General features: G+C 43.8%; 1 protein-coding gene across 1 annotated transcript; it reads left to right on the plus strand.

Moving 5' to 3' along the window:
• Nucleotides 1-8,348: 8,348 nt before the first annotated feature.
• Nucleotides 8,349-34,896, plus strand: LOC124545668 (mucin-2-like). The gene is made up of 3 exons (XM_047124615.1): nt 8,349-8,567; nt 8,616-9,731; nt 31,087-34,896. Exons 1-3 carry the CDS (start codon nt 8,349-8,351, stop codon nt 33,052-33,054), a joined length of 3,303 nt encoding a protein of 1,100 aa, XP_046980571.1. The 3' UTR covers nt 33,055-34,896.
• The last annotated feature ends 37,193 nt before the right edge of the window (nt 34,897-72,089 follow it).

Genomic DNA, 72,089 nt, shown 5'->3' on the forward strand with positions numbered 1-72,089 from the left:
CACTTGACGTTCGTTAGAAGCAACGTGCTGTCATAGAATTCCTGTGCTGTGAAAACGAGACAGTGGGAAACATCCACAAGAAGTTGAAAAAGGTGTATGGAGATGCTGCTGTCGATCGCAGTACAGTTAGTCGGTGGGCAAGCAGGTTACGTGATGAAAGCGGGCACGGCAATATTGACGATTGTCCTCGCAGCGGCAGGCCTCGTACTGCACACACTCCAGACGATGTGAAGAGAGTTAACGAATTGGTGACTGCTGACAGACGCATCACAGTGAGCGTATTGTCACGCTACGTTGGGATAGGGGAAGGAAGTGTTTGCAGAATACTGAACGTGTTGCCGTTAAAAAAGGTTTGTGCCAGGTGGGTTCCCAGGATGTTGACAGTGGCTCACAAAGAAACAAGAAAAGCGGTATGTAGCGAACTTTTGGAACAGTACGAGAATGGAGAAGATGAATTTCTGGGAAGAATCGTGACAGGTGATGGAACATGGCTTCACCATTTTTCACCAGAGACGAAGAGACAATCAGTGGAGTGGCATCATGCAAATTCACCCAAGAAAAAAAATTCAAAACCACACCTTCTGCTGGAAAAGTTATGGCTACAGTGTCTTTCGATTCCGAAGGACTCTTGATTGTGGACATCATGCCAAGTGGAACCACCATAAATTCTGATGCATATGTGACGACACTGAAGAATCTTCAAGCTCGACTGAATCGTGTTCGACCACATCGGCAAAAGCAGGATGTTTTGCTGTTGCACGACAATGCACGGTCATATGTCAGTCACAAAACTCGGAGGGACAACACTGAAACACCCGCCTTACAGTCGTGACCTGGCTCCATGTGACTATCATCTCTTTGGTAAACTGAAAGACTCTCTTCGTGGAACAAGGTTTGAAGATGATGACTCCCTTGTGTACGCTGCCAAAGAGTGGTTCCAACAGGTTGGTCCAGAATTTTACCGTGCGGGTATACAGGCGCTGGTTCCAAGATGGCGTAAGGCAGTTGAGAGGAATGGAAATTATCTGGAGAAATGAAAATATTGTTCCTAAAGGATGTATCTGCACACTGTAAGACTTTCAAACATGTAGAATAAAAGATGGATTTTAAAAAAATGGTGTGCATTTCCTTTCGAGTGACCCTCGTAGTTACATCCACATGTATCGTAGAACCGTCTACAGACCTTCTGCGAGGAATATGCTGCAGGCTGATAAATCTCGCCGGTCTGTGTTTTCGGAAGCAAATTTCCCCTCACGGTTATTATGTTTACGTATTCGGCAGCTAACGTTTGAGCTCGCGAAGCCCTTGACGTTTATTCTTCCGAACATTTGCAATTATGATGAGTCCCTGTGTCGCTCCACGTTTAGCCACTTGTTTTTAACAGTTTACTTTGAGAGCAAACGGAACGCTCAGTGCAGCGCAGTACCAGAAGCCGACTCGCTCCTCTTGTTAACAGATCCCTTTGATCTGTTAAAAAGCTGTCCAGGCCTTCAGCCGGCGTTGCTACAACCCTAATCCAGGAACATCTGGCGGTCTCCGACCAGTCGCCTAATGTCAAACTTTTCCGATGGGCTTAAGTAATCCATGTTATTGTTCATAATATTACTAAGAAGGGTGATTCAGCTGCCGCTACTCATAGGTTTTATGCAACCCGCAACGTGTTCAAACACCAGGCCCTAGATTTTCATAATCTATCGCTTGATATGTCCGAAGTATTAGTCCTACGCAAAAAATGAACAGGTTTTCATTTTTTGTAGGAAATTTAATTTAGCCATATTTTGTTCTGGGATGCGCTTTCGCTAGAGGACGTAATTTTCGAATTATTCAAGAAAAATATGCTACGGAACTCGGCGAGATACGATGATTGAATCCCCCCCCGGATATATCACCTTTCCTCTCCACTTATCTCTTTCTCTCTCCTCTCGCACCCATTTGGTTACAATCAGTAATGTTTCGTAAGTGATCATTAACTTCTTGAAATTAATAGTTACGTTCTCAGCGGCAGCCTCCATTGGGGAAAAAATTACGTAGTCCATACTCTAGAATATGCATAAAGGGTAACAAAACTTCATTGTGAAGGGCGGTTGGAATTCGATAAAACGATAAAGAAGAGATCAAAAAATAATGGGAGAAAAGGGATTTTGGGAAGGGTATGAAAGATGAAGCTGGTTGATAGAATTTTTATTGAGCATAATTTAATCATTGACCTGAAGGCATTAGAAGTTTTCAGACTGGTAATGTAGGGATCTTGAAACTAGATTTTGAAATGTAAGGCATTTTGATGGCCAGATGTGGACATTTATTGGTTATAAACTGCAGATTGAAACTGAAGATACTGTAGAAACATTGGGAATTAAGGAGATGGCGCCTAGGTGAATTGAAACAAGCAATTACGCAATAGTATTCCGTTTCTTTGTTTCAGTCAATCGTTGCGTAATGATCCTCCTTTCAAAGATGAAATACTGAAAGCAGCAAAAGGTAAAATACCAGAAAGACAAAGACTATTAGAAATTCTTGGAGTACACAGGGTATACTGAATTTAGTTAACGGAAGGATGTAAATATGAAAATGTAGCACATCAAATAAACGAAAGAGAATACAGACGCCAAAGAACGTGATTGACAAAGTGTAATTTGACTAAGGAGGTGTGGCTAGACGACTAGAGGGGGGCTGTAGAAGCATGTGTTACTTCGAGAAAGGCAGATACCTCCGGCAGGAAAGTTAAAGAGGCCTTCGGAGAAAAGAGAAGTAGCTCTTTATGAACATAAGAACTCATATGGAAAGCTAGTGCTAAGCAAAGCAAGAAAGGCAACACAGTGAGGTAGGTGCTGACAGGTGTGAATACTACAGGATCATCAGTTTTATAATTGATGGCCTTAGAATACTGACACGAATTGCTCACAGAATATTGGGCATGAAAGGGAACGCATGGTTCCGAAGGAAATGAAACTGGGTTACGTCCTATCACTGATGTCATTCAATATGTTGTTATTCACTGCAAGCAGTTGAGAGAACCAAGATAAAATATGGAAAGGAAATATAAGTTCAGGGAGAAGAAATATAAGCTTTGAGCACAGTCTATAACACTGTAATTCTGTCAGAGATGTAAAGAACTTGAGAGAGAAGTTGAATAGCACGGATAGTAACTTGAAAATAGATTTGAAGATGAAAGATGAAAAATTAAAAGGAAGATGACAGAATTCTGTCGAGGAAAACCAGGCAATGCTGAAGGAATTAGATTAGGGGTTGAGACACGAAAAGTGTAGATATGTTTTACCACATTTGTAGCGAAATAACTGATGATGGAAAAAGTAGAGAGGATATAAAGTGCAGACAGGCTGTAGCAGGAAAATTATTTTTGAACAAGAGGAATTTGTTACGTCTTTTCTGAAGGGATATGTATGGAGTGTACGCTTGTGTGGAAGTGTGGACGATAAACAACACAGGCAAGAAAGATGCAGAAGTTTTTGAAATGTACTGTAACACAAGACTGTTGCAGATTAAGCGGGCAAATCGAAAAACTGTTGAGAAGATACTGAACCGAATTGCGGAAAAAACTTATACCGCTAGTTGAGTAAAAGAAGAGATCAATTGACAAAACAAGTGGTGAAGCAGCAAGGAATCGTTTATCTGGTAAGGGACAGAGGTGTGGGGGATAAGAATTGTATAGGGAGACCAAGGCTTGATTACGGTAATGAGATTAAATGGATGTAGGTTGCCATAGTTGTTCAGAGATGACTAGGCTTGCCCAGGACAGGGTAGCATGGAGAGCTGCATGGAACGAGTTTTCGGGCTGAAGTCCTCAACAACAACAAATGGCCCATTGTGTTTCCCCGTACCCTAGAGCTAACTAGTATTTTATTGCATAGGTTCGGAATGCTTTTCCGTAATTTTAATAAACATAACAGATACACATAAGAGTTACACATAGCGGATTAGTCATCAATAGTATGGTCTTCACTATTATAATGTAGCAGCATCGCGTCATGCAGACTTACTGTTCGTTGTTCTTGGATTGCTTCTACAAGACGTCTCAGTTGTCGACAATAAATGTCAGCAGTGTTGGCTACAACTTGGGGAAGTAATTCGTAGTTCACCACACCACCGCTGTTCCATCAGATGGAAAATATTTTCTCCAGCCTATGCTCGCAGTTTTTTTTTTTTTTTTTTTTTTTTTTTTTTTTTTTTTTTTTTTTTTTTTTTGCTGGGATTTGCTACTTTGTTTGAGCTCGGCCATTCCTTTCTTTTCGTTCTGTTGCGAAAAGATGTAATTTCTCGTGACGATACAGGATAGGAAAGGTCGTTGTTGTTTAGGAGGCAACTGATGACGAGAAAACAGAGAAGCATACACCTATATGGCCACTCGCTGGTCTCTGTGGTTTTGGCTTAGAGCATGTGGTACTCACACACCCGATTTTTGAACCTTCCCCACAGCCTGAAAAAGTCGCACGATGCTCGAATGATTAAAGATCATCACATTCAGCAGTTTTCGAGTACACTGACGTGGATTACTTGGGATTAACGCTTTTAAACAATCTTCATCAAATCTGGACGATCTTTCTAAACATGAGTCACTAATGCCATAAAGCTCGGAACGAGAAAACCATTTTATTGCCGTGCTCTGTCCAATAGCATTATCTCCATTACGGCGCAAATATTTCTGGCTGCATCGGCTGCTGTCAGCCCTCTACTGAAATCGAACAGAAAAATGTGTCGCAGATGTCCCGATTTCTCCACTTGTCACTCCATATTCTAGCACCCACAGCTCCACCTACAATCTCCAATTGACAAAATGACAATAGGAAAACTCAAACAGTAATAGTGAACTAGAAATAGAAAATGACGACCGGTAAATAAACCCATAGGAAACGGAATACCATCATGCAAAACAATAAGGCTATGGAATTATGGACCAACCTAATAAATACAGGATGTTTCAAAATGAACATGCCGGTCTTAAGGCCTTGTAGCATTTATTACACTCAAGTTACAATTGTAAATAATACACCAAATGAAACAGCAACTCAAACAGTTATGTTGGTATACCTGTGCGCAATGGGAAGAGTATGGAATGACAAAGAGTGACTGAAAAACGTGTTGAACCAGTGCGAGACTTTCACACTTACACAAAGAAGTATCCCCCCGGAAAGCTTATGGGCCTTTCTTTTTCAGTGACTCAACTGTAACTGATGTTTCTTATCTTGATGTGCTACAGCCATGGCCCGTGTCTCAATGGAAGGAAGCTGAACAACACACAAGATGGTGCGCCGCCTCTCTGCCATAACTCATTACGAGACTGGTTAAGCGACGTTGTATCCGACCGGTGGATTGGGCGCAAGGGGCCGGTTGACACAGCACTTTATGCATGACCTCCACGTTCACACACGATCTGACGCGATGATGTGTGTATGTGTGCCTCCAATACCAGATGGTCTGTCCGAATTTTGGAACAGTGTTAGTGCAACAGTTACTCCTGACGCATTGATCAAGGTTTCGGAAAAACTCGTCTATCGATTCGATGTGTGATAGGTGTTCACACTGAATAGTTGTAAGAAAAACTGTTTGTGTTTCTCTTTCATTTGGTGTATTATCTATAATTATTAGATGAATGTACACTACTGTCCATTAAAATTGATACACCAAGAAGAAATTCAGATAATAAAAGGGTAGTCATTGGGCAAATATATTACACTAGAACTGACATGTGACTACATTTTCACGCAATTTGGGTGCATAAATCCAGAGAAATCAGTACTCAGAACAAACAGGGCAGCAGTCCAACATTTTCTGTATCCAGAAAGGCCCGTAAAGGACCTGCAACTGTAAGGTGTCTGGCAAATCCAACACCTTCCATGAAAACCCTGACATGATAAGCAAATCCAGTAGTATGTCACATAGCTCCGAATAAATCGTGACATTAAATTAACCAAAGTAATACGAGTAACGAGTGAGCAAATGGAATATCACAGACTAACACAAGAATGCCTAAATGCATGTCATACCTTTCCACCGTGAGACAGACGCAGTTCCGAGGGGAGAAACGAGAACAGAAGCCGAGAGCAGAACCGTGTTAAGCTAGAAGGCCCTACGATAAGGGACGGACACCCAGGTAGCCAGCTAACCTACAGGACCACCCCCCAGCCCATGTTAAGAGCTAGAGCCCTACAGAAGAACAGTATAGATCTTACGATAACACTAAAAGTGCCACACCAGCTGCAAGTTTTAGCGTGACACTTTTTCGCGTCTCCGTTACGTTGCAAACGTTAAAAACATTGCCCCACCACGAAAAGTATAACGTTTCTCATTGGATAGACAGAATTTTTGTAGGCGGAGCTTAAGGTTAACATTGAGACCATGATTGGTCAGATGAAAACACAGCCAGACAGTTTTTTTTTTTTTTTTTTTTTTTTTTTTTTTTAACCAACTTCGGTAAATTGTAGTAAGGAGAAGTTAGAAAGGAGTTGCTTCAGAGTCGGCGAGGTGCGCGGAGCTGTGAAGACCGACGCCCCCTGACACTGCCTAACCAACGACAAGTTAATGAACGCACGCGATGCCGCATAACAGCGCATAAAGCTTCACTCAGAACTGCAGAAGTCTCATCTGTTACACCCCCTTTTTGCGTAATACTAGTGTCGATCGTCAATTAAAGCTCATGGTATTCACATTTGCTACGTAAGTTAAAATCTGAAACGCGATGATTTTTCTGTTATATAATTTTTGAGAAGCCACATCAGCCACTGTAATTTACGACAAGTTAGATAAGTAATTAAAGATGATTGAGGGTCACTGTAGACCATTTTGATAGTTTTTTCTTTTGTGAAACTTAATTTAAACCTAGATTATAGATGTGATGTGGCATAGGTATTCCTTTGATCCATTGTAGAACAACCCATTCAGAGAATATTCGTTCACATTTTTGTTGAACGCAGTTGGTTTTTAACATCCTGTATTAAAACATTTCCTTTTATCAATAGTGCAATTTATAAACAATGTTTTGTGAGTAGAATAAAATTTCCAATGGTAAACTTAACTGCTTTTTCGACGTTATTTTACCAGCTCACTAAAAATAGGAAAGCCTTGAACCCTTCCACTAAATTTAGTTAGGATTAACATTCTTTTACAGGGAGTGCAGTGGAGCTGACGCTGAAATCATTAAGTATTTGGTTATATCATCGCTAGTCTCACTGAACTCATCTGAACTCTACGTGTCATGTGTGGTCTGGCGTCTCCTTACCAGCAACAGGACCCAGGTTCAAACTAGTCAATTCCCTAAAAAACACGCTCAGAGCGCCGTTGCGCGAAAGTGGAAGGGAGACTCGACTTAGAACAAACAAACACCACGCAGAATGTTAGACAACATGCGGTCGTATATTATCCTGCTGAAATGTAGGGTTCCGCAGAGATGGAACGAAGGGTAGAGCCACGGGTCGTAACGCATCTGAAATGTAACGCCCACTGTTCAAAGTGCCGTCAATGCGAACAAGAGGTGACCGAGACGTGTAACCATACCATCACGCCAGGTGATACGCCAATATGGCGATGACGAATACACGCGTCCAATGTGCGTTCGCGCGGTGTCGCCAAACACGGATGCGACCACCATGATGCTGTAAACAGAACCTGCATTCCTCCGAAAAAATGACGTTTTGCCATTCGTCGTTGAGTACACCATCGCAGGCGCTCCTGTCTGTGATGCAGCGTCAAGGGTAACCGCAGCCATGGTCTCAGAGCTGATGGTTCATGCTGCTGGAAACGTCGTCGAACTGTTCGTGGAGATGGTTGTTCTCTTGCAAACGTCCCCATCTGTTGACTCAGGGATCGAGACGTGGCTGCACGATCCGTTACAGCCATGCGGATAAGATACCTGTCATCTCGACTGCTAGTGATACGAGGCCGTTGGGATCCAGCACGGCGTTCCGTATTACCCTCCTGAACGATAAACTGCAATCGCGATAGGCTACAATCCGACCTTTATCATAGACCGAAACGTGATGGTACCCATTTCTCCTCCTTACACGAGGCATCACAAGAACGTTTCTCCAGGCAACGCCGGTCAACTGCTGTTTGTGTATGAAAAATCGGTTGCAATTTTTCCTCATATCAGCACGTTGTAGGTGTCGCCAGCTGTGAATGGTCTGAAAAGCTAATCATTCGCATATTACAGCATCTTCTTCCTGTCGGTTAAATTTCGCGTCTGTAGCACGTGATCTTCGTGGTGTAGCAATTTTAATGGCCTGTAGTTTAATATATGCTACAATGGCTTAAAACCTTTATATTCATGTTGAAACACCCCGTAACAAACAACCGTGACTAAAGATCTTTTGTGTCACCAGTTTCAGGTTAGGAACATGGCGGACCACGGGCGCCACTTCCGCCCGCCGCTTTCACTACCGCTGCTGGTGCTGGCGGTCGCCGCAGCCTCTGCAGCGCCGCAGCTGCTGCCTCTGGACGATGACCCCGACATCGACGTCCGCCGGTCCTACCTGCCCCCGCAGGGCTACCTGCCGCCGCAGGCGGAGGAGCCGCAGGCGTCTTCCCAGGCAGACGTGGCGCTGGCGGCGGCAGCGGCGCCGGACGGCTCTCTGCTGCTGCCCCCGGGGGCGGCGGACGACGAGACGGCCGAGCAGTGCAGTCACTCCTTCCACTCCTTCCTCTGCGGCCGTCCCGGCCCGCGTCGCAGGCCGGGGGCGGCACCGGCGCCTGCTCCACCTCCAGCTCCAGCGGCGACGTTCCAGCTGCCGTCTCGCTTGCTGCCCGAACCCTTACCGAGAACGCTGCCGCCCACGTCGACGTCGCCTCCCCTTCCGCCGAACCCCCAGTTCCAGGCGACGTTCCTGCAGCCGTCTAGACTCAGGCCACCGTCTGAAAATGCGTTACCATCCCAGCAGCTGAACTGCACATCTCACGTTACACTGGAAGTCCGACCGCGACTTACGTCCCCACCTGCAGTAATCAAAGACAGTAAACCAGCTCCGTCAGTAGTATCGTTCCGCCAACTGTATACTCCTCAGAAATTTTCCCTTCCAAATGATATCAAGAAAGAAACTAGCGACCACAACTGTACTTCAGAGACGACTCTTAAAGTAGCTTCTCCATCGACTTTATCGTCGTCACTCAGCCGAGTGGCACCACCTTCTCCAGAGAGAACCTCTTACCCTTCTTTCGAGGAGCGAAGACCTGTACCTGCCATTCACGACCCTACCAACTGCTCCTCGCACACCACAACGAGTTCAACAACCACCACTCCTCCGCCCAGTAGCGTCTTCGCCGAACCGTCACCACAGCCATCGGCGACCTTCGAGTCTGCCAGACTAGCCATACTGCCCAACCATCCACCCGGCTGCACCTGCGGCGTCGACCACAGCGCCAGCTCCAGCGTCGATGCGACCTTCGTCAGCCCAGAGAAAGTCGCAGCGCCCCAGCGGTTCCACACCACAGGGAAGCCTTCTGCTGCTACAACTACTACCACTACTACTACTACTACGACTACTACCACTACGCAGAGGCCGACGACCCCGCGTCCCTCTCCACGGGCACTGGAGCCACTGGCTGCAGCCCCAGAACCTGCAGTGGTCGCGCCACCCAAGACGTCCTCCTGGTCAGAGGCGGACAGCTGCAGCCACGCCTTCCACAGCTTCCTCTGCAAGAAGCCCCAGGCGGCGTCGAGTAGGAGGAAGGTGTTGCCCGCCCAGCCCATAGAGGGGGACAGCTCCTTCATAAGCGCCGCCAGTGTACGTATCAGAGCGCGCAACTCTGCTTCACTAGAAACGGTGGAAAAACCAAGATAATTCACTATTGAACGAAAGGTTGTTTCCCCCAACATTTCTATTCAGTGGTAGTTGTGGCTCAGTCTGCTTAAATGGAAAAGGAAGAAAAGAGAAAGCGCGGGTTTCTAATAAGCGTGGGCACTGCATACACGTCGTAATCTCCTTGTCCCCCTGTCTCTGTCCGTATCCCCTTCCCCATTTCTTTGTCCGTCTCCTCCTGCTTCCCCCTCTCTCTGTCCATCAACTCTACAACCTTCTTTGTCCATTTACTCCTTGCTCCTCTTTCTTTCCACTTCATCTTGCCCTCTCTGTTCCCCCTTCTCTACGTCCACCACGTCCTACCTCCTCCCCCTGTCCATCTTCTTCCCCCAGCCTCTGTACATCTCCTGCTGCCCCCTGTTTCTGTCCATCTCCTCCTTCGCGTTTCCTATGTGCATTTCCTCCCATCCCTCTTTCCATCTCCCGTTCCCCTCTCTGACCTTAAGCATTGTTTGCACTTACTGCTAATCCAGATCCTGCAATAGTATTCTGATCATAAGCCAATAAGCCATAAGCACAATTTCGCTGTTTGCTAAGAACGTTCACTATTTATTAATTGTACTAATTAGATACATGCAAATATTAAAGAACGCAGTACCTGAAACACGTCCGTGTCAGAAATTCAGCGTTTTGTCAAAATTTCAATGCACTCGGTCGAGAACATTAGGAGATTAACGATTCTGAGCAAACCAATATTTACATTTTTATAACGTTTCCCGCTTTTATTACATACGAATTACATACATAACCGGTGTTATGCTAGTGGGGATATAAAAACACTTGAGTACTCGAATGCAACGTTGAGTCAAAATTTTACAGCAATGCATGAAGAGTCTTTGGAGATTTGAGATTTCGAAGAAAGAAGCATCCAAGTTTGTGCTTGTGTAGAAAAGTGTATGTCCCAAATGGCAAATTGTAGGAGACGAGGTACTGTCAGAAGTGAAGGTGTGAGGACTGCGCGTGAGTCGTGCTTGGGTACCTCAGACAGAACAGCGAAAGGCAAAGGTCCCGAGTTCGAGTCTCGGCCCGGCACACAGTTTCAATCTGTATCCATCGGTATACGGGCCTGTTTTTATTTACCTATTTTTTATGTACGTAATACATAAATTTATATAAATTTGATAATGGGGAAACGTTGTTACAAAAATCTAAAAAATTTACACACACACACACACTCATGCACACATAGACATCCACATATATATGTATCGTATTATCTTCCAATGTTGTGTCACAATTTTAAAGTAACCGGTCAAGAACCCTCGGAGTTGCACGATGTTGAAACAAATTTGTTTTACAGCGTACGGTATTATTCATAAATGTCTTCTCTGTTTCAGAAGACGACGGTACAAAAATAAAACAAAGACATCAGTGGAGAGGGTATTTCCGCAGGTTTCGATTCGTTTTCGCGTCGTGGCGTAGTTGAAGAGAGCAATCACGAGGCGGTAGGCGTGCAAGAACCTGTAAGCGAATTGTGTGCTCCATATTATCCCATTAAATTAACTTTATGACAGCAAGAAGGCAACCAAATAAACAGATTCCAAAAGTGTAATTTTGTTCTTCGGTACGCACGCATTTCGAATCGACATATTGACGTTCATCGAATCAAGAACGGTATCTACATAGAGCACAATGTCATTAACGAAATTGGAGTGCTTCTCTATCCACAGATTTTCTTCTACTTCCCTATTTCAAGGTTTAGCCTCCCGTGCCTTTTCGGTCTTTACTATTTACTGCCATCTGTATCTGCGTCTTCCTATGTCCCTTGTTTATCTCTGCTGACAAGGCATGACCTAGCGTTCGTGGTATCCTCTCTAGACTCATCCTTTGGGTGTGATTTTTCAATAATGTTTTATTTCCTTCAATATTTTCATTGCTCTTATGAGTTCCTGATTTCTAAAATACACGTTTATTATATGGTCGTCAGTGGTAGCACCTTTAACGTTCCTGAGAAATCTTATTTCTTCTGCCTGTAAATTACTTTTATCACTTTCCTTTACGGATCCGTGTCTCACATACAGCAGTACATATGTAGCGACAGGTTTGTAAAATGTTAGTATTCTTATTAGGTCTACAACTTTGCCTTCGCCGTTTTTTCTCGAAGTTTGAGACTATTTCGAAAAACGTGCAAAAACTTCACTATTCAAAATACTCCTATCGCTACCCACTACTTTCTCCCATCTTACAGGCAACATTAAATCCCGCGGGGAAAGAACCGCGTGTCTTTTTAGAAGATACATGAGTCGATCAAATTTTACACTTGTTCATGTGACCGGAAGTGCTGGTCAGCGAGACCGTGTGCCGATAATCTAAAAAGGTGCTAGTCGGGGGGAGGGGGGGGGGGGGCATTACCTGGAGAATATGGTGGGTAAGGTAGGACTCCCAATTTCAACGTTTCCAAGTGTCTTTCGACGGATTTTGCAACACATTGTCGAGCACTGTAATTCTACAAAATCATCTTCTCATATCTGATGCAGTATGTGGCCGTATGTCTTTCACCGCTCGGCTCAAACGCATCAATTGTTTCCGGTAAGCATTCACTCTGATTTTTTCCGTCGGTTTCAGTAGCATCGAAAACCTTCTCTTTTCCACCGCCACGTCCGTCTTCACGTCAAGACCACCACTCTCGAAGCCTTGAAGGAAGTGTCTGCAGGTTTTTTCGCTTGTAATTCGCGCAACTTGAGTCTTACCCAGGATTTTATGAGCCTCAGCCGCAGATATCTTCATATTAAAACAGAAAACTAAAACTTCCCGTAAATGACGATATCTGGGCACGTAAGCTGACGTATTCAACCTAGAATAGCTTTCTGATACAATCACAAATCGGCTAATATTTTAATGGCGTTATGTTTTCAAATGTCTAAACTTATTGTATGGCCATCACCTGCACCACCAATTGCCGCTACTGCCATCTATTGCAAAACGGCGGAAGCAAAGTTGTAGACCTAATACTTTTGTTATCTTCCTTATCTTGCTTTAGAATGTTTTATTTATCACACCGCTTATTGATTTATTTTCTTAATCTTATTTTCTGTATTCTCGTCCATAGCATGGTTTACATCGTAACCTGATATGTGCCTGTGTTCTGGATGCCTTAAGGTTTTCACACTGTCTTCTGATGCAAGTCTGCATCTTGATAGCTGCTTCTCTATGTAGCCGCAGTTCAAATTTAAACATTTATCTTAGAACTCCACTGGGTTTCACATGTCTTCTGGATATTCAGTAGCCACTAAGATGTCGAACCAGTCACTAATCTCCACTTTCAATTCACTGTCACTGCAGTATAGTTTTTTATGCAAGAAATCGTCCAACTTTGGAAAAAGATGGTAATTATTTCGAGCCAAGCCCCGGCTATAAGGCGCTGTTCGAAAACTTTTCGCTTAAACTACCGAAGCAAATACCTCGCCAACACAGCAGAATGCGCGCGAACGTCATACTGAATCACAAAGTTATATGTTTATATGTTCAGATGTGCTAACAAAACTAACGTGGTTCCATTTAAAAAAACTTAGGTTTGTGTTAAAAAACATACCTCCGAGCATTTTTGTGTGGTTTGTATTAAACAATTACACTAGCCCCTCTCCTCACGTTCGGTCTGTGGAATCGGTTCGTCAGTATTTGATGTGGTTTACGAAATATATCCAGCGGTAACGTTAGGTGACTCACCCTGTATATATAGATATAACGAAATAATCAAGAGCCACTTTCATAAAAGAAATTTAATTTTTTAAGCGGTTTCAAACATGCAGTGCCCTTCTTCAGAAAGCTAAGAAAAAATATATACCACAACTAAGTAGAAGTCAGGTAGGAATATTCAAACTAAGGACGAAAAGTTTAAAAAATTTCCGATTTTGAAGGTAAAAATGGTACATGTTTACAACAAAGGAACTATTTGGGACTGCAAATAATGAGATTCACGCAGAATATTGCTATGATCCTACAAAATTACAAGAACAATAAGTAATTCAATAATGTGTCCGTTAATGCAATAAGAACTCGTAAAAGCCTATTTATGGTTCATAATGCCTGTGCAAAAATGTTATAAAGAAGCCTGTCAACAAGTACAGACATCATGCAGGAACTAGAGTGAATCAGCTAGTGACAAGCGTATGTTAAGGTTGGCCTGAGGATGGGGATAAAAGTACACAACTATAGTTGTCATAAATCATAAAGGAAAAAGTAAGTACAACAATATATGTTGAAATATGAAACAAACCAGTAACTCTAGCTCCTTATCATATGCTTACTCTTAGACAAACATTACACCTTACGTAAATCATACCACCGTAGAATACAGTTATTTACAATATACACGTAGAATTACTTCGGAAAAAGTACCAAAATTTGTCTTAAAGTACTAAGCGATTTACAGGAGATGGTTCTTTTGAAACGACACGCACGATTTCCTTCACCATCCTCGAAACAATACGAGGTGGTGTTCCGTCCCTAATAATCTCAATGCTGACGGTATGTTATATCCTAATCTTCGTTCCTACTTTTTTTAACAGTATTCTCGGTAAGGTGATAAAGGAGTGGTAATGAGAAACCACAGGAGTGGATATAATACTGGAATACAAGAAAGTAGGAATACTTATTGATTATCTGGCTTCCACGGACAAAGTGATATTATCGGAACGATTACAAAAGGAGGTTAATCAAATTATCCTACTAAGAGACAAGCGGCATAGGAGCCCGGAGTAGAATGCCTCTATGGTGGCAGTGGTGGTCCGTTGTCAGGATGTTGGCTGTTGATAACGCATGAAAACAGCATCATTAGTCGGACACTTTATTCATACTCTTGTACGAAACTCGCAGCAGCTTTGCTAAGATGACTATCCCTTTTGGGCAGTGGTGAGAGCAGCACGTGGATGACCACTGTGGCCAGGGGGTGGCTAGAGGCGACATTTGACGTCAGAGCCCAGAGGAATACTGGCGCTCCGAGCCGCGCACCAGCATGTGCAGCGGCTATGCATGGCGCGCCTGCTTGCGTCAAGGCGTAGCAGCACCGCATAAGTCCGCTGTAATTATCGCACAGGATTTCTGCCTACAGAAGCGGAGCTCACCCTTGCGAGATAAGTGTCTTGGCACCGGGATGCCCGCAACGGCTTAGGAGGGTTAGTTGCTGCACCAGCTTACATCTGCACTGAGGTAACAAACCTCTTGAGATAGCGATGTGCACATGGAGGTAGTGTCGCGGACACAAGTTGTAAAAGAGCAGAGCACTGCTAGAGCTGAAATTTATACTCAGGTGTCCGACGTGATTACGGTCGCACGATGGGAGTTAACAGACTCTGAATGAGGAATGGTAGTTGGAGCTAGACTCATGGGACTTTCCATGGAAATTAAATCTTCGGAGATCCATGGTGTCAAGAGAGTGCCGAGAATACCAAATTTCAGGCATATCTCTTAGCACGTACAATGCAAAGGTAGACGGCCTTCACCTAACTGGTGAGAGCAGCGGTGTTCACGTAGAATTGTCAGTGCTAATAGACAAGTAATACTGGGTAGTAACCGCAGAAATCGATGTGGGACGTACGATGAAAGTATCCGTTAGAGCAATGTAGCAAAAGTTGGCGTTAATGGTCTATGGCAGTATGGCAGCAGCCGACTTACACGAATGCCTTTGCTAACAGCACGACGTTGCCTGCAGCGCTTCACCTCTGCTTGTGACCAAATCAGTTAGACCCTAGACGACTGGAAAGACGTGGACGGGTTAGATGAGTCCCGATTGCAGTTAGTAAGAGCTGATGGTTGGTTTCGGGTATTTTTTGAACATTTGTCCAATAATATAAAACGGCCAACAGGTAGCGAAACAAAATTTAAATCTAATTTAAAATCGTTTCTCCTGCACTGCACCTATTCCACTGAGGAATTTCTGCTTAAAAAGTGGTAGTCAGCAAAAAAAAAAAAAAAAAAAAAAAAAAGAAAAAAGGAAAGAAGTAAGGGTAGTTGAATAGTTGGGACTAAAAATAATAATTTGCACATTAATATTATCAGTAAACATGTATACATGTTCTGTAAAGTGACTCGTTCCGTAATATTTCGATAGTGGACTCGTTCAAATTGTCTATGGAAGATGTAGCCAGCTAAATAACTAGCAGGACATCGATAAAGGCCTAGGACAGAAACTGCTTTCTAGGACCGCTGGTCTGGAACTGCTGCCCTCCAGGGCAGATGTCTGCTGTGGTCAAATGGAATCGGAAATGACTCATCTGTGTGATGGCGCCAACTGCAAGAAGGCGGACTCAGAGCCTGCAGTAGGGTCGTTGGTGGTGAAGGCCCAAACCTTCGATGGCTGCATGCAGAACCATACGGCCCCATCGCATGGCCAAGTACGCTTCTCGTGACTGGTGCTACCTGACTGTAGCACCCACTGTTAGAACTGGTGCGTACTTATACAGGTTAGGTGCTCAGTTGTTGTTGCAATAGACTGTTTCTAACCACGAACGGCGTAACACGTCTGTCACTCGAGGATTAGGAAACCGACCAGCCGGTCCTGCTGTAGCCTTGCCCTCTTGCTGTGTTATCGGAATTCCAATTCTCTACCCTTCTCGGCTCGCAGTGTGTAAAAAGGCCGGTTGCAGCATCTGCCATGAGAGTGTTTTGGCTCTACCGGATCAGAAGGCTTCTCACAACTGCTGTGGCGCAGCTACTAGTTTCATAACAGGGCCCAAAAAATAGTGGTTGCGCTACAGCAGGTCTGCAGATCTCTGTCGAGAATGCACAGAATATGAAGAACATGAAGACATCTCGCTGGTGGATGACAATAGAAGGAAAAATATTCGAAAGACAGAGAGATTTAGGGAAACCTGATGGAGTAGACGGAAACTGGACTGACAGAAAGAGAAGCACTAGGAGCAGCAAGTGAAATGACAATATCTACAATAAAAAGAATATTTCGATAACTGTAAAACTGAGATATTACCAGACAATGACCCGCCCTGAAGGCTTATAACAGCCTCATAAAAATCTGCGCCTTGCAAGAACAGTATGACTTAAAAGGTTAGAGCTTATAGAACCAAGGATTCAGGTGGATATTGGGACCTCAAAGAACAGGAGCTAACTAATAAAAAACGTGATCTAACAAAGATCTGTGTACTCTCGCAGAGGAAATCTCGGGTATCATCAAGAAAAGAAGGACCATGTTCCTTGGACACATCGTTAGTATGGACAAGGAGAGGATGACACATCACATAATACAATTTTGTCAGTAGGACCAAAGTATGCTGCATCCAGGAGGTGAGAAGGTATATGGAAGAAATGGCAAAACGAGAAAAAGAGATTTAAAACATGGTGACTTTAAATTAAAATATTCAGGCTGGCCGGCCGGGGTGGCCGAGCGGTTCTAGGCGCTACAGTCTGGAACCGCGCGACCATTACCGTCGCAGGTTCGAATCCTGCCTCGGGCTTGGATGTGTGTGGTGTCCTTAGGTTAGTTAGGTTTAAGTAGTTCTAAGTTCTAGGGGACTGATGCCTCAGAAGTTAAGTCCCATAGTGCTCAGAGCCATTTGAACCATTTATTCAAGCTCCTCTCCAGAATTATACCCGGCACAAAATCTGCATGGGACGAAGCGCAAAGAAGGGAACAAAGTATCAGAATGAAACAATACTGGAAATTAATTTGGTCCTGTGCTGACAAAATGAAAAGAAGAAGTAGGAATTAGGTGTCCCTAATTCAATGGGCCAATAGTTTACAGGCAGCTCCTTCTCTGTAGGCTTGAAGCGGAGAGAGGAAAACGTTTTTCAAGAAATAAAACAAAAAAATATATAGATGCTGGTTATGTCCTTAGTTGTAAATTACAGTGCTAGCCCTTAATGTTTCAATACGAAGAATGACAGAAGTTCGAGGTATGCGATACAGTAGTCAAAACACATGAGTGGCCACGGCTTGTGAGAACAATGGATCTGTACATCGAGACGAATTAAAGGGTACGTCATTCGATTGCTGCTCCAGCTCTCTGCCAAGGTTCATCAACAGTAGTGCGTGGCGAATGGTACTGTGCCAGTCCCTGACTACTCATGAACTTATGTTTTCAGTGAGCTCTAGAGAAACTACTGATCAAGATACTAGTCGAACACCGTATGCAAATCAGCATGGCACAGGCATAGCACGGTCTTGCACTACCTTGTTGAAAGATAACGTCACAGAGACATCGGAGACAAGGCATAGCCATTCGTCTCAACACATCAGAAACGTAACATATGCGGTTCACAGTTGGTCGTGCTATTTACCCAGTGTGTACATATACCTACGCACCAATTACTGGGAGCGTATTTTGATGATGGATACAATATGACAACGTCCACTCCCCACAGAGCCTTTAATACATGTGTATATACAGGGAGACGACAAAAATTTTGAAACACTAAAAACTCATTATCATGCCTAAAGCGTTAACGAAATGCTTCCAGGGATTTACCTTTGAGTTCACTGATAATATCCATAATAGTCACGTGTTGACAGAACCTACCGCTAACAAACGTAGCAGACGCCACTGACTGTTACGATGTCTTTATTTAATCCGATTTGGTGAGGATCCCAGACACTTGAGCCGTGCTCTATAATGGGTTGTACTAGTGATCCACACGTGGGCACTTTTGCACATGAGCTACACTTTTCTAGCAGTCTCTCAATGAATCGATCATTTACTTCCCTGATACCAATCTCAAGTATTTGTTGAATTGCATACACCTTTTCAACGTTACATCCAGGCATTTAATTGACGTGACTGAGTCAAGCAGCCAGCCACTATCATTGTGTTGAAACGTTCAGGGACTGTTTTTCCTAGTCATCGGAATTAAGTTACTTTATTCTATACTTAGAGCTAGCTGCCATTCATCACATCAACTAGAGATTTTGTCCTACTCTGAGGAGACAAAAGTCGTGGGATAGCGATATACACATACACCGATGGTGGTGTTATCGCGTACAGGAGATATAAAAGGGCACGCTTTGGTGAAGCTCACATTTCTACTCAGGTGAATCGAACGAAAAGATATTCTACGTGATCAAGGCCGCACGATGGGAATTAACAGACTTCGAATCGGAATGTTTGCTCGTGCTAGATGCGTGGCGCATTCCATTTAGGAAATCGTCAGGGAATTCAATTTTCAGAGATTTAGAGCGTCAAGAGTGTGTCGAGAATATCAGATTACGGGCATTACCCATCATCACGGACAACGCAGTGGACGACATCCTTCACTTAACGACCGAGAGCAGTGGCTTTTGCGTAGTCAGTGGTAACAGACAAACAACAATGCATTAAATAACCACAGAAATCAATATTAGATGCACGATGAATGTATCAGTTAAGACAGTGTGGCGTAATTCGGCTTTAAAGAGCAAGTTCCTTTGCGAACAGTACGTCATCGACTGCAGTTGCTCTCCTGAGACGCGACTATATTATTTGGACCCTAGACGACTGGTAAACCGAGACTTGGTCAGATTTTAGGTGGTACGAGCAGGTGGTTGGTTGCGAGTGTGGCACAGACCCAACGAAGCCATAGACCCAAGTTGTCAACAAGACACTGTGCAAGCTGGTGACGGCTCCATACTGATGTAGGCTGTGTTTACACGGAATGGACTGGGTCGTCTGACCCAACTAAACCGATCATTGATTGGAAAAGGTTATGCGAGGCTACTTGGAGGCCATTTACAGCCATTTATGAACTTCACCGGACCACAATTGCTCGCGATGTGTTTGAATAACATTCTGGAGAATTCGAGCGAATGATTTGGCCACCTAAGTCGCCCTACATGATAGGCTTCGAACATTTATGGGACTTCGTCTGAAGGTCGGTTTGTGCGCAGAATACCACTCCGGCAACAATCCGCAATTATGGTCGGCAATATCGCGGACACTGCTCGCTTGTTCTGCAGTGTCCATGTCACGTCGAGTTCCTGCACTACACCAGGCAAAAGGTGATCCGACACAATGTTGGGAGCCCGCATCTCGTGGTCGTGCGGTAGCGTTCTCGCTTCCCACGCCCGGGTTCCCGGGTTCGATTCCCGGCGGGGTCAGGGATTTTCTCTGCCTCGTGATGGCTGGGTGTTGTGTGATGTCCTTAGGTTAGTTAGGTTTAAGTAGTTCTAGGGGACTGATGACCTAAGATGTTAAGTCCCATAGTGCTCAGAGCCATTTTTGAACAATGTTAGGAAGCACCTCACAACAGTGTAGAAATCACTTGCGCTTTCTTGTTGTCGATTGGGATTTTGCACTAGGCGAGATCTTCGCGATAAATACAAGATAAGAATGGGACCAACACAGAAGGAAGCAAGACTAGGATTTAACGTCTCGCCAACAATGAGTCGTTATATATGGGAAACAAGAGCACATTATTGAACTATAGGGCAAGAAACTCGGCCTTACCCTTTCAAAGTAAGCATCAAAGCATTTACCTGGAGGGCTTTAGGGAAATCACTGAAAATATAGATGTGAATAACTCGACACGAATTTTATCCATCGTCCTTCCGAATGTTAATTCAGTCTGCTAACCACTGCGCCAACTCGTTCGGCGTCTCAGTGCCTCAAGAGTGTACTCTCTGTGAAACCAATTTGTGATATCATCCCGACCAGGCAGTTGCTTACATCACCAAGGAAGTTTGTTTGTATGTCCCTCTCACATGAGTATGGGCGACGGTCGAAATATACTATGTCTGTAAGATCCTCATGCATGACTTATCTTGCCAGTAACGAATTCCAGTACGTGCTGACAAGCGTTCGTCCTTCGTACATGATAATAAGACGTTCTCACAAACAAACAACATTAGAATCCATACATATTATAAAAATTGATTTACGAATGTAATGGACGGTTATAATCAAAATGCAGCTGTTTACGGGGGCGCAGAGAGTGTTGCAGCTATCGTATAACTTGGCATATATTCTAACGCATTAATGTGGAACCGATTTACCCTGAAAAAAAAAAATAGTTGCAATTTTTGCCACCAGGTGCCAAATCTGGCATTGTACACCGTTTGTTTGACTCTACGACATCCGTCCTGTCGTTTGACAACCCATAACGGTTAATAAAATTATCAGCATTATGCCTTTCTCTTGTTTGACGTTTTCTATCCATGTCCCGTGCCTAATCCGTTGCGTATGGAAACATTTCAGTTTGTCTTTCTTGCATCCACAGCGCGATATTTGCACCAGGTTCCAAAACTGGGACCAGTTTTTTTCCTAGCATAAATCGGTTTCACATTAACGCATTCGCAAATCTACCAAGTTTCGCTGCCATACTTAATTACAACCCACTCTGAACCTTTGTGAATACTTGCACTTTCTTCAGTCCGGAACCGCGCTGCTGCTACGGTCGCAGGTCCGAATCCTGCCTCGGGCTTGAATGTGTGTGATGTCCTTAGGTTAGTTCGGTTTACGTAGTTCTAAATCAAATGATTCAAATGGCTCTGAGCACTATGGGACTTAACTGCTGTGGTCATCAGTCCCCTAGATCTTAGACTACTTAAACCTAACTAACCTAAGGACATCACACACATCCATGCCCGAGGCAGGATTCGAGCCAACGACCGTAGCGGTCGCGCGGCTCCAGACTGTAGCGCCTAGAACCGCTCGGCCACTCCGGCTGGCCGTAGTTCCAAGTATAGGGGACTGATGACGTCAGATGTTCAGTCCGATAGTGCTTAGAGCCATTTGAATACTTGCACTTTATAACCACCCAGTATGTTCCACATCGCCTCCAAACGTTTTGTTCCACTACTTCCTTGTAACTAATGTATCCAGGAGACATTTTTTAGACAGTATTCACACTTACCACTGAATGTACCTGCTAAATCACATCATTGTACGAAAGACAGTTTAGAAGGTACTGCGTCATAAACAATGAGACGCTTGAAAGACTGCCGCATATGCATATTGTCTTAATTTAGAGGACATAGGCGGATACAGATGGCAGGGAGGAGGGCAGAGAAAGGGGGAGAATGAAATGGACAGAGAATGGGGAGAGGATGAGATGGATAGAGAGAGGAGAGAGGAGGAGATGGAAACAGATTGATGGGATGAGGTGATTAATAGGGGGAGCGGGTGGAGGAGATGGAAAGGAGAGGGGGACGAGGAATTTACTTACTGTGAAGGTGGAGATGGAAGGTCGAGGAAGAGATAGAGGGAAGAATGAGGTGATGGACGGAGAGAAGGGAAGCAGCAGATGGACAGAGAGAGGAGAGGAGCACTTGGACAGAGAGAGGAGGATGAGAAGATGTACACAGACTGGGGAAGGAGGACATAGATAGAGGAAAATGGACGAGATGGATTAAAAGAAGATTGTAATAAATACATACCAGGGCAACGTCGGTTACTGGACTACTTTATCATATAGTCACCAGTCTTTCATTAAGTACAGATTGTAGATGACATTTCTGCGACATGCTTTCTGTTATTGCCTTACAGTGCTGATCTACTGCATATCCACATGTTCAGTATATATAATGTCAGTCTGAAATCTACTGCAAGTGGATGTCATTCTGTCACCATTTTAATGGTCTGTGGAGCGGATTCTCATTTCTGTAATGCTTCTGAACCTCGGTTACGCTCACGCTTCTTCCAATTTATCTCAAAATGGCTGGAAGACGTTTTAATTGTGAAAAGCCCCACAGTGCGTTTGGCTGCATGTATTTTCGGAGTGGAAAAAAATTCCGGTACGTTTTCAACACGTCCTGTTGTAAAATTCCTTTGTCAGCTACCTCCATGCACCCATCTCACAGCGCAGTTGAAATTTCATTCGTGAATGATTCCTGACATTTTAATTAGGTTTCGCCTGTTACATGTCGCTATTTTCAGAATCAGTCTGACGGATGGAATTCCGGCTTTTTGTTATATCGTTGCTCGACAGGCCGGTTTCCATTGATACGCATCAGTGTAAGAGAACTTAATGGCGTCGAGCGTATCCAAAAGAAGAGAAATAGAGGCATGACATTGAAGTGTTTTATTGGAATCAAAAAACCGGACAGCTCTGTTTAAGGGAACCGTATTGTAAGAACTACAACATAATCGGCAATTTACTGTCACGTTCGCTATACCTCCGACCACAGGTCAGGCACTAAAACTCCATCGACGTGGAATGATGGAAGCAGGGATGGTTAGAATTTTACGTTCCGTCGACGTCGAGGTGATTGGAGACTGATCACGAACTCGGACTGTGGCATGATGGCTACTGAAATAGAATGTGTACATTTCAGAGGAACCATCTCGGTATTTACCTTAAGCAGTGTATGGAAACCGCGCAAAATATCAAGCAGGAAGGCCGAGTGAAGACCTGAGGCGCCGTACTTCCGAGTACGGGCACATTTTCTGAACACTGCTCCACGTCGCTCGGTGTTTGCATAGACTTCATCAAGGTCATAGAACTAGCTGTGTAGGATGAGAACGGCGGACGAGAGCGATAGTTACTATTCCAGATGTACCATCTCAGAATTCTTGCGCGTGGTTTTGGACAAACGGCGAGGGGGCTAAATTTGATACAGAAACCCTTTCAACTTCATATTGGGGCAGAAATAACTGGGTTTGATATCTAGCCATCTCGGATTGCATTAGCTTATGTTGTTTTTAAGCCAATCAAAGGAATTATAATGCTCTGTAGATTCTGGAAACTCCATTTTAAAATTTGGTAATAAATACTGCGTCACATCCTGTATTATGTCCTTCATGTCCGTTAATTAGAGCATTTTGGGTCTAGATCATGCGTGTTTCCGTTGAGTGTACCGTTCCATTCGTGCCTGTTCGCGTTCAATTTACTGATCCTTTTTAAGTCCATCAGTATCAAATACTGATGGATTAAGTGATGATCAAGAACGTATCCAACGGGAGAATCATTCGTGTCGAGTCACCAAAACATAATTCACATCAGTATTTTCCATTGCAACTGAATCTGAGGGTTCATTACTGTTACCAATCTCAGACTCCACACTACATTATCTACCCTCGCTGCTTGACTATGAGAGTTCTTATCAACAACTACCTCACCGTTACATTTAAGTTTAAAATTGAGTTTCATGTAAAAAAAAATTCCAGATTGTCATTTCAATGAAAATTGTCTGTTGTTGATGTATCACGTAGATAACACGTTTTTAGCCTGTTCAGAGTTGTTAAAATGAAATTATTAGGTGCCATAACAAATTTGAAGTCGCACTCGCCGTTCCTTGTCCTAGAACTAGCGACGTTGTACATAACACTACCATCGAAATGGCAATGTCATACTCACCTATTTCTTTTCTCCAAATCCAACATGATTTTATCCTTCCCTCAACTACCGGTCCTCTGCCGACGTGAGTAAATACATGAATAATATAAATTAAGTAAAAACAATAACCAGGTTTCGAACACGTGACGCTGGCTACTGTGCCACCAGCTCGGCTGAGTTTCTCGCGCGCTTAGAGGCACCTAAATTACGTAAGAAACTTTGAGAGTCGTTATCTCTCAAACTATGGAATAGCTACTGACAAGACTAGACACGTGTTTGCTTATTTTGCTCGTCTTCCACTGAGCGGAGTTTCTGGCAAACAGTGCTCAGGCACTTACCAAGTTTTCCCTTTTAGTCTACTTCTTGGGTCGCCACTTCGAAGTTAAATTCGTAACTAGCATTTCTTCTGCCTTTCAGTATTTTCACCGAGTGAGGTGACGTAATGTAGTTTGACTCTTACATACGTAGACGACTGCAGCAACCAGCCACTTCTTACAGTGCTATTTATTTATTTAAACTGCACTGCTACCGGTTTCAGATGGACAGGTTCATTTTCAGACGACTAGTTCACGTTTTACATTAGATTTCGCCTTTTATTTCCCTAACAGACGAAATCTCGTTGGGGTGGTGGTGTCCTACAACCAATACAAGATGTGAGACAATGTCTTTGTAACTGTAATTGTGCCTCACAACGATTTTAACTCATGTACAAAAATTATTAAACGGAAGATGTTTCGATTACTTACGATGACGAATTCGCGCCGTTATGTTCCAGTGCCGGCTGCTTATCATCTTGCAGCAGCGAAAACTATATAGGGCACTTTTTATGTATGTGTATGCACATCATGTAAAGCACCACTCATACAATAAGAAGTTTCATCACATAGAGGTATGTATACAAAGATAGCGACATTACAGCCGTAACAATGCCAAAGGCTTTAAGTCTCAGAGGTATTTCGTTATGTACATATATGTGACAGTAGAAATTTACAAATTGATAATGTTACATTACTTACCAGTCACACTGAAAGAGAAATGATTAAAATTTACATAAAAAATGAAGCAGTTAGTTATAAAGTGTTGTTGCAGTGTTATCACGTAAATATTATAGTATACATTGGAACCAAAGTAAATGATAAGTCCAGATGTACACAAATAATAACTATGGGTATGTTATGGCATACATTGAAGTCACAATAAATGATCTGGCATGGACGTGCATATATAAATATTACAACAGTGGACATTTCATTTTTTTTACTTTAAATTGGAAAGCAGGTGGATAAAATTTTGAATGAAGGATGCACTGGCTAACTCGATTTGTTCATTGAGGAGATTTTGTGGTGATTCGCTTTTATGTACATATATTTATCTCCCCTCAAACAAATGCATAAAGCTACCTTTCTCAGCATGGTGTAATACCTGTATATAGCCGGCCGGAGTGGCCGTGCGGTTTTAGGCGCTACAGTCTGGAGCCGAGAGACCGCTACGGTCGCAGGTTCGAATCCTGCCTCGGGCATGGATGTGTGTGATGTCCTTAGGTTTGTTAGGTTTAATTAGTTCTAAGTTCTAGGCGACTGATGACCTCAGAAGTTAAGTCGCATAGTGCTCAGAGCCATTTGTACATGGTCTTCAGTGCTCTTTATTCCATGATTGTTGTGTGCAAGGCAAGTGTAGATTTTGAAATGTTGTTCAAACATATGGCGTCTACATGTTCTCTGAATCGAGTAGCAATGTTTCTTCCAGTTTGTCCTATATAGTAAGAGGGTCACCTTTGACAGCTGAGTTTGAATATGCCATGAGTTTGTATGAGGGGTTGTTATTCTTTAAGTTGTGAACTGCTAACTGCTGGAGTTTGTTTTTGTGGAAGCTTGTTTATGTTTTTAAATAGATAGCTTATTTTATAAGATATGTTCCCTGAGAAAGTTAGTGGAATACAGTTTTTGCTGTTTGTTACTGTGTCTTGTGTTAGTTGCATGGCTGTCAGGTGTGTAGCTTTGCTGACTGCAGGTTTTTGGATTTCTTGTGGTAATTTGTCTATCATGAGAGAACTGTATTCATTGTCGAAGGCTACGGTTTTAATGACACTGATTTTTTTTTCTTTTTGAACTGGTTCAAGTCGAATTTTGTGTAGGCGTTTCACTGTGGATCTAAAATATGCCATCTTATGCTGGTTTGGATGCTAAGATGAGCTGTTGATACATACGTCAGCGATTGTTGGTTTTCTATAAACCTTAAAATGATCTTATGGTTTTTGTTGGTGACGTAGTGGTCAGCAGACTGAACTCTCATTCGTGGGGCCATAGATTCAGAACCCCAGACGCTCATCTACTCAAGATTTCCACGGCCCACTAAATCACTTAAGACATTTGCAAGCATACATCCTTCAAAAAGGTCACGGTTAATTTCATTCTCCATTCTTGAAACAAATGAAGATGGTGGCTCTGTCACTTATGACCTCGTTTCCTTTAATAATTTCTCCATTCATCGGTTTACTAGCAGTCCATATCTTTTATTCTGCAAGTGGCCTCTCCATTGTGCAAGTTCTTTAATTCTTATCCATTTCCAGAACAGCGATTTCATCAACAAATCTTTCCACTAATGTACTTTTTCCTCCAGTATCAATTTCACATTTGAACACGAAATGAGGTCGTTGGAACCTTCTGAGGAGATTGTGGAATTCTGTGTCGCTGTTATACGATAGCTTATTAAAATTGGTTAATGGTTCGGGTTTGCACCCATCATCATATGCAAAAACGGGAAAATATAAACAATAATAGTCAATGGATTTATAAAAACAAGAAAATGAATATGAAATGTGAGGATAAAATTAATAAGCTACCTACAACTTCCAATATCGCCACAAACTGGCGTAGCCAGTACATAACAGAACAAAAGTACAGTATGAAGCTCTTATCTTTGCATTATATGAAGTTTACAAAGATCGGCACTAGTAAAGCAGCAGCTACAGACAGTTGACATTATACCTACACTCAGTGAGGTGACAAAAGACATGAGATAGAGATATGCACATATAGAGACAGCGGTAGTATCACGTACGCAAGGTATAAAAGGCAGTGCATTGGCAGGGCTGTCCTATGTAACAGGTGATTCATGCGAAAATGTTATCGGCGTGATTACAGCAGCACGACGGAAGTTAACAAACTTTGAACCCGGAATGGTAGTTGCAGCTGGATGCATGGAACATTCCATTTAGGAAATCGTTCGGGAATTCAATATTCTGAAATCCAAAGTGTCAATAGTGTGCCGAGAACACCAAATTTCAGGCAGGAACAACGCAGTGGCCAACGGCCTTCACCTAACGACCGAGAGGAGCGGCACTGTGCAGGCTGGTGGTGGCTCTATAACTATGTGGGCTGTGTTTACATGGAATTGACTGGGTCCTCTAGTCCAGCTGAACAAGTCATTGACTGGAAATGGATATGTTCGGACACAAGGAGGCCTATTGCAGCCATTCGTGGACTTCATGTTCCCAGACAAAGATGCATTTTTTTTTACGGATGACAGTGCGCCCTGTCACCGGGCTGTAATTGCTCGTCACTGGTTTCAAGATCATTCTGGACAATTCGAACGTTGATTTGGACACCCAGATAGTCCAACACCAACTCCATCGTGCGTTTGTGGGACATAATCGAGATGGCTGTTCGCGAGCATAATCCTGCACTGGCAACGGTTTCGCAGTTATGGGCGGCTACACAGCTTTCTACGTGACACAATATAGTCTACGACATTATATGGAAATGAAAGACGATTTAAAATAAGCCTGAATGCATGACATATGAATGTGAGGTGAGTTGAATAAAAATTAAGAATGTAAATAGTGGCATAAAGATAGAATTATAAACAGGCGAGACTCAATACAGGAGTAGGTGAAGCAGCCACGGTGATGTGAGCAGTCTTATGACTTCAGAGTGACCAATTGGAGGCGGCGGCGTATTTAGTCCATGAACCTGTGCTAGGACGCTATAGGCGTCAACCATCACCATCATAATAAAGGTGGAGGCTAGTTCGATAAGCTTCTCTTGAAATGCCTTCGTATCCCGGCTGTGTAGATACAGCCTTGAAGCGCATTTTCATATGCCTTTACACCTTTAACTTTTATCTCAGGTTATACCATATATTACATTGCGAGAGTCGCCTCCATAGAACGTTATCACCCGTGTGGTGACACATCTACGGCACACAGACGTCACGTTACGCAGCGTCAACATCTGGACTTAATAGGAGCAGAATTCCCACTCTTCTATAGCTTATGAATGATACAGCTCGTGCGCCAAATCGGTCTATCACATCGAGTGCTGCCTGGATTGTACAGAGGTTGGACAAAAGTGTGGAAACACCAAAGAGAAATGCAGTCTTGACCGTAAATGCATGTTTTAGCCGAGCCTGCAGGCTGCGCTGTTGTACTATACCATGAGAGGCACCTGCGCAATGTGCTCAATGCGCTGTAGGAGTCAGTGGTGGTCAGAACAATGTTATGTGTAGTTGTGAGTGCGTTGTGTCGGACCTAGTGAGTTCTATCTTGGGAAAACTGTTGCTGTTGTTACGGCGGCTGCTTCTGTAACCAAAGTGGCTGCAGTATTTGCTGTTTCAACAGGTACCTTACCGAAGATTTCTACTGCGGACAGGAAAATCAGAAAATCATCACCAGCCATGTCACAACGCGACGGAAATGGGTGTTGAGTGATCATGACAGAGTGGCATTCAAGACGATTATGACGAAAAATAAGAGGACGGCCACTGGAAAAACCACTGCAGAACAGAACGTCGCATTCTGCTGTCAGCACCGAAGTAGGGAGGGGGTTCCACAAACGGGGAGCTGCAGCGCGAGTGGGAATTCCAAAACCAGTCATCAGTGATGCAAATACCCGTCCCATGAAAACATGTCGAAGCCATGGAACCTGGGCTAGGAAGCAAAGGAAGAAACTCGTTTGTTCGTGTGAATACTGTTTCACAATGTTTCCTACCTCTGGCTGAATTTATGTTCCATGGCGGGGTTCGATTGGTGACTAGGGCAGCCATGTCGTGACATTACATAGGCCCCATGGTCACTTTGTAAGATCGCTTTACTGTTAAAAATTACGTGACCATTTTAGTTAGTAATGGCCATTCCACGGTACAATGTTTGTTCCCTATCGTTGTGTTCGAAGACGACAGTGTCCGTGCTCACACAGCTCATCGACCAGCTCTTGAGCACGAGGATGAATTTTTGAATATAATCTGGCTACCACAGCAGTCGATCGCAGAATTACCGAGCATTTGCGGTCAACTTTGGAGAGAAGGATGGGTGATCTTCGTCCACCTACATCATCCTTACCTGAACTTGCCGCTATTTTGCAGGAAGAACGAAACAATATTCCGTTGAAAACCACAACGAACCCGTATTTATGCATTTCGAAGAAGCTATTTTGAATGCCAACGGGTTGCCTACACAGTAATTATTAGACATACACTACTGGCCATTAAAATTGCTACACCAAGAAGAAATGCAGATGACAAACGGGTATTCATTGGACAGATATATTATACAAGAACTGACATGTGATTACATCTGGGTCACAGATCCAGAGAAATCAGTACCCAGGACAACCACCTCTGGCCGTAATAACGGCCTTGATACGCCTGGGCATTGAGTCAAACAGAGCTTGATAAGCGTGTACAGGTACAGCTGCCCATGCAGCTTCAACACGATACCACAGTTCATCAAGAGTAGTGGCTGACGTATTGTGACGAGCCAGTTGCTCGGCCACCATTGACCAGACGTTTTCAATTGGTGGAGATCTGGAGAATGTGCTGGCCAGGGCAGCAGCCGAACATTTTCTGTATCTAGAAAGGAACGTACAGGACCTGCAAAATTCGGTCGTGCATTATCCTGCTGAAATGTAGGGTTCCGCAGGAATCGTATGAAGGGTAGAGCCACGGATCGTTACAGATCTGAAATGTAAAGTCCACTGTTCAAAGTACCGTCAATGCGAACAAGACGTAACCGACACGTATAACCAATGGCACCCCATACCATCACGTCGGGTGATACGCCAATATGGCGATATGGCGATGACGAATACACGCTTCCAATGTGCATTCACCGTCATGTCGCCAAACACGGATGCGACGATCATTATGCTGTAAACATAGCCTGGATTCATCTCAAAAAATGACGTTTTGCATTGGTGCTCCCAGGTTCGTCGTTGTGTACACCATCGCAGGCGCTCCTGTCTGTGATGCAGCGTCAAGAGTAACCGCAGCCACGGTCTCCGAGCTGATAGTCCATGCTGCTGGAAACGTCGTCGAACTGTTCTTGGAGATGGTTGTTGTCTTGCAAACGTCCCATTCTGTTGACTCAGGGATAGAGACGTGGCTGCACGATCCGTTACAGCCATGCGGATAAGATGCCTGACGTCTCGACTGCTAGATATACGAGGCCGTTGGGATCCAGCACGGCGTTCCGTATTACCCTTTTGAACTCACCGATTCCATATTCTGCTAACAGTCATTGGATCTCGACCAACGCGAGTAGCAGTGTCGCGATACGATAAACCGCAATCGCGATTGGCTACAATCCGACCTTTATCAAAGTCGGAAACGTGATGGTACGCATTTCTCCTCCTTACACGAGGCATCACAATAACGTTTCACCAGTCAATGCAGGTCAACTGCTGTTTGTGTATGAGAAATCGGTTGGAAACTTTCCTCATGTCAGGACGTTGTAGGTGTCGTCACCGGCACCAACCTTGTGTGAATGCTCTGAAATGCTAATCATTTGCATATCACAGCATGTTCTTCCTGTCGGTTAAATTTCGCGGCTGTAGCACGTCATCTTCGTGGTGTCGCAATTTTAATGGCCAGTAGTGTAGTAATGTGTTGTGTTTCCGTATTTTTGTCCACCCTTTGTAACTTATTTCGGGTGGCACTATTGGTTTTCAAAGCTATGCTGAGGAGACACCTCATGTATTATGTCAGTAGATTTGTTCAAAGTAATATTCTTTTACACAAGTGGCGAGTATCTAAAACACCACCGGCAGTGTATATAAATACTGATGTAAATTTGGTCTACTTGTTGCAGCTGCCGGCGCCACGGAAAGCAACACCGCCGCCATTAGTGACCACACAAGGGGAACCCAAGCGTCAGCCCCAGAGATCTACCACTACGACGACGACTTCCTCTACGATCAGGGCGTCAACCACAACAGCCCCTCCGTCGAGGAAGCCGCTCACAACGCAGCCACCAGCTACGACCCCAAAACCTACAACAGTAGTGAGTGGTCCTGTGATCGAGCCTCAGGCAGCACAGGATGCCCCTGCAGTGGCAGTACCACGGCCCATTGACGACGCTGGCCACCACCATCACCACCATGAGGGCAGGGATCTCTGCAGTGACCCCTTCCACAGCTTCCTGTGCCAGAAGGTTGACACCAGCAAACGACGGAGGGTCTATGGTCGGCTTCCGCAACCGCCGCTCCTTCCAGCCGGATCGTCACCAGACAGAGCGCGGGTGGATGGACTTTCATTCGTGGGAGACAGTACATTCGTCAAGGCTACTGCCATCCCACCTCCAGGAAACTTCGTCTCCTCCAGCAGTCTTCCGACTCCGGCAGCTAGACAGTCTTTCACATCGAGTGTCTCACCACTCACAACTTCTCCTCCTCAGCAACGAAGGAAACCTACACCCTCTATACAGAATAAATACTCACAATTTCCTCATCATCAAACAGCTTCTCAAAGACTTCCAACGACAACTGAAAGTGAAACGGTGCAAACGACAAGCCCCACTCCTCCTTGCCACAGCCAGGGAAGAGCCATACCTCGACCGACTATCGCTACATTGCCCATCATATCGCCACAGTTCCCTAGATACCGTTCGGAACAAGCAGCATCTAATCTATTGACGACCGTGAGTGATCCAGGTCCACAGAATGTGCTCCACAAAGAGCCACGACCATATATTGTGGAGGATTCAAGTCCCAGATCTGACGTAGCATACTCAACAAGAACAGTGCCGCCTTCAAAACCTATAGTGCCACCTGATTTTTTCAACAGATTACCGACAGCTCAGATCGGGCCAACAACGACGGCAGTTTCGGGTTCTAGACCTCAAGAGAGACCCATCCCGGCTGCATCAAATTCACAGCCAGTCACATCATGTGTGAAGTTGGGTGGGAAATGCCTAGAAACTGCGGCTGCGAAACCGCAGCCATCTGCATTCGCTCCATTGGCTAACACTCCAGCTCAGGCGGAGCGCGTTCCCACTTTTCGCCCGCCTTCATCGACCTTAAGATCCACTACAGTTCCTGGTAACAATGACGTCCAGCCGGCCGCCGCTCAGAACGACGACGCCCGCGTACTTCCAGACAACACCGAAGAGCACGGGCACGACCACCACGATCACCACCATCACCACCATAGTGGCAACATTTGTGATGACCCATTCCACAGCTTTCTCTGCGAGCCGACGAAGCCAAGGCGACGTTTTGACGGGCGACCACAGACCTCTGGAACTCTGAGAAGGATTCCAGGTGTAGCAGGAGGGTCACTACGCTCGGGAAGCTCGCCGCTGGCAGGAGCCGGGTCGTTCCTCAGCTCTGCCACCCTGGCGCTTCCCTCTTCAGACGCTTCCAGATCTGTGAAAGCAGGCAATGAAGGTCGATACTCGCAGGAGAAGCCACGCACATTTGGAGAAGCACTCCCAGCTGCAGCTCAACAGCAGGAGGTGGTCGGTTACTTGTATCCCAAACCTGCCGACCCTCTCCAATACCCTGGGGATTCAATTCGCAATAATTTACCTTTACAACAGAGAAACATATTCCCAACAGCTCAATATTTCCAAGCAGAAAGAGCCAACGACATCCGTTCGATCGCAAAATCTCGTTCGTCTGTTGGTGCAGGTATAAAGAGGGACACGCTGAGTGCAGCAAGTGGTTCTAGTACTGATGATGTTACCGGCTATCGCCAAAGTTCTGAAACGCTGTTGGTACACTCCTCAAGTAGCGACAGCCAACCCACGAGATGGTCATGGGCGCAGACGGTGGCCTAACAAGCAATCGTCGGACATGCGAGTGAAATACGTATATAGTTCCTCGTACCTTCTTGGATATTACTCTCAAGAAGATCTGGTGATGTAAGCTATGTGCTCTAGGCAGAAAATGTGACAGCGTAACCAGCTAAGAGTAGAGCTACGCGATGCTGATTTTGTATTACAGGTGACTTTCCCGCCCCCAATTCATCTATACTATTATCTCCGTGCCCAACACTTTGTACAATATGAGCGCCGTGTCACACAAAATGGAGACCATAAAATTACAATGGAAAGTAGCTGTTTTCTTTATGTCCTGCTACCGTTTTTTATCCTCTCATACAGATTTTCAGGTTCCATTGTAGTGTCGCAACTCAAAGTCGAAACCAAATTCAAGGAAAGTGTAAAAGGCACAGTAATGGAATCTGCATTGTAAAAGTGAGATTAATCTCACTTTCAGAGACATTACTTGGACACAAGAGCTTGTTTTCAGCTACACTTCTCTGATTAATCATATAATATTCGTAAACATACTCTTTGTGTATTTCAGTTAATGGTTTGTGTACAGACCAAACTAATGCGATCGAAAAATATACAAATTGCTAGGGATATACTGAAGTGCGGATATTTTTATTGATGACTGAGGACAGTGAACTGAACTATATTGTATCACTATTTACTTCATTTGTCGACGAATAATTATAGCCATTAGGAGTATTATGTTTTTAGGTTGGTTAGTACCTCCAAGTACCAGCGTCAAGAGCAAGCCATTAATGTTATTCCCCCATGGGCAGCAGTTCGTGTGCTGAAGTATAGACGCAAAACGGTTAATTTATACTGGCAGGTTTAATGCATTTAGTACAGCAATTAAGAACCTGCGGAAAACATCAGGTAGTGGTGTGTTTGAAGGAAGCGTGTTAGAAGCAGACAAAAGCAACTAACAATCTGAAGTGGATACATATCAAGATACCAATGAGCACAATATCTGCACATTTAGCTCTAACAACCTGTATTTATAAACCACCATGTGAAGCCACGAAGACTGACGCTTAAGCTTTACCGTACTAGAGCACGATTCATTCAGAAAAGGAAAAAAAGTGACAGCTTTAAAACATAACTGAGCCTCCGTGTCAAATGTAATTTATAAAATTTCTGTCTGCGCCATATTTTTCACGTTTTACTAATTGTAGCTGTATGGGGAGCGTTTAATTGTATCATGCAGATTGCTTTCAGTTAGATCAAGAACAGAAAGATTAATTTGTAAGGATCCTCTACCTTCTACAACGAGAACTCGAGCTAATTCCTGTAACTCTAATAGTTAGATCGTACAGTTATGTACAATGTTTACTGAAAATGTGACGAATGACATATTTTTAACTTTAATTTTGTATTTAGTATTGAGGAGTATTCTTGCTGAAGTACTCCTAGTGTCAACACTGTATTTGTATTTATGGAATTGTGGAATTTTGTACAGGATGTCTGGACCATGTTCCACAAAGGATAAATGATAAATTCAACTAAAATAACTGTTCAGCATAGTTTTGAACAGCACAGGCTATTGAAATACATGTTTTTGAGAAAGGGGAAAAACACTACTGGAAGGGATTGGGTATTAATCGAATTTATCATTTCATTTGTTCTAAATGAACATGCCATTACTTGTCTAACGTTCAGAATAGTTTCAGTGGTTGTGTTTGAAAGATATTACACTTTAATATCTTCTGTCATCTGTACTCGTAAGACTTTAATATAGTTACCATGTATATACAAATGAAATGTAAATATTGTAACAATAACTGGATCATGCCAGTACATTATTCACTATAATTCTGTACATTATGAAGGCATGTCAACATTGGCAAACTCGTAATTTGTGATAAATAAAGTACATTCAGTTCCACAAAGTTTCTTAACTCATTTGTGGAGTCTATTTTCAACAGATAATGTCTTTATTTCTATTTAAGTTTTCGATCAGAGTACGTCTGCGAGCTTGATCTTAAGAGATTACTTAACATCACAGTGCTTTATATGCAAACTTGCACATTAATTTTAGCTATTCCTCATGTTACTAAAGAAACAAACTTCGTTTCAACACAGAAACCGAAGACATTTGTACTTCTGTATTATACAGATAACAAGTCTTTTATCCACAACATTCAGTCTGGATTTGAAATCTTCGTTTCTACCTGTCTGACGAATGATGACAGTTTTTGAGGATGTATGTTGAATAGCTTTCTGAATCGCTGATAGCACCAATGATAAAGAATGAAGGTAGTTTCCCTCTTCAATGTTAGGGCTGTGGAGATTACTGTTCCCTTCAAACGCAAATTAACCCTTAACTGCTCTAGTGGGGTCCCGGAAACCCCAGATGATAGAATACAATACATGGTACGTGAGCGGAACAACAGATGGCACCTGTGTTCTTGGTAATCCTCAGTGAAGTGCTGCCTTTTAACGCGGAGTGTTGAATGCGGTTTTTCCAGTATTATTGTGTGAGATAAAGAAAAAGAGGTCTGAGAATACCCCACCAGAGTATTAACGTAAGTTGGTTTTGACTATCTCAATTAGTTTTTTACGCGACTGAAATCTTAGAGTACTTCGAAAACAGCACACTTTCTATGACAAAGTTAATTGTTAAGGTTATGTGAGTATGAATGCATTATTTTTCAGAATGGCATCATCGAAGTCATTAACAGATGACGAGTTGGAAAGAATAGTAAATGATCCTACGTTTTTGCAATCTGATGAGGAAACCACAGCAGATGAGGATGAATTTACACTAAGTGACCATGATTCCATCTCTGAAGCTACATCAGAAAGTAGTTGTGAAGAATCAGATGAAGAGGCGTGTATTAGACCTTCCGCTGACAAATATTTTTTTGGAAAAAAGCAGTGCTACAAGTGGTGATGTGCGCCAACTATTCGTTATCACGGCGAACACGCAGATGGCCAATGTCTCTATTTTATGCCATTCTAAACATAGTAGGAGTCAATGCTGCTGTCTTGTTTCAGTGCACCAAACAACTTGATGAAAAAAATGATTTAAAAAGAAGAGAATAGCTACAAAAGCTTGGAATGGATTTAGTAAAGCCCCATATACAACGTCGAGATGTCTGACCCCTTTCTCGTGAACTGAGAGACGTTGTTGTTAAACTTGGTGGTACTCCTCTTACCTCAACATCTTCAGAGCCAGAACCCATGAGGAAAGCAACATGCTACATGTGCGCAAGAAATGTGGACAAGAAAGCCAAAATAGTGTGTGAAAAATGCTCATAACAAGTTTGCCACAACAACAGATTTTCAGTGTTCCAAAATTGTTTGTAGTCATATCTCAAATATGTAAAAATGTTTATAATATTCAGTGATAAAAGCGCAATTCAAAATAAAATTTCCTTAAATTACAGTTTCGTTTTTCTTATTGGGGTACTCCGAGACCCCACTAGAGTATTAGTGCATGAGCATTTCACAAGAGTAGTTAAGGGTTAACTCTTCATGTTATGAAGTCCCGCTGAGGTAAGTGCTACCTTATTTTTTGCCACTCCAGACGGAGAAGAGGCTTAACTTCAAAGACACAAGCCATTGAAACGGCAGTACTAACAGCACAGAAATGACGTTATTCATTGTAATTTAACTCGATAACTCTCGATATTTTTGCAAAACAGTTTCACTACTGAATCAGTTCATAGTCTTTTCTGCCGAAAAATTCCATAGTCACCATAGCCACTGTAAAACGTCCAAATTATTGCTAGTGCTTTGTTGCATGTCACTGAAGTGATTTTGGATAGAATAAGCAGACAAAGATTTGGAAATCAGTCTTTATCTGGACCAATTTCCACTCACATAAAAATTAACAACGGTCTTGAAGATGATATTGTTGGGTGGGACACTCTGCGTAATGATTGGAACTGAACACCGTGGGATTCCATTCGTGACTGTTTGGTTTTAATGAGCAACATTGTCCCTCCAACCGAATTTACTCGGTAACAGCCTGTGGATGCGTCCTGTATATTAAAGTGTAATCTAGTTATTTATACAACCAGTAAGTAAATCAAAGAAAAGGTTTTTAAAGAGATAATCATCAACTTCACAGTTAAATGCCGGCCGGGGTGACCGAGCGGTTCTAGGCGCTACAGTCTGGAACCGAGCGATCGCTACGGTCGCAGGTTCGAATCCTGCCTCGGGCATGGATGTGTGTGTGATGTCCTTAGGTTAGTTAGGTTTCAGCTGTTCTAAGTTCTAGGGAACTGATGACCTTAGATGTTAATTCCCATAGTAGAGCCATTTGATTTTCACAGTTAAATGCTTCGGTGGTTCGGACGGATCACAAAAATGACCAACTGGTGATATTAGGTAGAATAAGGAGTCTACATTTCATTAAAAAATATGTTAATTATTTTCTCAAATCTTCTGTAACCCAAAATGCGATGAACGATATAAATTGTTCGCACTTGAGAATACTACTGAAAAGGTGCAGCCGTGTTCCGTCCCAATCCTTGATACACTCCGAGCTTGTACTCCGTTTGTAATAATGTTGATGTCGCCGGAAGTTAAACCAAAGTTATCCTTCCATTTTCATAATGTACATTACTCACTAGAATATTCTTTAGAAAAGTTTCTCAGTACGGTAACTGAACGCACTACATACCCGCTGGTCAACAGCGGTCTCAAGGGAATGAACTCGCTGGCCAGCTTATTCTGCTATACTGACCTGAGCGACCCGCTCGCAGTGTGAAGTGGGGGGAGCCACCTGCGAAATACGATCCTTACCATGACTAGATTAGCTCCCTGTTGCTTATCGTCTGTGCTCCACACATTCTTTGTTGTATACGACCTTTCAGTTCGCCTCTGTAGCTGAACGATCAGCGCAGATGGCTGCCATGAGGAGGAGTCGGGTTCGGTTCCTGCCACTGCCACGGATGTTCCCTTGTTGGGAGGAGTGGTCCGCGGTGCACTCGGACTCTTGATGCCAGCTGACGAGCTACTTGGCTGAGTAGCAGTGGCGTTCGTGTACACTACCTTTCTTTTATTTACGACTTTCGCAGTGTATCCGTATTGACTATTATCGCTACCCCACTATAACTACGGTTTTTCTCACACCTCGACAATCGAAATCTGGTGTGTCTCTCAGTTGCTTTAAGGAAGCCATTTTCCTGCGTAACCTGAGTTGTTCCATTGGAACTAACACCTTATTTCACTATTTAGCAATCTGCTACTTTCGCTTCTTGGGAATTAAGAGTATCATGATGCATAACAATAAAAATTACTGGTCTTACAGGGTATTTTACTACACACATTAATGTAGGAAGGGAAACAACCGACTCCTTGGTAACATTGGGTCCCTGTGCGGGGGGATGAAGGAGCTTAACTCCTAGAGCTTTGGTTCCAAATATCACTCAGTAGTTGTTTGTGTTGTCTTCTCCATACTATTGCGCTTACTGGTCTAAGGGTTTTTGTGCTTCACTTGATATCTTTGCAGTTAATGTCTGCTTACAAAGCCTGGTAATTTCGGTCGGGTATTGGGGTAGATTTTACTACTCAATAACTGGATTTGTGTAGGATTTAAGAGTGGTTTATTGATAACGTCTTCAGAGATGGTGAAGGGCGACTCAGCTTACCTCGGCTAGGACTCTCGGCGGATAGTCTCTTGGCACGTGTTAGGTAAGCGTCAAGGACGTGTTCTTAATTCTTTTAATCTCTTGGTGTTAGTATCTGCGGTTTCACCCCAGACAACGAAAGCATATCCCAGACGCGGACGAACTAGTGGCTTGTACATCGCACATTCATGTTTCGACGGTGGCGTGGCTGTTGGGGGATGGGCGGTGGGTTAGGGTTAGCGTCGACCCCAGCTGAATCAGCGGGTAAAGGGAACGTATAGGCCCTACTGCGGGGATGAGAAACATGTAATGACATCCTTCATTAGTTTGTGGAAGAATGGCCTAGTCTTTCTAAAGAACCGAAACTAGAGAAGGCAGTCATGTTGAGCGCTAGGGTGTAGTTGGCGTTCTTTGTCGTCCAAAATATGTTCCTCTGATTTCACGTCGGGACTATAGGCAGGCCAGTCTATTTCGGGAATGACACTGCTCAAAAATTATTGCCTTACGAGTGCTACTTTATGCCAGAGAGCATTGTCGTGCCGCTACCGTCATCATCCTCTAATTGTTCCTAGATGGCAAGCAGGACACAATGCTATAAAATGTATTCGCATCATTCCGCTTATAGCGTTTCCATAAATACAATAAAGGAAGACATCGTAACCACGGAAAGAAAATGCCCATACCCTAGCGCCACTTTCTCAATTCACTTTGCCGGCCGTTGTGGCCGAGCGGTTCTAGGCGCTTCTCCGGAACCGCGCTGCTGGTACGGTCGCAGGTTCGAATCCTGCCTGGGGCATGGATGTGTGTTCTTTTCCTTAGGTTGGATAGGTTCAACTAGTTCTAAGTCTAGGGGACTGATGACCTCAGATGTTAAGTCCCATAGTGCTCAGAGCCATTTGAATCATTTTAACTTCACTTTCGGCACTACAAATGATGGAAAGTAGCGTTTTCAGGGAATACGGTAAATCCAAACCTTCCCATCAGATAGTGTAAATCGTCTCTCCAAATTCACTGCCCACAGCTGTCGACAGCTACACTACTTCAAGCGTCGCTTAGCAGTGGCTACATGTGTGGCTTATGGCTCCACCGTTATTCCCTATTCTTCTTAACTACTTACACGCAGTTAGTGTGCTAGCTGAACTGATGGCAGGGCTTTGGAACTCACGAATGTTTCCTTCCACTCATTTCATGAGTTTTTTTACCACCACCTTCCACGAGGGACCCTCTCCGTCAACACGTAAGGTCTGTCAGGTATTAGTTTAGCTGTGGATGTTCCTTCGCGTTTCCACTTCACGGTTTCAACACCAACAATCGGCTTGAACAGCTTTAAAGAATTGAAATATTCACACTGAATTTGTTACACAGGTGACATCCAGTGACTACTTGCAATGTATTATCTTTCCTCCCTTGTATGGATTGTGTCATTTCAAATACGCTCATGAAAGTAAAATTAAATTGCCGATAAGAAAATAAAACATGTAATTATAGGACTGACAAGAAGGTACTTTTTTTTAGTTTTTTCTTACGGCATAAAATGATGTTTACAAGTATGAGTTCACTTTTATTCTCATGCAAGGAATGCTGAAGATTAGATGGGTAGATCACATAACTAATGAGGAAGTATTGAATAGGATTGGGGAGAAGAGAAGTTTGTGGCACAACTTGACCAGAAGAAGGGATCGGTTGGTAGGACATGTTCTGAGGCATCAAGGGATCACCAATTTAGTATTGGAGGGCAGCGTGGAGGGTAAAAATCGTAGAGGGAGACCAAGAGATGAATACACTAAGCAGATTCAGAAGGATGTAGGTTGCAGCAGGTACTGGGAGATGAAGAAGCTTGCACAGGATAGAATAGCATGGAGAGCTGCATCAAACCAGTCTCAGGATTGAAGACCATAACAACAACAATGCATATATGTTGTTTTTAGGCACTGTTTATGGATTTGTATTCCTTTGCTCACACAGGTGTCATGGTATAGGTGACATGTGACATGTAATGTAGTAGAATAAGAAAATGATTTAGTTCACGCTTTTATGACATTGCGTATTAGAAGTTAGAAGATGTTGGATTGTGGTGGTAGTCGGATGGTTCAGCTGAAGAAGCCATGGTAGGATGAACCCGAGAACACAATGTGGGCGACAGTTGTTGACTGTACTAGCGTCTGTCCCGAATGACAGACAGTGAGATTGATTACCAGCACAGCCAGCATAATTTTTTTACACAAAGATATTCAAATGGTTCAAATGGCTCTGAGCACTATGGGACTTAACAGCTGCGGTCATCAGTCCCCTAGAACTTAGAACTACTTAAACCTAAGTAACCTAAGGACATCACACACATTCATGCTCGAGGCAGGATTCGAATCTGTGACCGTAGCAGTCGCGCGGTTCCAGACTGAGCGCCTAGAACCGCGAGACCACCGCGGCCGGCACACAAAGAGGCACCGGATAGTCCATCTGAATCAGGATACATGTAACATATACACAGTGGACCCAACTCATAATGCACATAATGCACGATTTAACATAAACTGTACTGAAAGTAAGAATTTTGCTAGGATACAAGTTATTTTTCAGATTAGTGAGAATAATGGAGAACGACATAAAAACGTGAACTGAATCCTTTTTTAGCCTGTGGGAAACCCCATTACACTTGTCTTAAACTCATTGCTTAGCGACAACTGTTCAACAACTTAAACTATCGTTTGTTGCTTTGAATCGCCAGACTAGCGCAATAACAGTTACGTAAAATTAATGCTCCGAGAAGTGTCTCCGCTGGGCAAATTTTCATCTACATTAATCGTACAGTTCAAGTCAAAAATGACCATGCACACGGTACATGTCACAGTCAAGTTTTTCTGAAGCCAGACAAGATCGTCAGTTACTGCAACTTGCAGCAAAGTTATTACATGTTCGCATAACTAGTTAATGAGCTCCTGTGCTGACAGATGTCTCTCACCACATTCGGAAGAGATTTTAATCCTCCACACAGCTCTAACAGAGGGAAAACATTTTGGTGATATCTCCTCAGGTAAGTGCAATATCCATGACAAGGTTTTCGTTCGTGTACTGATGTTGTTCTCCATTTAAACTGGTACTAGCGGCATACTTTGTTCAATAGTGTCTTACAGTTTCACAGGCATTTAGAAATGCAGAAAAGTAACGAAAATTGAAATTTAATTCACTGTATCGCAGTCTTTCAGAGCTTATTTTTTTTTGCAGAGGCTTGCATTAATGCCACCTCCACAGATTGCTGTTTTTCTGTGACACAGAGCACAAGTAAAATATTTAAAGGATAGATGTATACGTATTTCTGTGGGAAACGAAAACATAATTAGCACCAAGAAACACGCTTCTATGAAGTAGCATACTTTTTTTACGAATCAGGCCTGATCTAGTGAGACATTCCTTACCAAAAAATGGTTCAAATGGCTCTGAGCACTATGGGACTTAACATCTGTGGTCATCAGTCCCCTAGAACTTAGAACTAATTAAACCTAACTAACCTAAGGACAACACACACATCCATGCCCGAGGCAGGATGCGAACCTGCGACCGTAGCGGTCCCGCGGTTCCGGACTGAGCGCCTGAACCGTTAGACCACCGCGGCCGGCTACATTCCTTACCATCTCACCATTCATGAAGGCAACGTTTATGTATTTATTCACAGTAACATTACTGTGAATACTTTGTATATTTTGCATTAAAGGGAAGATCGTTATGTTACCTTAAATCAGAGCAGAATATTTAGTTGTATTCACGAAGTGTCAAGTTGAAGCGTAATCCTTCAAAGCCCATATATATCGAATAAAGAATTATCTATAAGATTTTGGATGCCTATAATGCAAATTAAAAATTCTGCCCTCATGTTAGAATTGTTGCTCTTGCGGTTTTCAGTCCGAAGACTGGTTTGATGCACCTCTTCATGCTACTCTATTCTGTGCGAGACTTCATCTCCGAATAACAACTGCATCCTACATCTTTCCGAATCTGTTAACTGTATTGACCTCTTGGTCTCCGTGTACGATTTGTATCCCCCTTACTTCCCTCTGATACTAAACTGATGGTACCTTGATGTCTCAGAATATGTCCTGTCGATCGATTTTCTGATTTTGGTAAAGTTGTGACACATATTTCTTGTCTCCCGAATTGTACTCAGTACTTCCTCATTTGTTGCATGATCGACCCATCTAATCTTCAGCATTATTCTGTAGCACTACATTTACAAAGCTTCTATTCGCATTTTATCTAAATTATTATCGTTTCTATGGCTCACTACGTTCAAATATTTCCAGAAAAGACTTCCTAAAACTTAAAATATTCAACGTTAGCAAATTTGTCTTCTTCAGAGACGCTTTTCCTGCCATTTCCAGTCTACATCTAATATCTTCACCACTTGTTTCGCTGCCTAAATAGCAAAAGCCATGTACTACTTTCAGCGTTTCATCTTCTAATTCAATCCCCTCAGAGTCACCTGATTTAATTCGACTTCATTCCATTATACTTGTTTGGCTGTTGTTGATGAGGATCTTATAACTGTCTTAAAAGCGTGTCCATTTCGATTAACTGCTCTTCCAAGTACTTTGCCGTCGCTGACAGAAATACAAAGTATTTATTTCTTTTCCCTGAACTTCATTTCCTACTCCAAATTTTCCTTACGCTTCCTTTACTGCTTCCTCAATCTTCAAACTAAATTATATGGTGGATAGGCTGTAACCGTGTCTCACTCGTTTCTCAGCCACTGCTTCCTTTCTTGCCCCTCAGTTCCTACAGCTGCCCTCTGGTTTCTGTACAAGTTGTAGGTAGCTTTCATGTCCCTGTATTTTACCCCCGTTATCTTCCGAATTTCAAAAAGAGTATTCCTGTCAACATTGTCAAAAGCTTTCTCTAAGTCCACAAATGCTATAAATGTAGGGTTGGCTTCCCTTAACCTATCTGCTAAGAATAGTCGTAAGGTCATTACTGCTTCGCGTGTTCCTACATTTCTCCGGAATCCAGACTAATCATACCAGAGATAGGCTTTCATCAGTTTTTCCATTCTTCTATAAGGCATTAGTATTTCGCATACATAACTTGTTAAAGTGATAGTTCGGTAATGTTCAGAGCTGTCAATACCTGCTTTCCTTGGGATTGGAATTATTATATTCTTGTTGAAGTCTGAGGGTATTTCCCTTGTCTCACACCTCAAGCACACCAGATGGAAAAGTTTTATCATGGCTTGTTCTCCCAAGGCTATCAGTACATCTGACGGAATACCACCTATCCCCAGGGCCTTGTTTTGACCTAGATACTTCACAGCTTTTTCGAATTCTTCTCGCAATGTCATTTCTTCAATTTCATCTTCATCTACGTCCACTTGTCTTTCTACTCACATCAAAAAAAGTACAGAAAATTGTAATAGAGATCAACATAAGCATCATTTCCGCCCTTTTTATTGCTCATGAAAACCACACATTGCATGTAGTAGCACCATATAGCGAGACCTTCGGAGATGGTGGTCCATATAGCTGTAAACACCGGTTCCTCTAACACCCAGTAGTGTGCCTGTATTCGTCGTGGCGTACTATCCACAACTTCACCAAGGCACTGTTGGTCCAGATTGTCCCACTCCTCAACGGCGATTAGGTGTAGATCCCTCAGAGTGATTGGTGGGTCACGTCGTCCATAAACAGCCCTTTACAATTTATCCAGGCATGTTCGATGGCGTTCATGTTTGGAGAACATCCTAGCCACCCTTGTCTAGCGATGTCGTCATCCTGAAGGAAGTCATTCAGAAGATGTGAATGATAGAGGCGCGAATTGCCGTCCATGAAGACGAATGCCTCACCAATATGATGTCAATATGGTTGCTTATCGGTCGGAGGATGGCATTCACATACCATACAGCCGTTACAGCGCCTTCCATGACCACCAGCGGCGTACGTCGGCCCCACATAATGCCACCCCAAAACATCAAGGAAACTCCACCTTGCTGCACTCGCTGGACAATGTGTCTAAGGCTTTCAGCCTGACCGGGTAGCCTCCAAACAAGTCTCCGACTCATCGGTGAAAACAACGTGATGCCGATCCTAAGCAGTCCATTCGCCATGTTGTTGGGCCCCATCTGTACCGCGCTGCATGGTGTCGTGGTTACAAAGATGGACATGGACATCGCCAGCAACATCAGGAGTGAAGTCGCATATGATGCATCCTACTGCGCACAGTTTGAGTCGTAACGCGATGACCTGTGGCTGCACGGAAAGCATTATTCAACATGGTTGTGTTGCTGTCAGGGTTCCTCCTAGCCATTATCCGTAGGTAGCGGCCATTCACTACAGTAATAGCCCTGGGGCGGCCTGAACGAGGCATGTCATCGATAGTTCCTGTCTCTCTGTATCTCCTTCATGTCCGAACAACATCGCTTTGGTTCACTCCAAGGCCCCTGGACACTTCCATTGTTGAGAGCACTTCCTGGCACAAAGTAACAATGCGGACGCGATCGAACCGCGTTATTGACCTACTAGGTATTGCTGAACTACAAACAACATGAGCCGTGTAACTCCTTGCTAGTGGAAGGACTGGAACTGATCAACTGTCGGACCCCCTCAGTCTAATAGGCGCTGCTCATGCAAGATTCTTTACATCTTTGGGCGCGTTTAGTGACATCTCTGAACAATCAAAGGAACTGTGTCTCTGATACAATACCCACAGTCAACGTCTGTCTTCAGGAGTTCTGCGAACCAGGGTGATGCAAAACTTTTTTTTGATGTTTGTGTAATATTACTTTCATATATCTTGTATTGGCCTTCTATATATTCCTTCAAGGAATTCCTTCATGTACCAAAGAAAGACAGACAAGTGGTTCAAAAGGCTCTCAGCACTATGAGACTTAACTTCTGAGGTCGCCAGTCCCCTAGAACTTAGAGCTACTTAAACCTAACTAACCTAAGGACATCACACACATCCATGCCCGAGGCAGGATTCGAATCTGCGACCGTAGCGGTCGCGCGGTTCCAGACTGTAGCCGGCAAAGACCGACGGCTGTACGGTATGTGAATGCCATCTTACAGCTGAAAAGAGATAGAACGCATTATGTATACAGTTAAAGACTAAGTTTTACATACAAATGTCTCTTTTCTTGGTGACACTGGTATGGTAATTTTAATTCAGCAAATAATTCTACTAAAATATAGAAGGCAGCGGAAATCCTTCGTTCTGTCATTGACTCTGTACACCGATCTCGTGAAATTGTACATTTGGTAGCCTTCAGTACCATAATTATAGTCTATACAAGACACATACTTACGTTAAGTACTTGTATGTACTTTTGCTTTATGTTCGTACCAGTTATTATTTACACACATCCACGATAGTGCCCTGTACTCAGTTTATCTTGAAGTATGTAAATGTTGTGGCATCGATTACTTATTCTATGCACTAGTCATCAATGTTGGTCAAATGCAATAAGTTTTCAAGTACAAATAGTTCTGCTGACAGAAACTTCTCCCTATCAATGGGAATTCTGTATGTAAATATGGTTCCACGATTTTCTCAATACACACGAAGTCAGTCATCTTGTCAAACTTAACTTTGTGAATATGGCCATCAATTACCAAAAAATTAAAATATTCAAACTCTGAAAGAAAAAAGTTTGGCCGTGAACCATAAATTCGACTGCAACCATCATGATATGCACAGGTAACGGAAATAATTAATGTTTCCCTAACCTCAGAAGATGCGCCATATAGAATATAAATAATTTCTTAAAAACTATTTCAGTTACTTTTTCTTTTTGATTCCTAATTTGTTTGACATTAGTTTGTTTATTGTAATTTCCTTTTAATGCGACACATTTTTCTTGGACTTCAGTTTGTTTTCGTCAGTATTTTACAGTTTGGAAAATTTTGGAAATTTGTGATAAGGTATTATGGGACCAAACTGCTGAGGTCATCGGTCCCTAACCTTACGTACTACTTAATCTAACAAATTAACTTAGGCTAAGGACAACACACACACCCATGCCCGACGGAGGACTCGAACGTTCGACGGGGGAGAGGGAGAGAGGGGCGCAGACCGTGACAGCCGCTCCTAGACCACGCGGCTACCCCGTGCGGCTAATGATTTACAGTTTCTATAGAGTACATGGAACTGAGAAAAACGGTATGTAATACCATAGTTATAGGAAATTGATGTGAAAGCTGTCCTGTTAAACGGTCGACAGTGAAATGTGTCCTCTTTGCCCCCAACGTAGTGCCGATATTTTAAATTTGTTCATGAAAGTAAAATATTGTCGAAGGCAAAGTATATTACGTTGCTGGTACGGAAAGGAAACACGTAATTGTAAAACTGGCAAGAACGTATTGATTGTTTTAGTCTTTCCTTGCGGCATAAAATGATATTTATTTATATGACTTTACTTTCATTCTTGTGCAAGAATTAGCTTCAGGCCAAACAGTAATCGTCAGGAAGCAGTGACCTTGGTGACAAGAAACCGTGCTATCATTAATGCACATAATTAAATTTACAATTACATTACAATTACAATCGGCTTTAATTTAAAACATAAGCTGCAGTTTCGACTCACAAATGTTGAGCCGGAGAAAAAAAAAAAAAGCACATTTCTGGCACGCGACATTCACGTCACCGAAATTACTAATTCCGTCTAAATTACAAAGCAGAACTTATTCTCTTCATTAGTATGGAAACTTAGAGTATCATACTATGCTATCAAAATAAAGAGGGGAAAAATTCAGTTAGCATTATCAATGAATACGGAATGTGAGTTGCAGGAAAGATACAATCTTATACATCGAAGCTCGAAAAAAAGGGGAACGGATATCAATTCGATACGTTTAACAAAAATGGATTGAGAATGTGTTTCACTTATAATTAAAATAAAAATATGAAATTGATTTTCTGAGGGTTAATATTTTCTCTAATATCGAAATGTCAATTTCAGTCACGGTGGCTGCTTTAAAAGAGATGTGATGTTATGTAGCCCACATTCGAAGCCTCTGAGCTCTCCTGACCGCGATCTTCTGCTATTACTGCGTCTCTGCTGACAAAACAATACGCCCCGCCTCCTTCATATGCATGGTTCCGCCTCACTTGACAGCTAGTGTTCAATTCTGCATTACATAGGTGCGTCTGAATACTTCGGATAGCGCACTGTCTTTATGTCGAGTGTCCAATTGCGTCTTAGATACTGAGGTCTACGTAAGTACCGAAGAGGGAAAACGCACATGGCTTGGTTACGTTACTTTTCCCCCTCACTGACACGTGGATTGTAGCACGGTGTGGGCATGGTAATTTTTATTGATAAGTAGCTTCATAGTGCCCAGAAAATGATTCGCTAATTGTTTACAAATGAAATAAATATTTATTTTGATGTAAAAGATAGGCTACGCAGTATCATGTTTGTCAGTTATATGTTCCATAGATCATGCGAACAATTCTGGCGTCGAAGTCATGTGAAATGAATCAGTTTAAATACACATATCCATGATTAGTGTTTAATCAACACCGTTTTTCTGTCTGAAAATTGTTGCCAATTACAACACTCTTCCCTCTGGCCGACTACGCACTACAACATGCAACACTCACTATCCAAAATTTATAAATTTCTAATAATATAAATTCCTAATAACTTATAATTTTATTATTCCTAAATTTATAAATTGAGTGAACTGAAACAAACATTGAGGTAAATATAGCTGGATCCTGTTAATAATAACACAATGAAACGGACTTAACTGCCACGGCTGTTTAACGTACTGCTTTTGATTGGCCAAGTGCCGTGAGTCGTGATATTAAAAGTGATCTAAAAAAATTCATTGGCGCCTAACGCTATGAGTTCCCAGAAAGAAATGAAAAGACTAGGCTTTGTGTTAAAACAGAGTAGAACATCAAATAAGATAAAACTCAAAACGATATTGTTCAGTTTACATCTTAGATACTGAGGTCAACGTAAGTATTGAAGAGGGAAAACGTTATTTTTCCCCCTCACTGACACGTGGATTTTCATGTCGATGTTTATACCTATAATGAATGTGCTATACTACACTACACATGAAATATATCATACATACCTCAATAACTTTTCAGCAAAAAGTACTGAAATCATCACCTGGAACGAGAATAATCACGATTTTGGCCACCGATCCAACCCACACTGAAAACACGTAGCGAGGGTGTTGTATATTTGAGCTACTTTTCCCTGATCTCACGCTTGTAATTGAAAGGTCAAATGACTATCGCTGCATAATGTTACGCATTGGATACCGCCTTATTTATGCATTGCTGCATATCAAATTAGGAGCCTCGATTTTATTATTTGATCCACCTGGTTTGGAAAGAATGATTTACTGAAAAATTACAAACAGCCGTTTTCCTTCTGGAAGAAGAAATCGAATTACGCTCTCAGTTCGCAGCTAGTAGGATTCGAAATATAGACATTAGTTTAAACTCAACACTACAACAAGGACTTCCTGCTGACAGAGACAAATGGGCGTGCATACATCATACAAACAATGGTGCATTCTACTGTCAATACCTTGTCCTTCAACTCAGCCTTGTCTTCATTGTAGAAAATAAGATCTCTTTGATCGTCAGAGGCACAGTACTCTTACTTTCTAGTCATTTAATCATTTGGTTTTGCTGTTTTTACAGTGGCCGTGTTAGGAGAAAAAATTAGTGGACATTCTTCGTAAGTGAATCTTTGAAGTTTAGACGAAAGAGATGAATGATATAGATTGTGGTGTTGCATATGTGTGCTTGATGACGAAGAGAACTGGGTGGCGAAGAGGGTAAGGGAGACATGCAACTTCCGTATCACTTGTTATTATCGGATTGTGCCAAAAGAGGCTCCGGTGTTAAATTCTCCATGAAACCGTCGGTTGATCATAAAAACCGTCCTGACTCTAGGAGAACCTGGAATTTAGTCCTTGACAATGACTCAAAATACAGCGGTCAGGAAGAGCACACCTCTGTTCCTCACCTGCTTGTAGTACATTTTGTTTCTTTCGAGCACCGACACGAAGTGAGTGCGCTGCCATCCAAACTTGTTCATTAATACTGAGCACCGCTGCTGTAAATTTGCATTTGAAGCGTTGTCGGCGGTGCTGGGATTTGTCGCCAGCGCAGAACGGCCACCAGTGACTCTATTGGAGCTTGAATATGTAGCGAACCAGCGCCGTATGGAAATGTTAAACGTGTCGTACGTAACGTCATAAATCGTCTGCTACGTGAATTAAAATCTGTGAAAAATCAATTGTTTCGCATAACAGATGCTTTACTGCAGATAGCAAAACATTCTGAGCTTACATACTGAGCGATGAATGATGGAAAATACGTTCCAGCAACACACGAGGTGACGGCTGACGCGAAATGTTAGTCTTATTGTGGCTTGATAAACAACGTATAAACACCCCACGCAACTTTCAATTTAACGGGCCATACTAGTAAATGGCCACAGACAAACAAGTGGAATATTCTAACAGAATATCGCTCATACTACTAACTCGACTACGGAGGCTGATAATCGTCGATAAAGTCGGAGCCACTGCCCTTTTAATAGCTGTCGACAGTTTGAAAGAGGACGGTATCTTCTCTAGGCCCCATAAATGGTGAACTTAGTTCCTCACCCACCGACAAAGTGACCACGAAAATAACGAATATTCGGCAAACTTGTTGAAGAAACGAGCTGGGACATTCTCCCGATTTGTAATCAACGCATCAGTTGAGCTATTGCCTAAGGAGATTTACACGTAGTGGAACATCAGTTACGAAGTACAGGATACGAATAAACCAGGGTTTTAATTTTTCGCACAGGTGCGAACATACCAAGAGCAAACTTTTTTTTTTTTTTTTTTTTTTTTTGCTGAGCTCGCTTTACATCTGGAGGAACAGTCGTGGTCCCTCACTTTTAAGCCCAAATGTTCCTCAAACCCTTAAACAGAGGATACAAGTTAACGAAACCAAGTTACACATTAATAAAGTGATTAAAAGTCATACAAAATACATGGTAAAAGTCTCATCGGATAATGAGGTAGGCTAAAGCAGATAGCCGTAGTTAAGAGCAAAGAAAGGTTATTTAATAGGGTTTACACAATTATGAGAATGGTGGCCTCACATAGATTTTCGGATTCAAATAAAGCAAGCCATTAAACAGTAGTTAAACATGTAATGCAAATTATAGCTACGTAGTGCAAACTAAGAAACATGTCCAAATAAAGTTCATATAAGAATGTAGTAAATGACGAGTTCAGCAGCAAATATTCAAAGTTCTGAAGTGGAATCTATCACTTACAGTTCCTACTAACTCATGAAGGTTGTTATTCCCAGCAACTATCCTGAGAAAATACCCGACTTGTTCATCACAAACGAATAATTTCAGCTGCCTCGAGCACGGCATACAAAGTTGAAGTTCAGGTAGTCACGCAAAATCAGCAACGAGAAACCACACGAATGGCTCTACTCGTAAGTCCCATATGAAGTTAGACTTCTAAGTCCCGTGAAATTTCAAATTATTTAACTAGAGCACTCAACAATATTTCAAAGTCCAGCGAACGCTAATTGCAGCCAAGCATTGCCTCGGCTACATAATCCACTCTCCTGTCTCAACAGCTGAGTGACAACTGATGAAAACCAAGGCACACACTTCTGCTCGCTCTTTTATGCACTCTGGGAGATGACAACTACTGAATCCAAGTTAAAAGTTTAAAGAATGACCTCCATTAAATTTTAAAGATAATCACACACATATGCAATATACTAGTTCATAAAGAAATATCTTACGTTTACTTTACGGCCTTTCACGAAAGTGTCAACGCACTACTTAATAAGTTGTGAATAAATTTCACGAATACTTGCCTGCATCCAATTGTGGTGGCTCAACCAGAAAGAATGTCTGCTAATGACCTAATGACCTGGGGCGCTGATTCTATTTTCGTGTCACGTGTATCTCTGAAAATTTGGTGTAATGGCGTAATATGTTTATCAGTTTACTAAAAGTGTCAACAATTTCTGACACACATTCCTGACATTAAAAGTTGTACGCCATGGTGATTACGGATGTCGTCGGCTTTCATACGTCGCATCATATGAACATACTGTTCCATTGGTTAATTCGATACGAATTTTAGAATTGTTGTAATAAAAACAAATACAATATTTAAAGTATTGCGCCTAGCATTATGGACGTTGCAGTGAGATCGTTTCATTACCGAAATTTCCCTAGTATATTTAGCATTCCTGTCGGACGTCGTAATGTTACATTTTCTTGTAGCAACATTATAAGCTTTATATGTAGAAACATCCCCTTAGAATAATTATTGAATAACTGTGCTGGTAAACTTCTACGTTATTCGATTTTCAAACTGCTGAGCAAAACTGAACGTACTCAGACATTACGCTCCTTACTTATTCTGATCAACTCTAAACTGACACAGAATATTTATAGCGCAACGCAATCTGACTTTCAATAACCCGTAGAAAAGAATGGCCCTGACTAACATTAACCTATACCTTTCACGAATCACTTACCTCACAAAAATCTTCGTTACTCAACCTAGCCGGCCGGCTACAGTCTAGAACCGCGCGACCGCTACTGTCGCCGGTTCGAATCCTGCCTCGGGCATGGATGTGTGTGATGTCCTTAGGTTAGTTAGGTTTAAGTAGTTCTAAGATCTAGGGGACTGATGGCCTTCCAAGTTAAGTCCCATAGTGCTCAAAGCCATTTGAACCATTTTACTCGAACTACTGCAATACAACGAGCGCCAATACTGACAGCTAAATAAAAGATTCTAACTACTGAAGGCACTAACTACTGATAGGCATAGTTAGCAAATGAAAGATTTTGATAGAGAACAAACCATGTATTTACCTTAATAGTGTTCAAAAGTCATAATATTAATATATCAGTTCATGACATCCAGTCTTACAAATTTACTGTCCCTGAGGGACACACGTCCAGATAATCCGCTCTCAGAACTCCGCCATCTCTCTCCCCACATCCACCACTGCTGGCGGCTCACCTCCAACTAGTGTTGGGGAGCTCGTGAATGAGTCGTTCAAATGAACGCTTCACTCTAGTGAAGGGTGAACTAACCACTCAATTTCAATGAACTGGTACTTCAAACTCTTCACAGATGGGACACTCCACACTTCCTTCTAGTTCACTCACTCTCTTCCCCTCTCCCACTACATCGGCGCTACGTCTCTCATTCTCCCTTCACTTCAGTTCCCCCTCTACTGCCTGTCGACGAATCGTACGGCGTTTGTGGGAAACGATAGGTTTGCGAGGGGTTGTGGAGGTGAGGGGGCGAGGGGAAGGCAGCGTCAGCTGCTTCCTGTAGTGCTGACATCATTACCCGTGACTATTTGTGCAGTTCAGTTCGCGTCTACCGGTAGCCTACCGTTGACAGCGCTTGCGGACAAATGAATATTACAGATACAAACGAAGAGGCTGGCTGTGTGAGTACGCACAGCCAGCATGAAAATAAAAGGTTTGTTAATAACACTGAAAGAGGGATTTTACCTGAAATCGTACCATTGACTACAGGTGACAATTTATGCTTTGAATCTGGATGGTTATTATTTTCAACAAAAATAAAATCTACAGGAAAACTTCTGAATAATTACTTAACGTAGATATATAGACTTTGTGACAGTGGTAAACATACACATTCTATTTTGGATTAAATTTTAAAAGGAACATAAAATTGGACTGCATTTCGTTGGTAGCCCTAGTTTTCAGTCCATGAATACAACAAATGATGTTTCACTTGGCAGATAAAGACTTTTTTTGGGCGCTTCATGAGAAAATGTCGAGCAAGATTAAATGTAATACCTTCTTTATATGTGACAGGCTTCTCTGTTTATCTTTCCTTTGTCCCCTTCTACGATGCTCTATTTAAGTTAGCTCAGACGCTGTAAGAGCGTAAAACGTTGCGTGCACATTACTGCATAGTTCGGCCATCTGTTGGTAAAATTATGAAGTATTACGAAGCTTTATTGTACGAGCGAGGCGAAGTGAGCGTAGCCGCGGCTGAGCCGCGAACTGGGCAACTTCGCCAGGCTTCAGTACTTCATGAATGAACTACTTCATTTGAACGCTTCACGGCAAAGAGTTAAATGAATGAAGTAGTTCAAAGGAATGAACCAGTTCGACCCATCTCTACCTCCAACTGCGCAACGCTACGCGCTGTTCACATCCAACTGCCCAACACTACTCAAGCGAATATTCCAACAATCAGTCCAACCAGCCACAGACTGCACACAGCACAGTCAGTGATTTTCATACACAGCGGTACGTGGCGTTGCCAACATAAAAACCTAAACAGCCTACTTACAATGTGAATTGAGGAGGGCGGGAAATTGGGAGGGGGGGGGGAGGAGAATGGAAAGGGAGGGGAAGAGACTGTTAGCGCCAGCTCCATCGGTACTTTCGCGGAATGAGCGGTGACACGTGGAAGTGTATGCCTGCCTGGGATTGGAACCTGGGATGTTTTGCGTACCAGACAGTTTCGTTAACTAAAGCGCCACACGGACACAGCGTTTAACGCGACTGCGCAGACCATCTCGACACAGCTCTCGGCCTACCCACACTCCCGCCTAGCGCCACCTGTCAGCACTCCCTGCCCATATCCCCCCCATGCTCGCTATTGTGAGATTCCCGCAGGAGGTCAGACGTAATGGTGCATCCACATTGAAGAAGATTCGTTGCTCATTGAGGCGAATCAACTGTGTGAAGGCGTCGCGTCTCTTATTTCGGACATGTCTTGCTGAATACAAATCACCCATTCATGTAACATTACAATCATTTTCTCTTTTCTACCACCTGTAGGCGCCGTTGTTCACTTACGAAGGCATCACACAACTATCGAATTTTTGTTCAACTGATTCAAATGGGTCTAAGCTAGAACTTAGAACTACCTAAACCTAAGTAACCTAAGGACATGACACACATCCATGCCTGAGGCACGATTCGACCCTGCGCGGTTCCAGGCTGAAGCGCCTAGAACCGCTCGGCTACAGCGGTTGGCTGGATTTTTGTAACATTTTATATTTATGGTACGTGAAGTCCAGAAGTGAAATATCTATCATTCAAAGATATGCGGTGCAGCTCTCTAAAATCCTCATGAAAATCGACTTCGAAGTATTCGACTGAACTTTAATTCACCAGACCTAAGGCCCACTTGGCTCTGAGGTAGGGCGCTTGTGTGCCACACTGGTTGATCATGTCCGATTCGTTGCTTATGCAAAACTTTGAACGAATATGCATTTCTGTGAAGCTATAATACATAAAGAAAACCGAAACGGTAATGTTGGAGACTGATTATTGGTGTTTCGAGCTTCATTTCAGTCAGTTTTTCGTTAAATTGAAATCAAATGTCATTTAAATGTAAAATACATCAGATGTATGCTACTCAACTCATTTCAAATCAGAAATTTTTATGAAAAATGTATATCTACTTATTTATCCTTACCTATCACATACTAAATTCCTGTTTTTATTGCAAATGATTGTTAATAAAGACCGTTTAAAATAAAAACAAAAAAATGCACAATAAAATTTGAGGCCATAATGAAAAATCAGATATTTTTATTTGAACTGTGTCCAATGTCTTACATCAAAGATGTGATCTCTCACAATCCATGTACGAGGTGTGACAATCAAGTAATGAGACTGATTTTCTTTGCAAGATGTGGAAACCCTACAGGCTTGCGTAGGCACAATTTCTTTTATCTTTGTGTGTAAGCTGCTTCTAGTCCAAGCGGCACATCGATGCAACTGCTCAGTCGTGAGTTGTGCTGTAATAAGTTAACACGTGTTTGTGTCTCTCGTCACGGAAATGGATCCGCATAATATTGCGCAACGGTATGCCATTTCTTTATGCGTTGAACTGGCTGAAAACGTGACGGCAACTTACGGTAAGCTTCAGAAGGCTTTTGGAGAGGAGGTTATGTCAAGAGCTCAAGTTTTTCGTTGGCATAAAATGTTTAGTGAAGGCAGAAGGAATTTTGAAGATGAAGAATACAGTGTACGACCATCAGCCTCACGGACGGTTGTCAACTTGGCCAGGGTGCATGAAATCCTACGATCTGACTGAAGATTATTCGTGAAAATGATTGCAGAAGAACGGAACATCAATCGAGATACGGTTCGTCTAACAATAACTGAAGATCTTGGTATGAGAAAGATTTGTGAATGCGCCATTCCATACTGCTCCGTCGGTATAGCAATTTTTAACCTCAAAACAAATTTCAATACTACCACAGCCACCTGATTCGCCAGATATCGCTCCGTGCGACTTTTTTCTATTTCCAAGAGTCAAAACGGTGGTCAAGGGACACCATTTTCAAACAACACAGGATGTCCAAAAAGCTGTGACGAGGGTCTTGGAGGATATCACAGAAGATGAGTCCAGAAATGTTACCATCAATGGCAGAAGCGCTAGAAAAAGTGTGTGCAGTCAGAAGGGAACTGCTTTGAAGGAGACAACACTAAACTTGACTAAAACGGTTTGCAATTTTTTTCACATCAGTCTCATTACTTTATTGTTGCACCTCGTAAATAATCAAAACAAGGCAATTGTCGTGACAGCGAGCACAAAGTAAGACATGTTTGTTTCTATCGCGTTTCCTCTAAACCCAGATCCATTGCTCCTAAAAAGGAGAGTTACATATGCGTTAACGCGCACATAGTAAGAAATGCATTTTTATCGCGTTTTCCATAAACCAGTAACATTGTTTCTAAAAGTGATACTTAGACATGTGTTAATTAGCATATGTTTGATGAAATTTACATCTGAGTGGCGTAGAAGTTATAACGCCAACAGCCTTGCCGCCGTGATGACACCGGTCAGAAGTAAAGCACTGCCGGGCTTGGATAGCACTTAGATGGGTTACCGTTCGGAAGTGTCGAGCGTGTTGGCAAGCGGGCTGCACTCAGCCCTTGTGAGGCAAACTGAGGAAATCCTTGACTGAGAAGTCGCGCCTCGGCCACGAAAACTGACAACGGACGGAAGAGCCACATACTCCTCCATATTCGCATTCAGCATCGGCTGAGGATGGCACGGCGGTTGGTCAGTACCAATGGGTTTTCCGAGGCCTGTTCAGACGGAGCTTTGGTTTTGTAGGTATTATAACCGAACGAAAAAAGGAAATAAAAGGTAAACAGAAGAAGTAATTACCGAACACTACCGTTTTATTTTTTATTTCATCTTTATATACCTTACGTTTCGAGGAAATGCTGGTAGAACAGGCATATTTGCTTAAAAATTTCAATTTGTCGGGAATCAAACACAGAATTCAAGCAAGCATCGGCAGTGCGGCCGATCGGAAGAAATTGCCTTAACTTTAGTAAAGACTCCAAGAAAACTTTAAAGTCGACTTTTTCGGTAAGTTGGGAGAGATGCATCTAAGTGCTTTCGATGATTGATATTTGACCTTCGAACTTGAAGTAGCACAAGTACATTTTAAAATTCTGTTTTTGTGGTCGTACACAGCCTCAACGTGTTCTGAGAGTCCAAACACGGCCCAAGTATGCTGTATTCTATTTATTATCTGTGCGATCGGGCATTTTCTGTCTCCTGTCATTTGCAAACATGTATCCTGGGTCACGTTTTCCTTCTCATAATATCATAAACATAGAAATTACAAAAATCCCATTGCCATGTGGTCTCCTTGCTACTGCTGCAAGAGGGCGGACCGAAAAATCCCGGCCGGCCGAAGTGGCCGTGCGGTTAAAGGCGCTGCAGTCTGGAACCGCAAGACCGCTACGGTCGCAGGTTCGAATCCTGCCTCGGGCATGGATGTTTGTGATGTCCTTAGGTTAGTTAGGTTTAACTAGTTCTAAGTTCTAGGGGACTAATGACCTCAGCAGTTGAGTCCCATAGTACTCAGAGCCATTTTTTTTCGAAAAATCCCGTTTACCTGCTCAGAGCCACTGGCTGTCCCCCTCATTTGCACTTTGCCCTGACCTCATTTATTCAGCTAGCCAGCCCTGCTTGCTTGCCTGCCACGGCCGCAAGTCGGTAAGCTGTCAAACACAGACCAGTGTCTTCTGTCCCGTGAGCCAGCCTCTCGTAATGTCACAATGGTATCGGAGGAAGCAATTACTGCAACGAGAGAACTAACCACGCAGGTAGTTAGCATCGATAACGAGCATAATACGCTAATCGTGAACAAGATTTAGGTCACGCTGCCATTTACGTCATTCCCTGATTCACATAACAGGTTATGAGCAACCAGCTTTGTGTTCTTTTCTTATTACTGACTTCAAGTGAATACCTCTAAAACCAGCTCAGCTGTAACAATTTTCTGAAAAGTAAAGAGGTTTTTGGTAATGTACCTCTGCGTAGACAAAAAATTAACTACAAAGTTTCCATTATTAACAAAGCTACATCATTACGTAAAAGATAGAAGGCACTCCAGTTATTGTGGATAATCATAGTACACTCATGCTCATAAATTAAGCATAATTGCAGAATGTCGTGCCACATAACGTGACACTACACAAAACTGGCGCTTAATAGCATAGGCACATAGGGATCACACGCGGCACAGATCTGTAAGTCCACGGTATAGGTGATAAGTTGAGAAAACCGTCCCGAAACACACGTGTTACAAAACGCCACTGTTTCCTGCGCATGTACCCCGACACCAATATGGGATATGATCACCATGCACACGTACAAAGGCCGCACAGCGGGTTGGCACACTCTGGATAAGATGGTTGAGCAGCTGCTGGAGTATAGCCTCTCATTCTTGCACCAGTGCCTGTCGGAGCTCCCGAAGTGTCGTAGGGGTTTGAAGACGTGCAGCGATACGTTGACCGAGAGCATCCCAGACGTTTTCGATGGGGTTTAGGTCTGGAAAACAGGCAGGCCACTCCATTCGCCTGATATCTTCTGTTTCAAGGTACTCTTCCACGATGGCACCTCGGTGGGGCCGTGCGTTATCATCCATCAGGAGGAAGCTGGGACTTACTGCACCCCTGGAAAGGCTCAAAATGACGTCCCGATAAACCTGACCTGTTACAGTTCCTCTGTCAAAGACATGCAGGGATGGACGTGCACCAATCTTGTACCCACCCCACACCATAATACCACGACCTCCATACAGGGTGTGAAGGGGTTGGTATCTGATTCCTGGTTCACGCCAGATGAAAACCAGGCGAGAATCACTGTCCAGACTATACTTGGACTCGTCCGTGAACATAACCTGGGGCCATGTACTGTGTTCTTGACACCAGGATTTACGGGCTCTCCTGTGACCAAGGGACATTGGAATGCACCCCGCAGGTTTCTGGGCGAATAAACCATGTCTGTTCAGTCGTCTGTAGACGGTGTGTCTGGAGATAACTGTTCCAGTGGCTGCAGTAATGTCCCGAGCAAGGCTACCTGCAGTACTCCGTGGTCGTCTGGGGGAACTGACGGTGAGATATCGGTTTCCTTGTGGTGTTGTACACTGTGGACGCCCCGTACTGTGGCGCCTGGACACGTTTCCTGTCTGCTGGAATCGTTGCCACAATCTTGAGGTCACACTTTCTGGCACACGGAGGGCCCGTGCTACGACCTGCTGTGTTTGACCAACCTCCAGTCGCCCTAGTATTCTACCCCTCGTAACGTCATCAATGTTTGTTCTTTGAGCCATTTTCAACACACAGTCACCATTAGCACGTCTGGAAACGTCTGCACACCTACTCACTGCACCGTACTCTGGCATGCACCAACACACCTGTGCGTATGTGGACTGCTGCCAGCGCCACCGTGCGACAACCGCAGGTCAAATGCACCGCATGGTCGTATCCCGAGGTGATTTAAGCCCGCAAATCGCCCACCAGAGCGTTGTTTCACCATGTATCAGCATTATCCTTAATTCATGAGCGTGAGTGTAGAACACGTTTCTTCACTCCTATAATGGACATGTCTGCCTAATGTTTACTTTTGGCAAATATACGAGCCCCCATTCGTAAACAGTGACGTAAAAAATTTCAACATCAAGAAATAATTACTGTAGAGTAATGAAAATTCGGGAATAAAGTTGTCCGGGTAACTTAACATTGCGAGATAAGCCAATGGAAGTGTGAAATTCTGCAACATTAGTAACCAGAATGTTGAACGCAAACATGTAAACGTGGATGCATTGTGCTGTACAGCTGCAGGATGTCAGTTTGTGCGATTGTGTTCCATCCTGTGGCACGTGGTTGGGCAAGAGAGAGGCGATTAAGGGTGTTTGAGGATGACGCTGGAGTTGTCGTTTGATGGTGTCCCACATGTGCTCGACGGGAGAAAGATCTGGTGATGAAGCAGACCAAGGAAACATAGCACTCTGAAGAGCACGTTGGGCTACAACATCAGCATGGGGCGAGAGTTATTCCGTTTGAAAACGTGCCCTGGAATGCTGTTCATGAACGGAAGTACAACTGGACGGATCACCATACTAACATACAAATTTGCAGTCAGGGTGCTTGGGGTAGCCACAAGAGGTCTTCTGGTATCGTATGAAATCACACACCAGACCATAGCTCTAAGTGTAGGTTGTAACCTCCCCGTGAAAATATAAAAGTGAAAAGAATTGAATAGAATTGCAAATAGTGCCAAATGTTAGCTTCCCACAGTAATAAAACTCAATGATAATAAAAATGAGCAAAAATGTTAAGTCCCCACAAAATTAACATCAAGGTGAACCTGATAAATTTTATAAGGGCAGCTGCGCTGACCTTAGGCCCTGTTCAATAATTAATCTGATAAATTAATTCTGGGAGGAAAAGCATAGGAAATATTGTTTCAATTGGAATGATTCTTTTCTTAAAAACGATTGCTTTGAAAACAGAATTATTATTATTGGGGCATTTCTTGAACAAATTAATTACAATTAACATACATTACATTATCAGATGTGCGCAATGCTGCTTCATTACCTTATTTAATAATATACCTCGTCCCGAACCTTGACCAGAGACCCATGTCGACGCCCGCCGACTCCTCACACACTACTCCGACTGAGTACAACTCGCAACTGACAACTCGCAACTGAACTCTCGCGGAGTCAAGCGCAGACTAGACACGATAAATGACTCTCTGGTCAGAGATTCTGTCATGCCTCGCCATCGCTACATATGAAACGTACGCGTTTCAAGGTCCAGTGTGAGTTGGTTGCATCCCCTCAACTGGCCTCTTTCTAAGCAACACACGGCCGTCACTGGTAACACTGCAGATTCAGCTTTCATCAGAAAAAAGAACAGACCTCCACCCTGCCCTTCAGTGATCGATAGCTTCATACTACGGAAGCCGCAAATGGCGGTGGTGTGACGTAAGCGGAATGCAGTTACAGGGTGTCTGGCTCGGAGCTGTCCTTGGAGCAAGCGATTTGTGACAATTCGTTGTGTCACTGTGGTGCCACCCGCTGCTCATTCTGCTACAGTACGATGCGCCAGAGCCATACCACGAAAATGATGGTCTTCGCTCTCGATTGTACCACGTAGTATTCTGGAGAACGGTCTTCTTGCGACCGTACATTCTCGTGACCATCGCTGACACCAATCACGTACACTAGCTACATTCCTGCCAAGTCTTTCTGTAGAATCTCAGAAGGCCAATACAGCTTCTCGTAGGCCTATTACAAGACACTGCTCAAACCGAGGCCCACGAGAAAGACAGGCCGCGGCGCGCACGTCACGAAGGTGGGCCTGAACTCGCTCGCTCGCTCAGCTCGGCAGACAAAATTCGCTTCTAAGTCTGTTAACTCGCAGCTGGGCGTGTACGTACTAACTAGAATTGAGTCTATTACTGGAATCTCCTACTGTGAAGTCTTCCTTATTGACAGAACTACAACAAAACGTAAGATCAATACGCGAAATAAGTGGTATAATGGCTTGTTTACAGCATTTAGTCTCTTCTGCTTAACAATCCTCTTTTCATACAAGAACTGGTGCCTTATGCAACTGATAATCATTTTGACTTGATTTTAATTTTTATTGTAACAAATTATAAGCAGGCCTGTGGACTTCCGGTCATGGAAGGACTAATAACGTTAAGACTCCATAATAGCGGTTTCCAGTAGTTAACAGTAGTGGAAACGTTGTTTGTCTGCTGAGTTGAGCGAGAGAGCGAGCTCAGGCCTACCATCGTGACCTACACGCCGCGGCCTGTCCTTCTCGTAGGCCTCGGTTCAAACTCAGTGAGGTGTTAATATTAGCGCCTTTGTTCCCTGAAAGGCGCTCTTGGCTAACATCACCTCACCAAGTCCAGTCTCAGAGATAGCTAACTCTCACGACCGTTACAGTGTTCATTTAAAGCAAACCTGACTTGTATTCTCATATGGAGCTATTAGTGCCACTTTTACGTGTCTGGCGCACAGTTTGAACAGACATGAACTTTCAGATGTGTAAATACAGATACCAACTTTGGTTTACGTCTCACAACTGTTTTGGTGTTCAAACTTTTTCCGCCAGTGTAGACTGGTGGGTATTCAGATCCACAAATCTCCTAGCACAGGGCGAAAATACAGCCTTTCCCTCATAGCTCATATTTATTTCGGACGATGTATGCTAGATGCTGCGAAGTATTTAATTGCAAATTGTAGCTTAACATAAAAATATTTTTCGCTGACGCGATTCTACGTGTCTGTGTGGCTTTTTGCAGGTAGTAACGCAACTCATGAAATTCTTATGGATACGCGTCTACATGAGCCTCCGGGGCATCAGTGACTGCAAATTAAACCACGGGAAGCCGGCTGGTGTGGCCGTGCGGTTCTAGGCGCTTCAGTCTGGAACCGCGTGACCGCTACGGTCGCAGGTTCGAATCCTGCCTCGGGCATGGATGTGTGTGATGTCCTTAGGTTAGTTAGGTTTAAGTAGTTCTAAGTTCTAGGGGACTGATGACCACAGAAGTTGAGTCGCATAGTGCTCAGAGCCATTTTTTTGAACCACGGGTACTGTTTCAACATAATGGTGTTCTGTGGGTTGTGTTCGGAAGTTCTTGTCTGAAACCATCCCGAACAAATGGATAGGTAGAGAGAGTTCGAGAACGTGGCCTCCACGTTCTCCAGACAGATTCACCGCCAAATTTTGTTATGGGGTTGTATTAATGATCAAGTATTTAGTTCACCTGTCACTGACGAGAAAATTCTTACAGCACGGATACGAGATGCTGCAGAGGCGTTGACGGAGGAGCCGTGTGTAAAGTCATGTATGTAAATGCAGTATGGTCTATGCCAGTGGTTCTCAGTCTTGGTGTAGTTACCCTCTAAGGAATAAAATGATAACTACTAAACTAAACTGAACCCAACCGACCGGCCGCCGCACCGGCCGCCGTTGCATCCTCAGCCCTCAGGCGTCACTGGGTGCGGATATGAAGGGGCGTGTGGTCAGCACACCGCTCTCCCGGCCGTATGTCAGTTTCCGAGAACGCTGATTCTCAATCAAGAAGTTCCTCAGTTTGCCTCACAAGGGCTGAGTGCACCCCGCTTGCCAAAAGCGCTCGGCAGGCAAGATGGTCACCCATCCAAGTGCTAGCCCAGCCCGACAGCGCTTAACATCGGTGATCTGACGGGAACCGGTGTTAGCACTGCTACAAAGCCGTAGACAAAATGATAACTACTCTAGGATAAAAGCAAAGTGGCTTGATTATCTTTCTGCCACCAACCTATCCTTTTATAAACGGCCTTTATTATTATCACTATTTTACAATGTTACAAAAGTTATGAAAAGTTCCAGCATTAATGCTTGGCACATTGTAGTCAAGGTTGCAGCTTGTGAAACGAATGTAAGACCGTCTTCTTCCTCATTTAGTCTTCCCACAACTTACATACACAGAGGTGACGAAAGTCGTAGGATAGCAATATGCACCTACGCAGGTGGCGGAAGTATGGCGTACACAAGGTACGAAAGGACGGTGCATTGGCGGAGCTGTCATTCGTTGTCAAGTGACTCATGTGAAAAGGTTTCCGATTTGATTATAGCCAGACGATGGGAAATAACAGACTATGAATGGGGAATGGTAGTTGGAGCTAGGCGCATGGGACATTTCATTTCAGTAATCCTTAGGCAATTCAAGAGAGTGCTGAGAAACTAAGTTTCAGGCATTACCTCTCACCATTGACAACACAATGGCCGAGGGCCTTCACTTAAAAACTGAGAGCCGCTGCGTTTGAGTAGAGTTGTCAGTGCATGTACTAACCGCAGAAATCAATGTGGGACGTACGACGAACGTATTCGTTAAGACAGTGAGGCAAAATTTGGCGTTAATGGACTAGGGCAGCGGGCGACCGAAGCCTTTGTCACCAGCACGACATCACCTGCAGTCGCACTCTTGGGCTTGTGACCATGTCATTTGGACACTAGAGGGTTGGAAAACCGTGAGCTGAATAGCGATTTAAGTTGGTAAGAGCTGATGGCGTAGATCTCACGAAGCCATGCACTCAAGTTGTGAATACGGCGTTGTGGAAGATGGTGGTGGGTCCATAATGGAATGTTCTGTGCTTACATGGAATGGTGCGAGTCATCTGCTCCGACTGAGCAGACCACTAACTGGGAATGTTTGTTTTCGCCTACTTGGAGGCTATTTGCCGCCGTTCTTGGACATCATGTTCCCCAACAACTATGGAATTTTCATGGATGTCAATGCTCGTTCGCGATCAGTTAGAAGAACATTCTAGACAATTCGGCCGAATGATTTGGCCACCCAGTTCGCCCGATATGAATCCAATTACACATTTATGGGATTTAATCGGCAGGTAAATTCATGTTCACAATCCTGCACCGGGAACACTGCCTCTATTAGGGACTGCTAAAGAGGTATCATGGCTCAGTGTTTCTGCACAGGACTTCCAACGAGTTGTTGAGTCCATGCCATGTCAAGATGCTGCACTTGGCCGCTCCGGTCAAAGTAGGTCCGACTCGATATTAGGAGGTGTCAGCTGAGTGTTCTTTGTACAGTGCACCCTCCTCGTCTTCTGCTTTTCGTTAGCGTTTGCTCCGTCTAGGAATGGGCTCTGTTTTAGTCACTTTTAGCAAGTTTATGTTATTTAGGTTCGTGGCCTGATGCCATTCCTGTCTACACATTCGTCAGTGACCTGAGGGAGGGAAGTCGTTTCGCCCAGCAGTCTGTGTACTGTGTAAACGGCGTTTCTTGTATTAACGTATTTTAAATGTTTTCGCATCGTGTATTCTGAGGCGGAATGTGGGGACCAGTCCAGCATATGTGTAAACGACCGAGGAAAACCATCAGAAAAGCACATTCTGGCTGCCGACACTTCAACCACGGTCGTCAACCTGCTGCTCGACTCGATCCGGACCTGGTTCTTCTCACTGTATAGCAAGGTAAGGTACTGTGCGTTACGTTATGCGAGCAGCTACTTTGTACTATGCACTTATGACAGTAAAATTCAGAAATATACGTGACATGTACTGAAATATCTGAGGAAAATGCGGTCTCCGTGCAGGTAGATCTCGTTGTAGACCAAAAATTGCTTCATTATACACTTCACAACAGATAAACGAACTAACTGACAACAGTAGCTATTTAATTACTTTGCTGTATGGCCTATGCAGTATAGCAATATCTGACAGCCGCGGACGGGTTTCCAACCCGGTGCCACGCAGCCAAAGGAAGGACGGCCGGCTTTTGTTCATTTGCACAAAGTGATGGCTAGGTAACACAGACTTTATTTAATATTAAGTTAGTATTGACAGTACAAGCTAGTGAGCTTTAACAATTTACGAGTTATTTTAAAAACACTGATAACAACCTAGCCAGATCAAATTTTTCACACACAAGTTGAAGGGCTGATATAAAAAAAAAAAAAAAAAAAAAAAACAAAGTAAGACGGAAATACAACAAATTCCCAAAATAAAACGCCAGAAGGGCTGATTTTAAGGAACAGCAAACAATAACCAATAACGCTTGAAGGGCTGATTTAAACAACAAATAGCAAACTGCTACCACTAACGCCTAAAGGGCTTAATTTAAGAAATAGGAACTACATACAACCAACTATGACTGAAGGGCTGATTAAAGAAATGTAATTAAAAACTCAATAATTAAGTAGTACTTGAAAATTTAATTTTGAAACAGGCCTGAATGGCTATCTTAAAAACACGCTATTTGACAACAAGGTATTTGACTGACGAACTTGTGGTATCAACGTTCGATACCACACTTGTTAGGGGTTGCAGTTATCGACCGCGATCCGTACCAGTATCGCTGGACACGCGAGTCGAGACTAGCGCCGTTCCGCGACTTGCAACAAGTTTCTAGCGTGCGCTCCGCCTCACTTGCTCGGGACGTCAGGTAGGAAAGTAGTATAGAAAGCAACCTCTAACAAGGCGCTTAGTTAAAGTATGGCGTATGTGATGCCTCTATAGTTCTCTGTTTGTAATTATATTCCTCCTGACTATGAAGACTCCTCTACCACCAGTTAAGTACAATATATTACTTTTTACCAACGACTTCTAATTATTTTGCCGGCCGTGGTGGCCGTGCGGTTCTAGGCGCTGCAGTCCGGAACCGCAGGACTGCTACGGTCGCAGGTTCGAATCCTGCCTCGGGCATGGATGTGTGTGATGTCCTTAGGTTAGTTAGGTTTAAGTAGTTCTAAGAACTAGGGGACTGATGACCTAAGATGTTAAGTCCCATGGTGCTCAGAGCCATTTTTCTAATTATTTTGGTCGTTGTAGACGCAGACCATGCAGCCAGCTTCTTATCGACTTCACTGACAAACCTGCTGTATATGCAAAGAAGAGATTTGTATGTTTCTATTTAGCATTGGCGACGATTCGTTCGTCGTCATGATAACAGAATTAACAAGAGACTTTAAACAGAAGCGAATTATTTAACAAATGAATCACAGTAATATGTATATTTTAAAATCTCCACAGATAATAATTACAATCGGCAATAAAATAACTGAATATTTTGTTCTCAATTCTAAATTAGTGCAAGCTGCTTCACATTTCCCTCATACATGACTTGGCCGGTACACTACATATGGCTCGCAAACCACCAGTTTAGCGTGGGTGTGTCCACAAGTCTATAACAGACTAAAACATTCAGTTACCAGCCGGTACTGAAAATTAAATACAATAATAACATAAATGAGAACCTAAACTGAATTATGCTGGCCACACGTTATTAAATTGGCACCGCTAGGAACATTTCGTTGCTGAAATACAAATTCGCGGCCCCAGCCGCCTATTAAACAAAGACACGTCACATACGAACACACCCGACAAATCGTGCACAGCAAACACTCTATCTGTGAAGTTGTTAAAGAAACAGAGCATAAAATATCTTAATATTGATACGGCAAATGGTTCAAATGGCTCTGAGCACTGTGGAACTTAGCCGGCCGAAGTGGCCGCGCGGTTCTGGCGCTGCAGTCTGGAACCGCGAGACCGCTACGGTCGCAGGTTCGAATCCTGCCTCGGGCATGGATGTGTGTGATGTCCTTAGTTTAGTTAGGTTTAACTAGTTCTAAGTTCTAGGGGACTAATGACCTCAGCAGTTGAGTCCCATAGTGCTCAGAGCCATTTGAACCAACCACTGTGGAACTTAACATCTGTGGTCATCAGTAGGGACGGCAGATCGAGCCGACACAGAGATAAGATCAATAAGTATAGTCAGGCAATTAAAATTGCGTAACGACTAGCTAGAACGGCTGTCGATAGCGAAAGAATCTTGTGGAGGCGGCACACACGTTCGTGGTGGTCTGCAGAAGCAAATAATAATTATACTCGCCGTAGCAGCAGGCTTCTGATTTCAATGCTGATCTAGAAAAACCGGAATGGACAGCCTCTAACGAATCCCACCTGTGCGTCTCTCACAATCAACGAGTCCGTCGTTCCATAATTCTCTACAGGTTGCATCTAGCACGTTGCACCGTGCCAACAGCCCGTACTGAATCCTCCACAAGCATCGGCGTACGGAGTTGTCAGTCGTTCCTCTCCAGTAAGGCCGGGCGTGCAACTTGTACTTCACGAGCAGTGAGGCTTATGTGGACGTTACCGAAGAGCTTGTACCGCAGCACCTGGACTATCTGCAGTTAAGTAGCTCTCTGTTTATATTAATAAAGAACCCTGTTAATACATGTATGCAGCTGTGTTGTGGAAAGAGGACACCGGGCACTAAGCAACATCCTTTCCTTCCTTCCCATGATACGAGCCTACAGTGACAACGAGACGACACAAAAGGAAGACTAACACATCTGTAGCTGAGTTCAAGAAAGTAGTCCAATACGTGATGGTGTGGGCCGCATTGACTGGCGAGACAGGGGAGGCAGGAATAAGAACCTCCAGGAGGCTGCGCTTGAGGGACATGGAAGGCTCAGGCCAACTTCTTGTTACAGCAATTACATATACATCCTGGTGATTACAAGAACGAGCCATTCTGCTGAATTGGGGAATGTAAGAGTGCTGCAGTGGATCTTAAAGATGGTTCCTGCTGGTAGGAAGTACACAAAGGACGCCTGGCATGGTCGCCACTGCTTGGGGACGACGTAAGTGTCGATGTAAGCCACTCTCTGGATTGTATTCAGGCTGCGCTGGAGGTTCTATTGCACGTGAACTCGTGTTATTTGAAGCAAATGATACGAGTATGCCACCATGTGTCGAGTATTTCCAGTAAATGTGATACCCAAGTAACAGAGATTGTCCATATGTATGAAACGTCAGGGTATCTTCCTGTTGGAGCTGTGTCCGATGATCATAGACGCTGATTTGGCCACACTGAGGGTGCTTCCTGAGTTTATTCCATACTGTCCGATCAATGCGATGTCGTTGTGTGTTTCTTTAGGTGTGAGTACCGGGAGCAGGAAGTCGTCTGCACATGCCAGCACTGGAAGATATGGTTGCATATAATGAGTCCCATACCGCGGTAGGAGACCTTCGATATGCGCTTGGACGGTGATGGAGAAAAGCGCCGTGGACGGGGGGCAGCCCCATTTCACGGAATGCCGTATAGCAATTGGTCCACCATTTTGTCGGTAGACTTGAATACCTGATGTGTCATTGGTAGTCAAGTGCCACACGGATTGACGAATGGTGGAAGAAACCACATACGCTACTCCGTTGATGGAAGTTACTGGTGTGGCCGGCCGTTGTGGCCGAGCTGTTCTAGGTGCTTCAGTCTGGAACCGCGCGACTGCTACGGTCGCACGTTCGAATCCTGCCTCGGGCATGGATGTGTGTGATGTCCTTAGGTTAGGTTTAAGTAGTTCTAAGTTCTAGGGGAATTATAACCTCAGCAGTCAAGTCCCACAGTGCTCAGAGCCATTTGAACCATTTGAAGGTACTGGTGTCAGATCCTATCAAACGCACTATCGAAGTCGATTGATACTAATGTCACAGGGAGACGGCAGGAAGTGACGAGTGCAATGAGCAAACGACATTCGCCCATGGAAGATTGTAGGTTAGCACCAGCCATGCGACGTTTGCTCCTGTGAAAGAACTGAGGGCAGTACCATGTGCACGCATGCCACCAATAGGTACGCGTAGATCATATAGTCCGCGTTAATAAGAGAAAGCGAGTGAAAGTTTGTGATCCTTGGACCTCGGGATGGTTTATATAACGGAATTAAAACGTCAGCCACGAAGGTCGTTGGCACGTGGAAATTGGTAGTGAGCAGTTCCTGGAACAATTCACTTCACTACTGGAACATTGGGTATAATTCAATCAGAAAACCGGCAGGGTTTGGCGATTGGTCCATTGCGTCTTTCGCGATAGCTTCCGGCATCTTGTTCATAGTAATTTGCGCCGCCAAAGAAAAATGGTTCAAATGGCTTTGAGCACTATGGGACTCAACATCTTAGGTCATAAGTCCCCTAGAACTTAGAACTACTTAAACCTAACTAACCTAAGGACATCACACACACCCATGCCCGAGGCAGGATTCGAACCTGCGACCGTAGCACTCCCGCGGTTCCGGACTGCAGCGCCAGAACAGCTAGACCACCGCGGCCGGCGCCGCCAAGGACGTTGGCTCTGTAGCGTCGGGGGTATGTGTGACGCGACGGAGAAGATTCTCAGATTTCGCACTGTCAGTGGTTCTCTCGCCGTAAAAGTGTCGTGCGTCGTCAGCAAAGGCGGAGACAACAGTCGCCTGTTTACTGATATGGGTACCATCTTGTTTGAGGAGAGGGCCGGTCGTTGTGGATGAGCGCTTCTAGGTTCATCAGTCTGGAACCGCGCGACCGCTACGTTCGCAGGTTCGTATCCTGCCTCGGGCATGGATGTGTGTGATGTCCTTAGGTTAGTTAGGTTTAAGTAGTTCTAAGTTCTAGGGGACTGATGACATCAGATGTTAAGTCCCATAGTGCTCAGAGCAATTTGAACCATTTTTGAGGAGAGAGGTGATAAGCTGTTGACGACTACAACGGTGCCAGGACGTGTTATGGAGCGTAGATTGTGCTTCCTCAGGAGCGAATCCTTTCTGCGTGATCCCACCAGCATATGCGGAAGCTTACTGCGTGTCAACGAAAGGAGCTTGACGTTAGTGCCTCTAGGAACGTGAAATGGCGACCCTGGCGCTAGACCAGACATTCCAGTACCTTGGAATTACCTTTACTCACAACCCCACACGCACAGTCGTGACGAATTGCAGTCGCCTGTTGTATGCCATCTGCAGCGATGTCTGCCAGAACCTCCTGCTACATCAGGACACCCTGCAACGCGTTTCAGGTGATGGAGTTTGATTGCCGAGTTCCTGTAGTACGGTGTAGTAATAATTCATGGCGTCACGGTGCCGCGATTCTTTCCCACATTGGAATAACTTCGTCGTAGTCATTGGTTTCGGGTAGTTGAATCATCACGCCAGTGTACAGGTGTATCAGGTAAGGCAGCGTGAACAGGAAGTCCACACCACTGCGACGCACTGTCGACAAAGTGTATCATGGAGGAGGGATGTGTTAAGCTTCCGTGCCCCACTGCTGGGCCAGACTGACTACGGTTAAAAGTTGGAGGAAATTGATGAGCGCGCAGTGGTCTGAGAAGGCGAGTGCCCATTTTTCCGCGGTGAGCACTCCGTTCTGAAGGGTGTCGGAAACGTAGATACTACCTATTCTGCTTGCAGAAGGCTTGCAAGATATGTGTGGCCAGGGGCGTCGCTGTCGGCCTTCCTCCTTGCGTCGATAAGGTGGAGTTCTTCCACCATTGCACTTAAGGCTGGGGATTGTGAGTAGACGGGTAGTTGGTCTTTCGGATGGAATATGCAGCTAATGTCGCTTCCAAATACGGTGGGTTAGAACTATCAGTGAATAGGGAGGCGATGTCTGCATGGTATAAGATGTCGGATTCTTGTGCCCAATGCTGCATATAAATTAATGATAACGCATGTTGTGAGGTGTTTGCCTCCTGTGGATGGGAGTATAGTCATGTTGATGACCGTCAGCCTCCCTCGGACTTATATAGCCACCCGAAAACTGGACCAGTCGCCAGCAGGGTGGTACTAGTCGTATCCGTAAATATCCCCAATCGTCGCAATATGCACTTCATGTAACGGAGCGACGCCGACATCTGACTCGCGTATTATGTCTCTGAGTAACCGTCTTAGCCGTACTGCGAATAACATCGGTATTGCCTGTGTCCACTCTGTACACTCGTCATCGGGTCGATGGAAGTTGATACACCATCGCTGAGAGAGAGATTATCTTATCCCGCCTGACTGCAGGGAACGCACTCGTAAGTCATTGGTGTACGGGATTAACTAGATGCGTCGACCTCAGTGGTATCGACGACGCGTATTTTTCGCCGTCTCCCCATACCGTTGTGGCGCAGGAGTTTCTGGTGTCCATGCGGTCTTTCTCTGTGAGGGAGTGGTGGTGCGATGCCGGCAGGGAGACGACTTTTTCCTCCTGTGCATAGTTCGTTGCGCCGTCCACAGATGGGACGGGCGCTGCCCTGATCGTTGTGCAAGGTAGTCCATAACCGTCACCATCAGCTGACGTCGAGAGGTTGGCGTCGTCCGCGTGAGTGAGTGCATCACCGTCGGATGTGGGATTGTCGCCGGATCCTGGTATCGATCTGCGTCTCCTCTTGTGCCGCAGAGGTGAACGTTGTTTGCGAACATGTCCTTCTGCATCAAATGACGACAACAAATACCGACGTTCAGATCAGAAAGCTTTTGTCGGCACCACAAGGGAGCCAAATGCAGACACTGTGGGAACATAGGTCGTAGTGTGAAGTGGGGGTAGCTGCTGTGTGGTGACTAAGATGTCTAGTGGTCGCTTAGTACCATCGAAACCATTGCCTTATGATGGCTGTTGCGTGCTGGGGTGGCTGAGCGACAGGCTTCGTGAAATCGTGGCGTCGGTAAGCGCCGCAGCATAGGTCGCCGGCAGAGTAATCGAGTTGGGTGAGGGCAACACGTGCGTAGGAGGTAATTGTGCTATCCTTCGCTGCAAACGTTCCGACCGGCGATGCCCTTCCTTTCCGCATCCCGAGCACGTGCGGGCTTGGCCGTCGTACATGCTAATGGCTGTGC

This window comes from Schistocerca americana, chromosome 8 (genome assembly GCF_021461395.2).
Source record: "Schistocerca americana isolate TAMUIC-IGC-003095 chromosome 8, iqSchAmer2.1, whole genome shotgun sequence".
Lineage (NCBI taxonomy): Eukaryota > Metazoa > Arthropoda > Insecta > Orthoptera > Acrididae > Schistocerca > Schistocerca americana.

What these genes read in the sequence shown, in the direction of transcription:
- LOC124545668 (XM_047124615.1), top strand. Translation starts at nt 8,349, where the DNA reads ATGGCGGACCACGGGCGCCACTTCCGCCCGCCGCTTTCACTACCGCTG. An exon ending in TGGCGCTGGCGGCGGCAGCG is followed by an intron (nt 8,568 to 8,615) that starts GCGCCGGACGGC and finishes GCGGACGACGAG; the next exon opens with ACGGCCGAGCAGTGCAGTCA. An exon ending in CCTTCATAAGCGCCGCCAGT is followed by an intron (nt 9,732 to 31,086) that starts GTACGTATCAGA and finishes TACTTGTTGCAG; the next exon opens with CTGCCGGCGCCACGGAAAGC.